The following is a 72,089-nucleotide window of genomic DNA, read 5'->3' as shown; positions in this document are numbered from 1 at the left end:
TGGGCAAGCCAGTGTTACCAGAGCAGTCCGGTTGTACGCCTGGGAGATCCACACAGCTCAATCTATGCTGCTTCTTTGCTATTTTACCCTAGGTGGACCTGAACACTCCAGCAGATGCTACATTCCTAGATGCTGGAGAAGCTGGTGATTCCCTAAGCTGAATCTTTTTGTTTACTGTCCTACAGGGAATGTAATTGGACTCCCATTTTTTATCTGTATTCAAACTGTCCTATGCCCAGCGGTTTACAGTCACTATTTCGAATTACATTTGGTCGAAAGTCAAAATGTTAAAAAAAATCATGTCAAAAAAATATATTTTGAATGTCTTTTTTTGTTTGTTTTTTGTTTGAAATGGGAGGGTTCCCCCCCCCCCCCCGTCCCACCCTTTCTGAATTTTTTTCTGTTTGAAGCCTTTTTTTTAACTTGCGGAACCAAAAAAAACATGTAAATAAAAAAGGAAAGCATTAAAAAAATGTTTTAGACATAATTTTTTCGACATTTCTGTCATTCGACCAAATGTGTTCGACATTTTGACTGGATACCATGCCCAGCCGGTGGCTAAATTGTTAATAAATGGCACTGTCAGTCCCATTTCAGTTGCAATGGGGCACCCGTCCAGGGTGTCTTTTCTCAGCTTCTCTTTGCTCTAGCCATCGAGCCACTGGCATGTATACTATGCATATAGCATGTGCATAGGGGATTGCATATCTACACATCAAAAGTAATGGTATCATATTTACTTCCTTTGTTCCACATGTTTTGGGGGTGGGGGTTTAAAATAAACCTTTCACAAAGATGACACAAAGCAGATACAAGTAATAGTATCATTGTATACCTCCTGTTATATGTTGCAGACCCTGCCATCAATATAGGCCACAAGTTTTTAAAAATAATCCTCAATATCCTCATAAGCTTGCCTCAAGCATTCAATAAGATTTGCAGCCTGTTGACAAGGTACATCTGGGCAGGTAAGTGAGGGTGTCCTGGGAGGTCCTTACTCCCCCCCTTATGAAGAGGCTGGGTTGCTAGCAGTGCCAGACTTTGAAAACTACTATCTGATAGCGCAGGCCAGTCATATCAAATATTGGTACGGTCACCTTGTATGCTCAATAGCTATCCCTTGAAAGGGCCTTAACAATGCCAGAAGGCACACAGCATTAATGTGGGACATGTGCCCAATATCAAATAGAAAGATAAACGCAGTTCTCCCTGCCATAAGAGCGTTCAGCTCCCTGTATACTAAATAAGGCCAATCGGTGCCCATCCCCTTGGATATAGAATTTGATCAAATAACAGGGCTAAAAACACCTTTAATGTAGGGATCATGCAGGGACCTAGCAAGAGTAGCTATTATAAGAGTCGACGACTGGCTCAAGGCGGGTGCTTTTATCTCACCGGAAGAGTTAACCTATCCGAGATCAGACGAGATCAGGCGCATTCAGTGTGGTGTGGCCATAAAGAGTTAACCTATATCATGAGCAATCTAAACCTATAACTTCTATGCTGAGCCACATGGTCCAGAACTGACAAGATGGTACTCTCTAAAAAGCCAAACGAGAGTAGGAAAAAGCAATAGGCTATGCTACACCAGACTGGTGATAACGCTGCAAACAAATGAGGAAGCTTTCTATGAACTATAAACTCTAATTTAAATTCATTCATCAGGTCTAGATCACCCTGAAAAGGATAAGCAGTTCGACTCCACTCATTTGGGCTGGAACTGTGCTCGTGTGGCGGGCTAGTGGGTTGCATGAAATAACGGGTTAGTATATTCGCTTAGCGCCTGGTAATAGGCCTATTGGGTCTCAGTAGTGGCTTCCCCAAGCAAAATTGCTTATTCTTGGGTTTAGCTTTTTTTCTTGCAATGTGGCACATAGAACTTCACTAGTGCTCTCTACATGTGCCAAAGGTCGATGACTGGTTGAAGGACTTAACGTGGTGTAATGAACAAGAAGACACTTGTAGAGAGATGGTAACTCCAGCTCGGCCTAAGAATTACTGGTCCATAGTCAGATCCCTCCTATGTGGCAACAATAATCCACAAACAGATGTAGGATGCCTTGTCAGAATGACTGGGATTCCAACCCATTGCTCTGCTGCAACCATATATCAGGTGCAATGAAGAAAATGAGGTATACCTATAGAGAAACCGGCAATCCACGTCATGGTTCAAATAATGTAATACTTTGCATACATTGACATGCAATCTAACTGTGTTCAAAAGCTGTGATGTCGATGTTGGCCTTTTTTTGTGCTCTTGGGTGTGTAAACCCACCTCCATTAGTTACGTTTCTCCACCACCCTAAAGTCCTTACTGACCCTCTGCATGTAATTGCAGTTTATGGAGCAAGTTCTGGATGCAGTGCAGGGCATGGCTTGTCCCTTTCCCCAGAGTGAGTCACATGCACCCAGACCATGGTAGCCTTTTTGTGACCCAACATGGGCACTCCCGGTGCAGGCTTTTGAGATTGTTGGGACTCTGGCTTCCAGGACTAAGAAGATGCAGAATGCCATGAGAGTACCATCCTGGTGCTACAGTGGTCCCAGTTCAACTGGGACATGAGGGGCATTATCAACCCCCCACCCTCACCAACAGGCCTGCAAAGGCCTTTGGTTGGGATCTTTGGGAGGGGGAAGCCTTCTTATAGCTGTGGATAACTGCCGCCCCAGTTTTGGACGGGTTCCTGATGGGGAGTGGGAGCTCATCTGTAGGATCTATCACTGAGCAGTCTGTGGGCTGGCCCACAGAAGTCCCTCCACATCCACTTCCTGGGGCTTAAAGCAGTTTATCATCAATGGTAGATTTAACTGTTCATGTCCTCTTGGACAACACCACTGCCTCAACAGAGTGTGTAGTAGGTGATAGCATTACACGCCTGCCCCCCCATGATCTGAACACTTAAGGCAGATGTTTTGGGCCGGCTCACTGGAGTTTTGAGCAAGTGTGAGCTGAACAGGGAACTTGCAAAGCATATCTTCTCCTTGTTGGAAGTTGCTCACGTTGAAGAACTTAAGAACTTCTGCTCCATGGAGTTTGTCGGTGGACTACCTTGGCGATGCATTGATAATGCCATGGGAGTTCAATTTGAGATTCCATGTTGCTAAGAAAGTTGGAGCAGAACAATCATGATCTTGAGCGCTCTGGACTGTGCATGGTGGGCCAGGTAACAAGTAATGCTGCAGATGCTGCTTTGACCTCTGGATGATTCAAAGGATGGAAGATTTACTGACACATGCTTAGGGCAATGTGTTTTTACTGCAATGCCAGGATGCTCTGCCTCATGTGATGCTTTCTGCAAGGTGCTCACCCACCAATTCCATCTGTTTGTCCCTGGCACAAGTTTGTGAGCTGGTGTTGAGACAGGAAGTTTGATCTATCGTCTTGCTGTACAGAATTGTACGGTCTTTGGTCAAGACAGGTCTTGGTATAGTTGAGGACTAGTTAGCTATACTCTCAATTTTGAGGACACCTGACCAAGGTTTGTGTTAAGATAATTTTTGTACACAACCCCTGTTGAGGGCTATCCAACCATTAACTATAGGGTGGGCAAAAGCCCCCAGCCAAAAAGAAAATGTAAATATCTTAAAAGGTAGGTAGAGTGACATAAGTGATTAGGCTTAACTCCCAGGAGGTAGTAGCAGGCTGATGCAAAGGTACAATTAGTCCAGACACTTATCCATAGAAAATATACCACACAGGTATACGAGAAAATGTATACATTTAATATAATGCTCTTATAAAACACTCTACCTACTAGGACGTCAAACACACAGTATAAACCTATGCAGTATGTTCTAAAACAGTAAATGTTCTCCAGCATTGGATCTTTCCTAGATTCACATGCTGTGAATATTCCCCGTCATCAGGCTGGGAATACTCTGTAGCATAGAGGAGTTTAAACTTAAACTGAAAACTTCGTGCTCTAGTAATGTCACTTTTGGGTCATACAGCCCATAGCCATTTGGAAAGATTCCCTTAGTTCCACCCCTGTTGGCCATCTTCAGATTTATTACCGCACGTTCGTGTTGGGAGTCCTCAAAAATCTCTCTTTGTGAATATCTTATTTCTAATGTGACACCCTCGGAGGGGAAGGAGCTCCCCAAACACTGCATGAGCAGTGCCCCCAATCAGGAGGAGAATCCGGAGCAACATACTGTTGCAAGGTAAGCCTGAGGGCTTCATCTGATATGCAGCAGATTTCTGCTGTTAATTTGTTATCAGTGCAGTGGAACGCGCTAATACTGCATCGGCACAAATAGAATCGTGCTAGATGTCTTCTACCAGATTTAATTGAGAAGTGCATGCTGTTTATCACTGGAGTGCACCTAGCCACCATTGTGCACCACAAGGATCGAAATAGGCAAAGATGGCCGCTCTTCACAACGAAGCAACACCCACAGCCTAATTACTCGCAGGACCCGCATCCAGACCCCGGATTAGTTGCTTAGTGCCTTACCTGTGCCAATCCGACGCCGGCAAGCGTATGCCGGCCCACTTCACGAAGGCACACTAACTAAGGCTCTTTCCTGTCCTGAGCCTGTCGGAGCCAGGAGAGATGAGACGCAGGGATGATAAAATTATTCAAGGTAGCTGTCCTCTATTGTGTTCCCCACCTTTCCTTGGGTAACACCCCCATTTGCCACCCTAGGTAATCGCCACACCTGGTATTACCAATTGATGCAAACCTGTCTTCCCATGCCGGCAGGCGCATTGACTCACAGCCTAACTTAAACCTTTCCCTACCATCACGAGCGCCATGCATGCTGACAGCAAAGCAGCTGTATAGATCCCCCATAAACTCATTGATCATCATACGAAAAGTAAATATACCCGCAGCCATGCGGATAGCCAAAAAACTATAACAGCACCTATGATCTAAAGTTTATGTCACGGTTGTAAATTATTTTTATTATTTCTGTACCCGTATGTTGTTTTTACCACCTTATATAATGCATATCGCTCGAATGTACATGTCTGCTCATCAGTGATACGCTATGTTATAAGCTGCATGCCATCACTATATTACTACCAGGTGTTAGATTGCCAATTGCCTAAATCCTTGCCCAATGGTACTGTACTCATATTGTGCTAAATGTTCTGTTTTACTCCACCAATGTTGTGTTTGTACCCACATTGTTAACCAAACTGTGTTTTCTGCTGCCTGCTGCTTCTAAAACATGAGGGAACACCTATTCTTAGTGAATTCATTCTATCGCACTGCCTGCCTGTGCATCTCACCACCACCCATAGCTTAGCCAGGCTCCCTACGGCATCTGCTCCTACAAAAGTGCACGCCTTCCCACCTCCTGGCCCTGCAGTATGACACGGAATCACCAGCACAGCGAGCACAGTGGAGCACAACTCCTACCCACCCTTATCACCTACTTAATGTGCGTAGGACATTAAGCCCTTATCTTAAAACGGCAGACTGCACAATTCCAACCAACCTATTACTCATCGATCTCGTCCCTAATCAAAATGGAATCACCACCCTGCTCAGGAGGAGCCTTTATCCCTGTAGGGTATGGGTTGATCAAACTAGGTTGTCCCTGCCACCACCCACGCCCTAACCCTTTCCGTTCCCAAAACTGTCCCCTTCCCTCAACCTACACCACCACTGCCGAAAGGCTATATGCCCAACTGCAACGCTAGAAACCATACTATATCTGACACCCTTTCTCCCAACAATGGCCAGACCAGTAAAACCAGCACTCTCCCTTGCATTGGTCCTCTACGGACACAGCGCCTGAAGGCCAGATTGCCCCCGCCACCTCCAGTAACCACTTACCCATGCAAAGGATACACCAGGCGCACCAGACTTTCAGTACGCTCTCGCCATAGCCCACCTCACACCATTAGCAATTCCCAGTTGCCCAAACTGGAAACCAAAATCGATCACACCCTCACCTCCCCTACAGCTGTAATGCTAACTACAGGCACCTCTACCCCAGACAGCAATAAGAGTAATGCCCCCGCCACTCAGACCCATACACACCACCCCCCACTCCCATTGCAGTACCTCCACCCCCACTCAAAGGAGCACTCAATGTACGTTATTAAGCACCCATGCCCTTGAGATACACAATCTTATCTTAGATAACCACCTTGACTTCCTAGTCATCACTGAATCATGGCTGCACCCAGCGTCGGGCCCAGCACTCATTCTAGCCATCCACAAGACTTCACCATATTCAGATCAGACCGCACTAATGCAGTAGCGGGAGGGGTTGCCCTCATAGCAAAAAATCAAATCCAATTCAGATCCTGCCCCTGTGATAACCTTGAAGGGTACCAACTACTACTTATCAAACTTACTCCTAATCCTAATTCCACCATCAACATCCTCATAACTTACAGAGCTCCTAACCACCGTAACCATCCTGAATATGATATTCCCCTTCTTATCACACCCTACATCAAACCAAACACCAAGTTCATATTACTCGGGGACCTTAACCTAGGATTCAATGATGCCCAGGATCACAAAGCAAGCGCCCTCCACTCCTCTCTAGCTGACATGAACTTCAGACAACTTGTGAATGCACCCACTCATGTTAAAGGTAGAACGCTAGACTGGATACTCACCCTCAATGCAAGCTTATCCATCGAGTCTATCTCAGCCATTAATTGGTCTGATCACCACCTCATTTGTTTGCAAATTCTCACACAAGGAACAGTAATTAGAGACATGACACCCCTCAACCCCATTGAAATAAGGAATACTAAGAATCTTTCAGTGGATATTATCACCCCTGTCCTGCTAGAGGAACTTGCTGCACAAACCTGCCTAGACACAGACCCTAACGGCCTCGATAACTCCTACCATACCTGCCTTTCCACCACCATTAATGCACTAGCTCCAATCAAAACAAAAACACCACGGCCAGCCAAACGTTCCAATATCTGGTTCAACAATAAGTTAGTAGTCTTAAAGCGTAACAAAAGGGCGCTGGAACATTTCCATATAAAAAACAGAAGCATAGATTCTGCAAAGGCTTTCGCCAAAGCCAACCAAACATACACATCACCTTAATAGAGCAAAAAGCTAATGCCCTCAACACAAGCATCAATAATGCTGCCTCAAACACCAAAGAACTCTTTGCCATTCTGAAAGAACCGGAAAGTCCCATTCCCACAGCCTCTCCCATAAATACCAGCAAAGTATGGTGTACTACCATACAAAATGCGCTGGCGTAAAAAATTGACACACTTCAAAACAAAATGATAGCCCAAAAAACCTCAATGGTCAGCAAGAAAACCAATAACAGCTTTTAAATTCTCTCAGGTCAGCCAAAGGCAAGTTCTTGATACCATCTCTAAACTCAAAGCCTCTAATTGTAAAGGAGATTGCTATCATGAACCACCATGCTCGCCCCTTTTGGACTTCGTGGTCCATGATGCGCCGCGGTGTCTACTCTGCGGTCCTACCAACATGGCCGACGCTTCCGAAGTAGGCCGCGCCATTCCTCTCTTACTACGTTCAGCTTCCTAGAAAAAGGCCACGCCTACACGGCGCTGCGCGTCTCAACACTACTGCTTGGTGTAGCTAGACGTGCATTCCGAAGTTCGCTTCGCTCTCCCAGTTATTCCTTTTTTCCTCCTCCCTTCCTGGTATCCAATTCACCCTACTTTGCCCAAATTTGTGGACTATTCCTGGAATGTACCGTTCCTTCGGGTCCTTTCGTCTGCATCCTGGTTCCCCGCTCGGAAGCGGTACTCTTCCGTCGGAAGGCTGCAACTTCACGCTGTACTCCGAAGACCCGCGTCCAGGCTTGTACAAGTCCCGGACAGCAAGGAAGAAAGAACCCACCTCCAAGAGCGTCACAAGAAAGGAAAGACAGGTGAGAAGGAGAGAAACTTGTGACAGATTGAGACGCCTAAAACTTGAAACAAAAACAGAAATGGAAGCCGCTGTACAGGACCTTATGCGTGGCATGCAAGAATTAACCACTGAAGTTCAGAATCTAAAGGCGGAGAATGATGCATTAATGCAGCTGGTTTTGTCCAGGGATTCTGCTGCAAAGGAAAGTGTCCTGTTAGGCGGAGTAGTTGACAAAAATCGATGGATCATCCAAAACTCTACGGGCCTTCCTAGATTCCTGTTTGGTACACTTCACTTTCAAACCATACTATTTTTCCACTCCACGAGCTAAGGTCGGCTTCATGATATCTCATCTCACGGGCAATGCCTTATCCTGGGCCACCCCTTTAGTCAATGCTGGCAATGCCCTCCTGGATGACTACGATGGGTTTGTAGAAGCACTTAAGACCATGTTTGATCGTCCTGAGTTCGTATACAGTGCGCAGGAACGACTACTCGAATTCCAACAAGGGAACCAGGACATGCTCACGTATGTCACACACTTCAAGCAGCTAGTCAAAGAGGCTGATTGGTCCCCAGAAGCGAGCTTTACCCTCTTTAGAAGAGGTTTAAACGAAGAGATAAAGGACGAACTAGCCAGAGTAGCTCGCCCCAGCTCCTTTCAAGCCCTCCTGCATCTCTCCCTACAGATTGACTTCAGGATCCAGGAAAGGAAGGCCGAGAAGAAGAAATCAAAATCGATATCTCCTAAGTCAGTCGCGAACTATCCTGGTCCTAAAGAAGCAACAAACACTCAAGCCTCCGAACCTTAGCCAATGCAATTAGGAGCCTCCCAAGGACCTATTTCCCCCCACGAAAAGATGCGCAGAATCAACACCGGCCTATGTATGTATTGCGCCTCAGACAAACATCTTGTGAGAGAATGTCCTTGAGCGCCAACTCGGCGCTCGGGAAACGCCAGCTCCCGATCCTAGGCGGAGCACAGCTTCCGGAGAAGGACCTTTGCTGCTCGTCTATTCCCTCCTTGAGATCTCCTGGACAGAATACTCTTGTGGTCCTACAGACTACCCTAAACTTTTTCCAAAAATGAATCCTACCCCATCCTGGCTTTAGTGGACTGTGGCACCATGGGCATCTTCATAGACCATGATTGGGTCGTTGAACATCACATACCCCGGGAACCTAAAGAAACTATTCAACCGGTCGAAGCCATTGATCGCAGACCCTTGTCTTCTGGACCCATAACCCATCAAACAAAGGATCTACTGTTGTCAATAAATAATCATCAGGAAATCCTCAAATTTGACATTATAAAATCGGCTCACTATCCTTTGGTTTTGGGTGTGCCGTGGTTACAAAAGCACAATCCCTACATCAATCCAGCTGGGTCCTTGTTTCTAGGTTCAGAACATTGTATTTCTCGATGTTTATCCCTTACCACCTTGTCACATCCTTCAGAAGAATTCCAGGGATCTCAGCAATCCTCAGTAACTGTCTCCATCATCATCCAGATTCCCCGAACTTATCAATCATACTCAGATGTATTTTCAAATGCCATTGTTCAATCACTCCCACCTCACAGACCTGCGGATTGTGCCATTGATACTGAGCCTTCAGCTGTAATTCCTTTTGGAAGAATGTTCATTTTGTCTGAACCGGAAAAGAGGGCCCTCCGAGAATATTTGGACACTAATCTAACTAATGGAACGATTTGACCATTCAAGTCCCCAGCTGGTGCTTCTCTCTTCTTCATTCCAAAAAAGGACTCCAAGGAACTTAGACCATGTCTGGATTACCGTGGCATCAACCAGTGTACTCTCAAGGATCGCTACCCACTCCCCCTTATCTCAGATATCTTGGAGGCTGTAAGGGGAGCTGTCATATTCACTAAGCTTGATCTCAGGGGCGCCTACCATCTCATTTGTATAAAAGAAGGCGATGAGTGGAAAACAGCATTCAGAACTCCCTTTTGTCACTTGGAGTACCTGGTAATGACCTTTGGTCTTGCTAATGCTCCTGCCGTGTTTCAGCGTTTCATGGATCAGGTTTTTTCTGATATGTTGTTCCTTTTCGTCATAGTGTACCTAGACAACATATTGATTTACTCCAAGGATCCTGGAAAACATCAAGAACATGTGAAGGCAGTTCTTCAGTGCTTACGTGAACATAAGCTCCTACCAAACCTGAAAAATGCCTATTCCATGTATCAATTGTTCATTACCTTGGCTTTGTTCTTAGCTCCAAGGGCATCGGAATGGATACTTCCAAGGTCGAGTCCATCCTGTATTGGCCTGCTCCTACTACTGTGAAACACATCCAATCCTTCCTGGGGCTTGCTAACTTTTACAGGAAATTCATACCCACATTTTCTGACATTGTGCACCCTATTGTAACACTTCTGAAGAAAGCCAGGAGTCGGCATTTCAACGATTAAAATCGGAATTCACTCGGGCTCCCATCCTAGCCCAACCGGATACAGACCGACCCTTCCTAGTTGAGATTGATGCATCGGATTAAGCCATCGGAGAAGTCTTGAAACAGGAACTTGACAAGAAGGAACATCCCATTGCCTATCTATCCCGTACTCTAACTCCCAGTGAAACTCACTATTCTGTCCTGGAAAAGGAGTTGCTAGCCATCCGACAAGCCTTCACTGACTGGCGTGATCTCCTTCTGGGAGCCAAATACCCAGTACAAGTTCGTACGGACCATCGGAATTTGGAAATCCTACAGTCCCTGGAGTGCAGAAACAGCCAACAGGCCCGTTGGGCTTTCTTTTTCGCTCAATACCAGTTCCAAATACTTCATCTTCCTGGAACACATAATGTCATTGCTGACGCCCTGTCCAGACGTCCTGACTATGAGCCTCTCATAGCATGCGCCTTTCCCAAGACGTTTCCGAACACAGTGATCGTGGCCCAAGCTGACTCCCTGCTGGAAAAGTTCTGAGCTGCAATCCATCCTCTGAGTTGTGGAAGGATTACATTGGAAAGAACCAATGGTCTTTGGACACAAAGGATGGTTACCTCTTCAAAGAGAACAAACTGGCTGTGCCCACGGACAACTTGAGAACCAAGAATATCTATCTTTGTCATTACACCTTCCATTCCGGACATCGAGGCATCACTTCCACCCTTCATCATATTCAGAGACAATTCTGGTGGCCACAGATGAAAGATGATGTAAGAACCTACGTTCAGTCCTGTGCAGTCTGTAACCAGAATAAACATGATAACAGAAGACCAGCAGGTCTCTTACACCAACCAGCGATGACAACACGGTCTTGGGAAATCATCACCACAGACTTCATCGTTGAGTTACCTCCATCCAGAGGATACACGATCATAATGGTTACAATTGATTACAATTGATCTGTTCACTCACATGGCTCATTTTACACCTCTGCTCAAGCTACCATCTTTGTCAGAACCGGCTGGAATCGTCTCAGACAGAGGGCCTCAATACATATCCCAATTTTGGAAACACCTATGTCAAATAATGGGAATTCAGCGTGCATTATCATTCGGTTATCACCCTCAAACCAACGGAGCTACGGAACGAGTCAATCAGACTTTAGAGCAGTATCTTCATTGTTTTTCTACCAAAGTCCAGGATGATTGGTCCCTTCTGATTCCTGTGTCTGAGTTTGCTTACAACAACTCTGACCACTCAGCCATCAAGACCAGTCCCTTCTAGTGTAGTCAGGGGTTTCATCCTTCAGTTCTACCATCTATACTACCTCATCCAACTCCAGTCCCTACAGTCAACTCCTGGATCGAAACCTTAATCAATATCCACAAAGACGCTAAGGAACGATTAGAAAAGGCCAGGAAGGATGTCAAACGTTACGCAGACACCAAAAGGGGACCAAGTCCTCCTTATACAATTGGAGATAAGGTCTGGCTGTCCGCGAAGCTTCTTCCACGGCATCTACGGCCAAACAAATTGGCTCCTAAGTATTATGGACCCTTTTCTATAAAGGAAATCGTCAATCCAGTAGCCTACCAACTCCAGCTACCAGATTCCTGGAAAAGGATTTATCCAGTCTTCCACACTTCTTTGTTGAAACCGTTTATACATTCCACTCAAACTGCTCCTAGAGCCCCTCCAGTACTCGTCAATAAACAACTTGAGTTTGAGGTCTCCAGGATATGCGATTCCAGATACAGACGCGGCCAACTCCAGTACCTGGTTGAATGGAAGGGGTACCCTCCCAGTGAGCGTACCTGGGAACCGGTCTCAAACGTGAATGCCCCTCACCTGTTTAGAAGATATTATCGGATACACCCAGGCAAACCCGGAGGAGCCGGGCTTAGGAAGAGGCATGCTGTCATGAACCACTGTGCTTGCCCCTTTTGGACTTCGTGGTCCATGATGCGCCGCAGTGTCTACTCCGCGGTCCTACCAACATGGCCGACACTTCCAAAGTATGCCGCGCCATTCCTCTCTTACTACATTCAGCTTCCTAGAAAAATGCCACGCCTATGCGGCGCCACACGTCTCAACGCTACTGCTTGGTGTAGCTAGACGTGCGTTCCGAAGTTCGCTTCGCTCTCCCAGTTATTCCTTTTTTCCTCCTGCCTTCCTGGTATCCAATTCACCCTACCTTGCCCAAAATTCTTGGACTATTCCTGGAATTTACCCGTTCCTTCGGGACCTTTCGTCTGCATCCTGGTTCCTCGCTCGGAAGTGGTACTCTTCCGTTAGAAGGCTGCAACTTCACGCTGGACTCCGAAGACCCACGTCCAGGCTTGTACAGGTCCCAGACAGTAAGGAAGAAAAAACCCACCTCCAAGAGCGTCACAAGAAAGGAAACACAGCTGAGAAGGGGAGAAACTTGTGACAACTGCTTCCTAGCCAACCTTGTTAAATTATGTGCTCCCTCCCTATCACACATCATCACAACATTTGTCAATGCCTCATTCGCTTCCATGGAAGTCCCTGACAGCATCAAAGAAGCCTAGGTCACTTCCTTGCTTCAAAAACCTTCTCTTGACCCGGCGATTCCCACAAACTACCGCCCAATAAACACTGTCCCCTTTCTACTCAAAATAATTGATAAAATAGCTTACTCCCAAATTCAAAACTACTTGGAAGAGAACCACCTCCTAGATGCCAGACAATCTGGCTTTCGGCCTAACCATAGCACCAAAACGGCACTCTTAGATTTAAAAATCCAAATTGATATTATAAGGGATTCTGGAAACCTAGCATTCTCCTACTATTAGACCTATCTGTCGCATTTGATCTGGTAGACCACGAAAAACTATGCAATACTCTACTTACCAATTACAATTTCTCTGAAGAAGCCACACTCTGAGTCAAATCATTTTTATCTGATCGCACCTCCAGAGTCAGCATTGGTAAGGAAGCAGTCGACCCTATCTGAGTCCCGATAGGAGTGCCACAAGGTTCTTGCCTATCTCCAACTCTCTATAATGCATACACCAAGTTACTCTTTCCAGCACTAGATGCCATGGGAATGATCTATACAAATTTTGCTGACAATACGCAGATTCTTATCCCGATTACGGGTAACCATGTGCAAGATACAATCACAGTTAACAACATTTATGCTATCATCCAAAATTGGATGGCAAACAATAGTCTTTGTCAAAATGACGAAAAGACGGAGATCCTCATTGTGGGGTCACCAGCAAAAATTAAAATCCTCCACAAAGACTACAGTTCCATAACTATTGACGGCACATTCTCAACCAAGCCAAAACGCTAGGGGTTCACCTCGATACCAACCTAACACTGACCAAACACGTAAACGCACTCTCCTCAGCCACATCCTACACCTCTAAGCTCATTGCACTGAGTCAGAAATTCCTGTCCCCCCAAAATTGCATTACTCTAGCTAGGGCGCTTATCCTGTCCAAGTTAGATTATTGTAACATACTAATGCTAGGTGCTTCCAATGCTAACATTGGCAAACTCCAAATCCTACAAAATAAAGCACTGCAAGCAGCATTAGGCATAACAAAAATCCGACCATATCTCTAAGATCAGAAGGGAGGCCCATTGGCTCACTATCAAAGCCAGAATCTCCTTTAAAACACTCTGTATCACACATAAGTGCCTCAACAAAACAGCTTCTACTTACCTGAACAATGCTATTGCCTATAAAAAGATCACCAGAGTCCTTAGATCTAGCAACAACTCACTTCTCTTCGTCCCCGGCTACCAAAGATCTAAAGCAGGGGGTCATAGCTTTGTGGTGTTGGCCCTGAAATTATGGAATACCCTTCCCTCCGACATCAGAGATTAACCCTCTCTCCAGATATTCAAGAACATTTTAAAAACCTGGCTTTTCAATGTGTATGAATAAACCATAATAACTATTTCACTCTGTAACACATGAATCAGTCCTGACCCCATGTACATCTACAACTCATGAATTGAGTGTGACCTGTTAAGCAGAAACGTAAGCACATTGTATCTCTTGTATTGACTTTGCATTGTAAACAGAGAAGTAAGCATTCTGTAACCTACACCGTGATACCTCCGGGTCTGGGTGTATAACAAATAACAAAAATAATAATAATCATCTTTTCAAGTTCAAAACAACTTTCGACAATATCCTTGGCAGCAGGAATGGTGTCCTTCGTCAAACTGCCCTAGCTGCCTACAAATTACCGTCCTCTCACATCGGTCAACGTTTTGGGCCTACCTCATGGTGGAGAACTAGAGAAAAGAGCCTCTTCAAGGCCTGTACCTGTTGCGGCCTAAAGAATGTCTTAATTGAAGATCTGCATGATGACTGCCTGCGCCTGAATCATGTTATAAAAGATTATGACTTATGTCAATCTTACTCCTACGTCCCGTCCCCTTTCCTCCATACTGTATGGGGTTCCCTCGCTAGGGACGGGAAAAATAACCTTTTTCTCCAGAAAAAATGGTCTTCCCCTTTAAATTTAGATGTGCGCAGGGGCACGTCCCTGGGAGCATATGCTCCCCTGACTCCGCCCACCGGCGCCACTGCTCAGTCCTCTTTTCCGCATCGACGGGAACGGACCGCTTCACCAGCACTCCTGGGTTCGGTCTCTTGCCTTGTAATGCCACATGCTCTTCCCCAAAGCTTTCTGTTTGTTTTCTCTATCTGTTTTCACTCCTAGCAATTCTCAGATCAAAGAAGACTCTGTCCACTGGTGCCACGCTCCTTCCCTGGCGTATGTCGACAATGGTGGGTTTCAGCAGGTATCCGGCCTTCAAGGGTTCCTTCTCCGAACAAGATGGAGGTTCGCCCAGAGTCTCCTCATTCTGGAGAGCCTGCATGGGGACGCACGTTGGGTGGGACTGGACCACTCCGGTGACCTGGTCCACGTCATACCCGACCACACCGTCACAGGGGTGGTATGCAGCTTCCAGCGCAGGGTGGCATGGACCCCCAAGACCTCAGCAGACACTGGACCCGGCTCCTACGCCTCCAGGCCCTTCCCCTGCATGCAGGATATGTTCTTCGAAATGTTCCTTACCCTCATGAAATCACAGCAAAAGGGCACCATCCTCAGGGGGGTTATCAAGGACATGCTCCCTCCTGCACCACCCCAGCCTCTAACCGTGGTCTGGACCCCACCCCAGTAGAGCCCTTGGTCCCCGCGCTCACACCAGTCAAGCCTCCACAGCAGCCCCCGGCACTGCCAGTCAGCATGCCGCAGCTGCCCACGCCCAGCATTGCTCTGACAGCTCCCGACCTGCAGGACACATCGGGTGACATGGATGAGGACGAGGACCAGGATATTCACTCATCAGGCAAGGCCTGCCACGAGAGCGCAGGTGTAGCAGAATACCTCAGTATTTCGTAGCCACAAGTTGAGCAACCTGAAGCAGGGGTTCTGGCCAAGGTGCTGACCATTCCCCAGCCTCAAGAACTGGCATTCCTCTGCAAAAGGATGCAGAAGCCCTGGCCAAGAAGGGATGATTGAAGCTGCACTCAACACAGCCTACCAATAAACGCCTCAATGCCAAGTATAGGCAGGCGGAAGGGGACTCCCTCATTCTGGCTGTGCACCCTCAACTTCAATCATCGGTTATAGCTGCTGCCTTCCTTTACTCCAAGCAACAGTGTTCGTCATCGGCACCCCCCTCAGCACTCCAAGGGAAGGTGGAAAAGCTGTTGGAATCCTATGGCAAAAAGATTTACTATAATGCCACTCTCCATCTGCATCAGGCTAATGCTGACGCTATGCTGGCTGCAGTGATCAAAAGCTGCGGCGGGAGAGTACAGATTTCCTCCCAGAACTCCCTGCGCATAGTCAGGTGAACTTCAGGGCCGGATTGGCACAGGCTTTAATTGTGGCCCAAGACATTATGGAATCCACAGTCGCTCACATCGACGCCGCAGGTTGATCGATTTGTACCGCCACAGATATGAGGAGGACAGCTTGGCTCAAAGTGACCAAGTTTAACCCCAATGTGCAGCAGCGCATTCTAGACCTGCCATTTGAGGGGGTGGGGTTTTTTCCACTCGACCATGGATAAAGAAAAACAGCTCTCAGACAGCTAAGTCCTTGTCAATCCTGACAAAGTTGGCACGCAAGGCCTATAGCCAGAGTCATCAACGCTCTCACAGAGCCCGTACATTCGGTGGCTTTAGGGGCTTTCTAGCCAGCCCGACAGGTCTTCTAGCCAGCACAGGGGCAAGCAGCACACATCCTCCCACAAGGGTTTTTTTCCAGTCCCCCTCCCAGGCACCAGCATCAGAGGGAAAGAAGTTGTGACAATGTCATCCAGATCTACAAGTCTCCGGTGGGGGGCAGGCTTGCCCTTCACTTCCATTCCTGGAGGGCAAGGTTTGCGGACCCATGGATCCTCTGTATAGTTTCCACAGGCTTCCGTCTGCCAATGCCTCCATTTTACTCTTCCCTCCCCTCCACTCCCACAGATTAGGACGGCAACTCCTTTGGCGGAAATCCGCTCACTCGTTTCGAGTCAGGCAGTGGAAGAAGTTCCAGCTTCACAGCGAGGGATGGGCTTCTATTGCCAGATATTCACCATTCAGAAAAAGAGGCTTGCTGGCCTGAGAGTTGTTCTAGACCTATCTTCCTTGAACCTTTCCCTACCCCTTCAAAAGTCCAAGATGGTTACTCCAGCATTCATTGTGGACAGACTGTGTGGGGGAGACTGTTAAAGGATGCTTACCTACACGTCCCGATTTGGGAGCCCCATCTTTCCTTCCTGATGTTCAGGATCATGGGCTTCCATTTCCAACACAAGGTCCTCCCATTTCGCCTCAGTTTGGCTCCAAGGGTCTTTACAAGGTTAATGAACTCGGTAGAAGCTCTGCTCAGGGCGGAGGGCTATCACCTTTATCCATACCTTGATGAATGACTAGTCCGAGCGAAGTCACCCACAGCTGTACAGTGCACAGCTTTAGCACTGATGCACATGCTACTCGATCTGGGGTTGTTTATCGCAGTTACTCCCCACTCAGTACTTAACATTCCTGGGACTAATTTGGGATACAAGGGCAGAGAGGACCTTCCCCTCGACAGACAAGATCACAGCAATCAGGAAGACCACCAGGCATTTTCTAAGCAGACCAGCAGACCAGTGACATCAGCATGGTGGTACCAGCACTTGCTTGGAATTATGGCAGCTTGTCTCCTGGCTGTGCCACACACAAGACTCAAAATGAGGAGGCTGCAGCTGCATTTCTGAGCCTCTTGAAATCAGGAGACTGGCTCACAGGCAGCTCTAATCAGCATACCACAGCAGCTTCACCCGGACCAGAAATGGTTGAATGCAGAGACAAACCTATTGGCGGGCAGACCATTCATGTTGCCTTCTCCGGAGCTCGCTATAACCACAGACTCATCCCTAGAGAGATGGGGGGCTACACTGGACAACTACCGTGTCCATGGAGTATGGTCATAACAGGAACAACTGGATCACATCAACTGCAACTGACTCGAGATGATGGGCGTCTGGCTGGCCCTGAAAGAGTTCCTCCCCACGGTCAACAGCAAGTCGGTCTGCATCCAGACAGACCGCTCCACTTGCATGCATTACATCAACAAGTATTGAGGTTCCAGGTGCCCTCAGCCGGCTGTCCAACAACATTTGGTAGTGGGCCCTGTCGAACAACATACACTTGTCAGCAGTTCACCTGGCGGAGGAGTCCAACTTGGAGGCAGACCAGCTCAGCAGACTGGAGATGGACAACTACGAGTGGCAGTTGAAAGAAGAGGTCCTGAGGGGGATCTGCCACATGTGGGGTCACCCTAAGGTAGACTTATTCACCCCCATGAACAACAGCAGGTGCCCTCAATTTGCTTCCTGGCTGGGACAAGGCAGAGGATCTCTGGGGGATGCGTTGCAGACCCTGTGGCACGACATGAATGCGTACGCCTTTCCTCACTGATCTTGCTGATGACCCTGTGAATCAGTGGAGTGGGAGTCAGAGCCTTCGGCTCATCCTGATGGTGCCATGGTGGCCGGCAAGACCTTGGTTCTCGAAGCTCTTCCGGCTGCCGACCAACCTCCAATACACCTCCTGCTAGGGCCAACCCCCTTACTCTCCCAGAAGGGGGCACAGTCGCTCATCTCGCTTCGCAGAAGTTAGCCCTGGCAGCTTGGTTCCTGAACAGGTCACCCTGAATTATCTACACTTGTCACAGGACAACCTGGCTATCACACAGGGGGCAAGAATAGACTCCACCAGGAGTCAGTACAGAAGCAAGTGGACCAGGTTCTGCCACTGGGCCAAGACAAACAATATTGTTGCTCTGACATGCACATTGGACGATGTGTTATCATTCTCTGCGCATCTGGCACACTCAGGTCTGCAGGTAGACACCTGCCGTATGTATCTGGCTGCCATAGAGGCCTACAAGAATTCCGGAGACATCTTCTCCTCTTCCAGTCCGGTGGTCAAAAGACACTTAGCAGGCCTGACCAGATTATATCCTCCTGTCAAACGCCCACATACGGTCTGGGACCTTAACGTGCTGCTGGGGGCCCTGCCACACAAACCCTTTGAACCCATGGCATCAGTAGACATCAGGCTGGTTACTATTTACACTGCATTTCTGGTTGGCCTACCTTCAGCACGCCGGATCAGCGAGATTCAAGCTCTGGTGGCTTCAGAGCCCTATATCACGTTTCACCAGAACAAGGTGGTGCTCAGGACACATCCTGCCTTTTTACCTAAGGTTGTTTCTTCCTTTCACATTAACAGGGAGATAGTACTCCCAACATTCTTCGCAGATTCAAAGGATGAGGCTCAGAAGGTATTGCATTGTCTGGATGTCAGGCGTGCTCTAAGACTCTATCAGGACAGGACAAAGAGCTTCCATGAATCGGATGCCTTGTTCATCACTTTTGGTGGATCAAAACCAGGCTGTCAAGCCTTCAAGGCTTCCATAGCAAGGTGGATGGTGATGGCCATCAAGGAGGTATATGAGGGGCAACACAGACCTTTGCCAGCAAACATGCATGCCCACGCCATCAGAGCCAAGGCCACAGTGGTGGCTTTCCAGAGACACGTCCCGTGGCAGACGATCAGCAAGGTGTCTACTTGAGCTTCCCCATTGGCCTTCTGCAAACACTACTGCTTGGATATCATTGCCAGATTGGACGCAGCATTTGGCCAGGCACTTTTGAAGAGCTTGTTTTCTTAGAAGAGCAACTCTCCTTCCCAGAGCTGCATTCAGTTGTAATCGCCCATACAGTATGGAGGAAAGGGGACCGGACATAGGAGTAATTATAAGTTACTCACCGTAGGGACTAACATACTCCTAGTCAATAGTCCCCATTGCTCCATACGTCCCACTATTCTCCCCCGTAACAATCAGTGTCATTAGGCAATCATAATATTGTCGATGCATCACAGGGGACTGAGCAGTGGAGCCAGTGGGCAGAGGCTGGGGAGCGGATGCTCCCAGGGCCGCGTCCCCACGCACATCTAAATGTAAAGGGGAAGACAATTTTTTCTGGTGAAAAAAAATCTGTTTCCCGTCCCTACCGTTACTGTGAGTAACTTATAATTTTTCCAACACGACCCTCCGAGATCGTCACCAGAGGTTGGTCACGTGACTGCCGGTGGGGCCTCTGACTCTGCTTCAGTATGTAGTCTTGCCTAACTACGGCGGTAGATCTACCCAGCGAACCTCCTCTAGTAAGAGGTCAAGGTTGCATGATGAACTTTCCAGAGGCAGAAAAAGAGCACACCAGGAGCTGTCCGGGGATGGGCCAAAGCCATTGACAGTCTTCGGGAAATCACCTCCATCCAAGTTCAGTAACCTGTCCATGTCTAAGGAAAAGGGGGTGCCAGCCCTGTTGACACACCTGTTGACTTCAGCACCTTTGGTGCCAAAATTCCTTTCACCATCGAAGTTCACAAAGACTTCATAGTCGTTGTCGCTGTTCTGGTCAAAGACTGCCTCGTCAACCACAATACCATCGACCACAAAATGGTCCACGACACCATTGACAAGTCAACCAAACGTCTGGTGACTACTACGAAGATTCTTTCTTCCTCCCTCGCACACACCATTGCCTGTGCTATCAGCAATACCACACCTTCAGTACCTTCTGGCAAGGATAGGGTGGTGGATCCACTTCCTCTGATGAAGAAATCGATTAGGGGATCATGTCACCTACCAGATCTTCTCTTCCAGATGCCACACAACCGCAAGAAAGGCCTGCGGCACCACAACCCCATAGGTGTTCAAGTCCAACCAGCCAACAAGAGCACCCCTTTCGGCACCACCGACACGGGCTCCTGCAAGGAGTCTCCCCTTGGGCACGCCACCTACGCTGGCTCCTACAAGGTACCTCTCCATAGACTAACAACTTTAGTGTCCCCTCTACAACAAAGATGACCTGCTCCTTTGCCTCCCCCAGAACCAAGAAATCCTCTTGCTCTTTCTTGAACCAGTGGCACCAGTGGGATTCCTGCCCCTCAAGGGTGGAATGACAGCAGCATGACCACTGCAGTTAACAAACATGAATACTGATCAGGTCCCGCAGGACGATGTGGCTTCCATTCATACATCTGTAATAGATGACTATGATGACTTCATCCCATCTGAGGGCAATCCTGACTACATCCCAGCCAGGGATTCTCCTCCGGATGAAGTTCAATCATTTCATGCTCTGATGGGTAGAGCGGCCAAAATGTTTGGTCTTGTACCGGAGGAGCAGAGAAAGGACAGTGTGCTGTACCAACGAAAAGAACAGCAGATGGAGTATATAATGTCCATTCTGCTCCTCAAGGATATTTGGGAAGACTGCTTTGGCTTGGTCACCATGGCACATCCCTCCACAATGCCTGCAAAGGACAGGCTTGATATAAAGTACTAGGCCCCAGACACTGCTCTGGCTTCCCTTTGCACTCAACCCACACCTGATTCGGTTGTCCACCAGCAGCCCGAAAGAGGTCAGTTTAACCGTCCTCCTCACGCTGCGTCCCGCAGGACAAAGAGGGCAAACGCTTGGATGCATTTGGGAAGAGGCTGTTCTCCAACATGAGTTCTGGTATCAATTCACATGCTCATGAATATTCCCCATCGTCAGGCTGCAAATCTTTGGTAAAAGAAAAAAAAGTTTCACTTTCATTTTAAAACTGTACTTCTCCTCTAAACCAATCACTGTCCTCTGGGTCAGACTGCCCCCATCCAATCACAGTCCTCTCCCTAAACCCCGCCTTTGGCAGCCATGTTCAGATTTTTACTGCACTCTTTAGTGTTGGGAGTCTTCGAGTTGCTCTACGAGCTATTTTGTACATTTTTTTCGTAGAAATATTTCCACCAGAGACCGTGTGCTCTTTCCTCATCGGCAGGGAACAGGGAAAGGGTCAAAGTCCTTTAAGGTTGCCCCATCCGTGGGGGTCCAAAAACCGCAAGTCTGCTTCCATCAGGTCTGCTGCTGATGCGAGTCCCAGGTTGGATAGGCCGCGATCACCATTGCTGCCCGCCTCCATAGCCAGCCTGCCATTGAGCTACTCCTCAAAGAGGATGTCGTCCATGCCAGCCAAGTTACGGGAGAAATCAGAAAATCCTAAGCCGGAGGAAGAGAAGATGGCCACGCACCCCATGCAGGCTAAACCAGTGCAGCCAAAGTCCTTGTCGACCGGCAGTGGTAGGTGCCGATCGGACGAGGGTGGCTCCTATGGCTCAGAGGTTATACCTGCCTCCAAGGCGCGACAAGGCCGCCGGGACAGCAGCAAAGGCTGCAAGTACTCCTGTGGCAGAGGGAGACACCGAGTCCAGTTCAAAACCCTCAGGGAGGAAAAAGAGGGGAGCAAGGAGGCCCCAAAACAGCTCTGTTTTGCGTTCAACTAATGGACATCTCATCCATGGATGACGACGACCAAGAGTCTGTCCATACGGCCCATGAGGGCAGCGGCATCGCAGGGCCTAATGCTCCCTCATTCCCTCTACAGCCAAGGGACATATCCATTGAAATCCTGTTGACTCTCCACACCCTAGTGACGGAGATCCAGCAGAGGTTGCCCCCAGCACCGACACCTGTGGTGCTGCAGGCCTCTGATCAGCCTCCGCTTAAGATGCGTTTGCGTCATTTGACGCCTCCACATCAGCCTCCTCCACCACATCGAGTCCCAGCTCCACCTGCGGACCCGGATATGCAAATGGACACTGGTACAGAAACGGCCACGGAAACCGACAAAGATGAGGACTTTGTCCCAGCAGACAATGAATCACTGCACCTGGACGCCCCTCATAGAGTCTCTACACCAGACAAGGTGGGATCATTCCATTAGTTGATCTCCAGGGCCTCTGAGCTATTTCACCTGGTGCGCGAGGAAACCAAGAAAGAGGGCTTCTTGTATTAGTGATGAGGGTCCAAGAGGAAGACAATCCTGGTGGTACCCTTTTTAGTTGACCTTTGGAAGGAAACCTAGCCCTTATGAAGAACCAATGCATGTCACCAGCCAAATGAGACATGTTGGAGAAGAAATACAGGGTACCGGACTCCACACCCAAGTGCTTGAGGTCACAACTGGCGCCAGACTCCGTAATATCGGCTGCTGCAAGGAAACATTCGACTAACTTCATCATCATCAGTTCCCCCGGACAACGAGAGGAAGAAGATGGACACCATGGGGAAGAGAGTTAAAAACACAGTGGCATCCACGATCACGCCGGCTAATGCTCTGGCTATCTTCGCCCAATACAACCAGGAGCTTTGGTACAAGCTGGGCCCGATCCTAGAATTTCTCCCTGACTACAAGAAAATGGAAGCTCTCGCCCTCTTTCAGGAAGGGGAGGTGGCGTCGGACCATGCCATTATGGTAACAGTGGACATCGCTGACACGGGTTTCCGGCAGATGGAAAAAAGAGTCTGCCTTTATTGGTAGGGATGGTTGGGGGCCACAAACTTTCATCAGGACGTCATTGCGAAGGTGCTGGACACGCCCTTTGATGGTGAAAATCTGTTTGGGAAGGCGGTCCACAAATGCCTCAAGCCATAAAGACTGATACGGAGACGGCACGTTGCCTTAGCACTCTTCAGCAGCATCGCTCGTTGTCTTTTTGCTGCTCCAGGGGAAAATCAAGCAGATAATCCAAGGGATTCTTCACGTCATACAGGCAACCTCACCGATCCTCCACGCAGGATGCCTACAGGGGTAGCTCACAGGCTTACAGTAGCGGAGGTCAGCGTCGTCGTTGCCCACATGGCGCCAGCCCCCAAGGAAGCCCAAGATGTCGGGCCCCCACTCGTGCACCTCGGTGGGAGTCCAGCTGATGAGGTTCATCAGCGAGTGGAAGAAGATCACCACCGACAGATGGGTGCTGGTGTCACGACCCTAAGCCCTGATCCCCACTGGGAAGCCATTGCCCAGGTGGAATGAGGGCTCGGATTACTAATAAGGCCTGGCATCCACTTCTCAGGCCCTCTTGGGGCCAGTCCTGGTGTCTTTGGCGCCAGGCTCATCAGTAAGGAAAGACATCTGCTTGAGGAACTACTTTATTTAGGCTTTCAGCCAACATGGAGACTGTCAGGGCGAAAGCCAAAACCAGACCAAGACAAGGTCAAGTGTAAGTGTAGTGGGAATTGTGATGCTTAGACAGAGTGTAAAGAAAGTGCCTTGGAAGTTCCATCCATTTAAAAGGCTGCTTTGCCCCTTTTGTAGAAAAGCAGCCCTAAAAAACTACACTTCCCAGCAACTACACTTCCCAGCAGAAGCTATATTCTAACTACACTTCCCAGCATGCCCGGGGTCGCTATGGACCAATCAGAAGCCTAGCCGGGTGTGGCTCGTCTACACGCATGCGCAAGCCCCGAGTCACGGGGCTTGTGCTTGAGACTTCAGGGAGAGAGGACGTACAGACCGCAGCTCAGGCTAAATCACTCGCGAGGGACCCAGCCGCAGCGAAGAAGCAGGCGGCCCCTCGCTCCCACAAGATAAGTTCATTTTACCTTCTTGGGAATCAGAGGCATCGGGAGAGAAGCGCAGGGGGCCACCACTCGCCCATTCCTAGCCCCTGCACCTTCCAAAGAGATAAGTCGGCGTGTTTTCATATCGCGTCTGTATTGTTGTGGGGGAATGAAAGTGTTCAGAAATATCTGCACCAACTTTTGTGTGTTCCCGCCTCATGGGACCTGGAAACGAGGCGCACATGAGGCGAAAACACACGTGGCAATTGCCCGCGGTAGCCTGAAGAAAGGCCACTGTGGGAGACTAGCACTGGGAGTTACCTTATCAGGAACAAATGGGTTCAAATGAACGTTGTTTGAATGTATATGAGGAACAAGCGTGAATGTTGCCAGAACTCAGAGGTCAAAACGGTAACATGTGTTATTTCTTTTAGCTTGGACCAGCTGTGAAACTCTACGGACCTGCCACAGGACTTGACGGCTCAACTACGGACTGGACACTGAAAGCCAGAGGTAAGTTTGCATGCTGGAAATAATGCTCTTTAGTTGTGGACTGATTTTGTGCATGGGTTAGACATGTAAGATTGACCAGTTAGCAATGTGGTATTGATGTGCGAACAGTTACTTGGTACCAAGTACATCAAAAGTGTGCAACAGCCAACCCTTTCCCTAAAATCCCCCTGCCTACCCACAATCTCTACCCAACCCTCAATCCGGTTTCCCTAAACTCCCCCAAACCTATCCAACCATCGAGACCCTAACCCTCCTTCGCTGCTCTGGTCCAGATCGCCTGTGTAAGCTTTGACCTGCAGGCTCCACGACCATAGCGGCGGTGGTTGTTATTGTGTTGCTCCTGTGCCGTGGACCAGAGTGCCTTGACAGAGACATCCACATAGCTTGATTCCTAGAACCAAGCTATGCGGTCTAGTGTTTTGGGTGTGGTGGCCTAGGGACTACTTTACCTGGACTACTTTACAGGGCTATTTAAACCACACCCGAACAAGACAAACACGCTTCGCGTTACTTTGCTTCTAGCAATGTGACGCTCACCGTGGCCAGCTTTCTCACGAGCCTGGTGAATTCCGGACCTGCAGAAAAACCAAGAACATAGTTAGCAGCAGAATCCTACCCGCATTCATCATCCTTAACTGCTCGCAGCTCCTGAACAGCTCTGTTGGTGGAGTTCATCGCCCGGATCGGAGGACCTGAGAAAAGGAGGAAGACATCATTAAAGGAGGTAGTGGAGACATTACAACCACAAAGCGCTTAAAGACTTACCTGGTTGGTTGCTTTTCGGCCGGCATAGCTCCGGAACTCCATCTGCGTTGGGAACTCACCGCGACCTACGAAAAGAGAAAAGCACAGGTCAGTGAGGACAAAACATCGCTGTGCTACGCAAAACGCCTCCTTACCGCATCATAGCGCTATAGCACACCATCATCTCCCGGTGAGAACCCGCATATCCAGTTCTCCAAGCGGACACTCCGCGCTCCTAGGGAGATAAAAATATAGACATTTAGAACAGAGAAAAGGCATGCAAGAATTACAACGCCATCAATCGCAATAAGACCTACCTGAAAGATACTACAAGGGCAGCAGTCAGTGAAGTAACTGGACCACCCGCACCCACAAAAGACAACGCGCCCCTGCCCAGAGAGCAGGACGGAGAGCCCACCGATTCCGAAAACCAGGTGAGAAGAGAAACTGGAGGGGCTGGAAACACAAGGGAAGTGGGGGAAAACTTACCTTGGTTGCCCAGTCCTAATATAGTCTTCATTTCCAGGCGGAATCCCATCGACACCAAGACCACACCAGGGAATCGTTGGGAAGTGCACCAACGACCAACTGGCTGGGTGGCGTCCCCGTGGATATCAGGTGAGTGTAACAGCTGGAGGCTCTCGCCCAGAGAGACACCTTGGAGTTCCAACGCTGGTGCCCACATATTCCACTGGTTCCTCGACAGGAGAAGTACATGCCTTATGTTACAGAAAGGGGCGATAGAGCTCATTCCCCAATGGCTCTGGGGCTCTGGAGTCTATTCCAGATACTTTCTAGTAAGAAAGAAGTCAGGTTGTTGGAGACCCATCCTTGACCTGCGCTGTCTGAATAAGTATCTGAAGTCCCAAAAATTCAGGATGTTCACATTGCAGCACATGCTCAGCCAACTGGAGAAAGGGGATTTCTTGATGTTGTTGGGATTGGAGGACGCGTACTTCTATGTCCCAATCCACATGAAACATCAAAAGTTTCTATGGTTCGTGGTGCAAGACCAACACTACCAGTTCAAGGCCCTACCATTTGGCTTGAAATTGACCCCAAGAGTGTTAACGAAATCTGCGTCGGCATGGCATACACATATACCCGTACCTGGAAGATTGGCAGATACATGCCCACTCTCGGGAACTGGCTGACTAGCACATGAAGGAGACCGTCTGACTGCTGATGGAGCTGGGATTCTCCATAAACTATTAAAAGTCCTGCTTAATGCCATCGCAGAATGCAATGTTCCTCTGCGCCCAGACTCAACATGGTGGCTTAGCTGGTATCACCCTCGGAGGAGAGGCTAGCAGCCATTCAAGGGAAGGTGCAGCAACTGTTGTTGGCGAAGACAGCCACGGTGTGGACCATCAAATCATTGCAGGGCATGATGTCATCTTGCATCTACCTCATCCGTCTCTGCAGGTTGCAGATGCGACCTCTACAGGAATTATTGGATGCACGTTGGAAATAAGGGTCCGGGAGTTTTGCGGACAAGATCCCTCTCAACAAGGAGTTCCGGCGGGCGATAGAGTGGTGGGAGGTGCGCTCCCACATCGCCCAGGGTACAGGATTTCAAACCCTGCCATACCAGGAGACGGTCACCACGGATGCCTCTCTGGAAGGGGGGGGCCTCACACCGGACATCTACATGCCAGATGTCTGTGCCTTTCAGAGGAGAAGGACCTGCGCATCAAAATCCTGGAGCTACTGGCAGTGTTCCTGGCCCTCAAGTCTTTCCTACCATCTCTGAAGGGCAAGGTTGTGAGGATCTTCAATTACAACACCACCATCATGTTCTACATCAGGAAGCAAGGGGACACGCGATCCCCAGCACTCTCCAAGGAAGCTTAGGACTTGTGGCACTGGGCCATCGGACAGGGGATGTTCCTTGTCCCTCTCCACCTGGCAGGCATCAAGAACATAATTGCAGACTCCCTCAGCAGGGAACTGCGTTCTTGCCCAGAGTGGGAACATCCTCAGAATCAGGTGGCCCGTCTGTTCGTCAAATGGGGGAGACCCCTGATCGATCTTTTTGCCACAGCATTGTACTCCAAATGCCAGAGGTTTACCAGCAGATTCCACCAAACGAAGAGCTTGGGTGACACATTCTCCTTCCCATTGGAAGATCTGTTTCTGTACGCTTTTCCCCCATTTCCTCTCCTGCTACATGTCACCGACACACTCAGGCAGTGTCGATGCAAGATGATACTCATCTCCCCAGCGTTGCTGAGGCAGATTTGGTACCCGGACCTACTCAGCCTGTCCACATCACTTCCAGTCAAGTTGTCGGTACTTCTGGATCGACTCACCAGAGAGTGAGACACAATCCTTCCTCAAGATCCAGGATCGCTGAACTTGAGGGCATGGCTCCTGCAGCCTGATAGTTTGGAGGTTATGTGCTGCTAGCAGACTGCAGGGAACTCCTCGCCAAAGCTAGGGCGGCGTTGACTCTAAAGTGCTATGGCCATAAGTGTAAGCATTTTGCTATGTGGTGCTGGTTGCAGAAGATTATCTGTCTGAGGGTCACAGTTCCACAGATTCTTCCATACTTGCTGTCCATGGCAAGAGTTGGACTTGCTCATGCATCCATCAAGGTACACCTGGCGGCCATTTCACGCTACACCAGATCCTCAGAAAGATCCTCGCTGTGGTCCCACAGACTCGTCAAGGAGTTTCTCAAGGGGCTTTCCCGATCTTTCCCACCGGTGAAGGCTCCTGCCCAGGCAGGGGAACTCAATGTGGTCCTGACGAGGCTCATGGGGGCACCTTTCGAACCTATGCATCAAGTCCTACTCAAGTTTCTCTTGTGGAAAACGGCTTTCCTTGTGGCCATCACCTCTGCCAGACATGTGGGGGAGATCCAGGCCCTATCCTGCAAGCAAATGCATCTGACTTTCCTTTAATCGAGGGTGGTACTGTGTACACACCCCTCTTTCTTGCCGAAGGTTCCATCGGAATTCCACCTCAATGAGCCCTTGGTGTTGCGTGTTTTCTTCCCAAAACCTTTGTCACCGGCAGGGAGGGCCTTGCATTCCCTGGACGTTGCTTGTGCCTTGAAGTTCTGTGTAACATGCACAAAGAGTTTTTGGAAGACTTAATTGTTTGTGAACTTTAGTCTTGTGAACCATGGGAAGGCCTTGTCCAGGGCTTTCATTTCGAGGTGACTCTCCGGCTGCATCATGTACTGTCATCGGCTGGCGAACCGGCCTCAGCTGTGCCGTCCAAGAGCCCATTCGACCAGACCGATAGTTGCGACGACGGCATTCTGTTCTGGTGTGCCCCTTCTTGACATCTGCAGGGCTACAACGTGGAGGTCCATGCATACCTTCACAAAGTTCTACTGCATCAACAGGGATTCCAGGGAGGAGTCCAGAGTCGGCCAGGCAGTGCTAAGTGACCTGTTCAGTTGAGGTGAGTCTGTTCCAGGCTAAGTGTGCATTGCTTCTGTTGAGTCGTGCCATCTCCTGTGGTTGTGTAATGTTGTACTGCTGTTTGTTATTCAGCAGCATATGAATCCATGCCAGACCCAATGCTGGAGAAAGTTTAAGTTACTTACCTGTAACTATTGTTCTCCAGCATGGTTCTGGCATGGATTCAAGTGCGAACCCTCCCTCTGGCCCCTCTGCAGCTCTTCTTGGTCATACTGTCACTTTAAGTGCTTACCAAATCTGAAGATGGCTACCATAGGCGGGGCTTAGGGATAGGACTGTCATTGGATGGGAACAGTATGACCCAGAGGACAGTGATTGGTTTAGAGGGGAAATACAGTTTTAAAGGGAAAGTGAAAGTTTTTTCTTTTACTGAGGATTCCCGACCTGATGACAGGGAATATTCATGAGCATGCAAGTCCATGCCAGACCCATGCTGGAGAACAATAGTTACAGGTAAGCAATTTAAACCATAACTACAGCTGCCACCACTATCAAAGAGGCGGACGCCATGGCCATTCTTGCCAGATACGATCGCGACAAGCTGGGCCCCCTTCTGGAGTTTCTACCAGAGGACAAGCAACAAGAGGCGATGGGTGTTTTTCATGAGGGAGAAATGGCGTTGGATCATGGTATCTGCCGATATTGCCGACATGTGGTTCCATCAGCTCAGAAACTGAGCTGTGTTGAGAAGGCAAGGTTGGCTCAAAGCAACCAATTTTCGACCGGAGGTGCAAGCTAAAGTCATCGACATGCCCTTCAATGGTGCAGACCTTTTAAGGAAAAAGTTTGATGAAACCCTGCTTGCCATCAAAACTGACACAGAGACTGCCTGCTTCTGGGCACACTACAGCAGAAGCGCCGGTTGAAGTCCGGTTTAGCAGGACATCAAGGGACGATCGTCCCACCACAGTCTACTTCTTAGAACACCCCAATTTACCAGTCGGTCAATCAGTTGAATGGAAAATCGCAAACGTAGAGGTGCACAGAGCCACTGTGGCTCATCCCAGTCTATGGACAATCTACCAAGCAGTCCTGATCCGCACAGAGGTCTTCCCTCCCACTTCAGCACTACAGTGGGAGGAAGTTTATCACAGTTCTTCAAGGAAAGGACAAAAATCACTTCTGAGAAATGCGTGCTCTCCCTACTCCAGCAGGCACACTCGCTGGAATTTATAAAGATACAACCGAACATTCCGGCCTCTGAGCAGACCAGAAAAGCTTCACATCTTATGCAGCAAGAGGTGCAGTCGTTGCTATCCAAGGGAGCCGTGGAAAAGGTCCAAACTGCACAACAAACATTGGGACTCTACTCGCGATATCTTCTCGTAAGGAGAAAAGCATTGCATGAAATGTCTAGGTGTTGGAGACCCATCCTAGATTTAAGAGTGCTCAACAAGTTCCTTAAAGCGCAAACCTTTCGTTTGGTGACGCTGCAACAAGTTCTAACGCAGCTACAACAGGGAGACTTCCCAGCATCCCTCGATCTAGAGGATGCATACATCTACATTCCTATTCGTCACGCACACCGCTGCTACCTGCGGTTTGTGGCGGGTGGAGTGCTTTATCAGTTCAAAGCTCTGCCATTCGGACTCCGCTCAGCCAAACGTGTGTATCAAATGCCCTGCTCTGGTGGTAGCATATCTGCGTTGAGTGGGCATACACGTCTACCCAGACCTCTGGTTGGTACAAGCCCCATTGTACGCCAGGGCGGGGCTGAACACATCATCAGTCATTTGCTGGCTGCAGTCCCTCAGCCTCTCTATCAGTTTCCTGAAGTCTTGTCTTGTGCCAGTGCGGCAAGCGCTTTACCTGCGGTTAGAGATTGCCACAGTCTCCTGCAAAAAAACTCCATCAGAGAAACTTGTGACCACCCTCCTCCGCTGGCAACATCATTCTGCACTTACAAGTCCCTGTTGAGAATGATGTTGTGGGGTTTCAGTGCGGACAGGTATGTGAGCAGCTACACCCAATTTGTCATAGCCGTAGCTGCATTCTAGAGTGCATAGATGGGGAGCTGTGACTGTGGCATGTGTCCACAAACGTGTTGCGATTTATACATATCTTAAACTATGATGAACCTTTACATTCTGTGATTGTTTTAGAGGCTGCAATGTTGAATGCAGCAGTTGGCACACAAGTCAGCCATTTGCGCAGATAGGCATGGCTTGATTGAGGAGGAAGAAAGGGACCTTAAAAAAGCCCAGAGCAACAAATTGATCAACAGAAAAAACGGATATGTGTTGACAAGTGGGTAAACCCAGGGCATTATCATTCACAAAAAACAACATCCCAGTAGGGAAGGGAATTTTATGTAGGTGCAAATGAGGGGCAGCCTTTTTTTCAACTACCATAAGGCAATCATGGGTGGGCATAGAATCAGTGACTGGGAGCAAGGTGGATACATTTAAAGCAAGGGACCTTTCCAGGGTGATGTGTTCACTGTTTAACTGTCCTTAGATTTCAAATTCCTAGAAGACGTCAGTGGCGAGCCTTTGTAAGGCGAGCATGTGCTGCATATTGCACCCTGAGTCACATGGTGACCCAAGGTAAAATCAGAACTTTTCCAGTAACAATACTGAGGCAGTCACAGATCTGAGGCAGGGGAAGAGCCCTTTCAGTGCCATCCACTCTTCCACTCAAATATGCTATGGGTCTTGATTTTACAACACTGGGCTGCACCAAACCCCAGATCCACCTCCTCCTTTTCAGAACAATACAAGTTGGAGGGGATCTCATAATCTGCTAAGCCCAAAGTGGGAGCCTGCAAGAGGGCATGCTTTAACTGTTCAAAAGCAGATAAGTTGGGGAGGGACGGGGGGAGTTTTGGGGAGGAGGAATAGGGTCAGTCTCGGAATATCCCCTGCCGAAGAGCATAAGTGAGCTGCACTGCCAATTCTGTGGTTGATGGAATCCAACTTCACCAATAATTAAATGGGTCCAACATGAAAGCAAATCGTGTACAGTTGCAGGGAATGGTATCGAGGCAACTGCACCCCTTCTATTAGGGGGTGAAAGTCGGCAGGGCGCCCTTATTTCCTGTCCCTGGTGTGTGACTTGTGGCAACACAAACTGAAACTTGGATCTCTTCACTATGAGCCCTTTAGAAGCCAAAGCATGCAGTGATGTCAGTGCAGCACATTTCTTCAGTGGGAGAACCAATAGGCAAACCATCAACATCAAGACCATTGTCTGGGGTGACCAGGCAAGAGAATCAAGTGCCGGGTGTTACAATTGTGAAAACAGGGTTGGTGAATGTACATGTCATTGGGCTAACAACTGTATGCCTTTGAAACCAAATGAAAACAGATATTGCGGATCCTCATGCACTGTAATTGTGTGATACACATGAGCTAAATCTACTACAGAAAAATAATAGCAACTTGGAGAAAGCCCTGTTAGTACTGTGGAAGGATTTTCAATCGCTGCAACAAGTGGCTGTACAATGTTATTATTGGCACAGAGGTCATGAACTAATCTCACTTGGGTCGGGTCCACCTTAGGCACTGCGAAGTGTTGCAAGGAGAGCACAAGGTTTTAAAATGGCTGCTCGTAGGTAACCATTTACCATGGGTACCAAAGCATTGATACATGCCCAAATAGTAGTGGGCAACTCCACAAAATCAGCAGAAAGATGTTCTGTGGCAGTTTCCTGTAACATCAATGGAAATGTGGTGGGTGTATCCAGAACACAGTTTGATGATGTGCATTTTAACTAGGCTCAATACCTAGACCGTAGGTCCATGCCAAGATTGACGGGGACAGTTGGACGGATTAAAAATTGGTGCCGACAGGTTAATGGTCCCACCAATATTGTAAGAGGGGTTGTAACAGCCAGATATATATTATTACCTTCTAACCCTTCAGTGTGCACTGTCTGGGGAGAATTGAAAGGAAAAAGGTTGAACATATTGTAGTGTAGTCTCTCTTCTCCCCCTTCAACTGATGCAGTGATATGCTTGCAACCTCAACCTTCAGTGAGACACACAGGTTCCCGGTATCCATAACAACCTGCAGAAAAAAGAAGGCTGAGTCGGGGGCCTCCTTATCGCAAGTCTGTTTAAACTGGAAGGGTTGCGGCAGAGCTTGTGCTTGTGGCTGCATCTGCTGACCTGGTCGAGATTTCAGATTGAGTTGGGTAATGGGATTTTGGCCAGGAGCGACACATGAGCTACCCTGTTACGAGGGCATAACTGCTGCACAATTGCGAGCCGAGTGCCCTCTGCTCCCCCACGAGGCAAGTATACAGTGGCGTTTTACTTCCTCCACACGTTATATTGTGGTGGATCCATAGGCGCCCATGGCACTTGGGAGGGGCTGCACAGGGGTCCAGGCGAGAGATTCCCTTTTCTATTCCCTGTGATGTCCTGCCTGGTATTGCTGGAAACCTATATGTTCACCTTTTTCATAAGACTGTAGCTGGAGGGTTGAAAGTATCGCCTTCTTTTTCTTTAAGATGACCTTTAAGATGATGAGGAGCATGGGCGCATGCGCATGCAGTAGCAAAGTCCCAGATTTCCCATCTGACCGTAGCCTCAGGTCTATGAGATACTGGTGCTGGAAGGTTTTCTCTAAAATGAGTCCGAACAAAAGGACAACATTTTGAATCACCTGCAGACCAAGTGGTAAGGAAATACTTTACAAATTGTGTAATATCTTTATCTGGGTTAGGGATTTTTTCTTTTAATGTCATTAAATCCCAAACTGCCCATGGGCTGGCTGTGAACCCTTGCCGTAACATCTTCAGTTGCCTAATATATTTCCCTAAAAGGAAGAAGGCTGGTCACATTCTGTGAGGGTCCTGGCCTGTAGTCTTCACCTGAGGAGTAATGATCCTTCCTGTCAGTTGTACACTGTGCTCCGTCTTCTTTGGCTAGACATGTCCTATACCTAGAATGGGAGCTCTCCCTTGAGCAACCACCCTTCCTATTCTGCTGTTCTAGATGCTTAGGGTGGGGTTCTTGAGCAAAGCGAGAACAAGCCTTCACTCCTGTTTTTGTATTCAACACGTGTTCCCCTTCTTTCTTTCCCAGAGAATATCTGCAATGTGTTGTAAATTAAAATAGACATCAAACTCATACAGCAGACGTCTGTCAGGTTCAGGCACTGTGGCGCTGCCCGATGACGGGGTGCGCATGCGGCGGCGTGACGTTGCACACCGCCGCGTGCAGCATAAATAAACGGGGAGTTTCCCGGCTGTGTCAGAGCGACCGGGAAGCCCGAACCGAGAGGGCGTGTGTGCGAGTCCTTTGGGGTCCGGGACTTACGGACAGCGCCGGGGGTCGCAAGCAACCCCCAACAGTGGCGACGAGTGGGGGAGACGATGCCTGGACCCGGCGGTGAACATTGCTGCAATTTTTTTCACTGAAACAAAGTCCTGCTAAGACTTCGTTTCGAGCCGCAGGCCGTGCGTCACCCACGTGGCTGGCGGCCATTTTACCTATCAGGCCGTGGAACTTCACAGAGCTCCGGTTCGGGCTCTGAAGTGCATCCAGACCTAATTTTTGGAAATCCTGTCAGCAGGCAGCTATACCTGCACGCATATGTGCCCAATTTGAGATTTTTTCATTTTCTTGGGTCTCCTACGTCGAGTGCAAGCAAGGGGGAGGGCTACAATGGCTGGGCCTGCATAGCCCATTATTATTTCTTGTCTCTATTTTTGGAACAGTGGAAGGCTGGCGCCTTCTTCATCCTCTTCATCATCAGACTGGTGGTCCTACTGTTCTTCATCCTCTTCATCATCACAGAGGTGTGTTGCAGTGTTATTCAGTTTGCAGGCTGGTGGCCCTACTGTTTTTGAACCTCTTCATCATCACAGAGGTGTGTTGCAGTGACTGTTCTTCTGCCTGGAGGTGGCTCAGAGTTTGAGTTGCGGCCCCCATTTTCCATGCTGGGGGTGTCTGTGCGCTCGAGCTCATGAGTGATACTGAGGATCAAGACGGTGCTCAAACAGCAGCGGTGCAGCAGCCTCCACGTGCTCAACTGGTGCTTCCAGGCCCATTGCCTCCAGTGCAGCCGGTGCAGCAGCCTCCAGCTGTTCAAGCAGGTCCTCCAGGTCCGTTGCCTCCCGTGAGCCGGCGGTTGTTCCGGCTGTCCACCCAATTCCTCCTGCGATGGCCCAGGCACGTGCACAGGCGGCCCTGCAGCCCGTCCCGGAGTTTGATATCTCGGGCCCACCTTCCAGCTTGGGGCCCAGATGGAAGAGGTGGGTCGACCGCCTGTACATGTACTTTCATGCCGCCCAGGTGGTTGATGATGACACCAGGCTGGTGTCACGTCCCCGGTCCTGCCCTCCTCCCGTCACTCACCAGGCACCATTCGTTCCCATACCCACCACCCACACCAACGGGGAAGACACGGCAGGCGGGATGTCCGAGGGGGCAGAACCACCTCTTTCCGCCCATTTCCGTGCTGGCGCTTGCCATGGCGTCTCATACATGCCCGACGGCTCCGGCGTCGGCGGCTCCAGCTTCCGCGCACGGGGGAACCTGATCGCGTCTCGCTCAGACGATCACGTGACTGGTCACGGGATCGCCTGTAGCCAACGCTGGCGTCCACATCGGACGAACACCAATCACTGATGGCGTCCGTCCATCACGTGACGCTCCTGTGCGGTCACGTGCCCTGTCACGTGATCTACCTTTCCTTCAAAAAGAGCTGAGAGGAAACACTCAGTGCTTCACAGCTGTTTCCACCAGTCTTGATACACTTTGGAACTCGACCACGGACCGTTACTTGGACTTGTCTTGGATTGCCCTTTTTGTTTCGACGCATCTTCTGGACCCTTGGAACTCTTGACCACCCTTTTTCTGGCCCTGGAATTGCTCTGGATTACCCTTCTGTTTTGGCGAACTTCTACCCACGCTCCTGGCGATCACGTTTTGTCTCCTGAGTCATTTGGGGTTCACCACCTGGACCTTGGATGGACTTGCTATCTGGTCACGCTCTGGCTACCGGTGTGAGTTGGAGGAAGTGCTGTACATCCCAGCCTGCTGTCGGTCTTCCCTCGTTGTCTATTCAGGCTTACTACCTGTCCTGTCATCCCCAGGGTAAGCTTTGCCATTTTTTTCCTTGTTTGCTTGCACTGCCATTATTATTCATAGTATACCTGATCCTAACCTTTGCCTTACAGCACTCAGGGGTCCTTCCGGTGTTCCGGGTATCTGATTGACGACGCCACTCATCACCTGTGGCCTCAAAGATTGCTAGGGCAGTATTCTTTACCTGCTCGAGCGGTACTTGGGGACGGAGGTAGTTTATAGCTGCACGACCATCAAGGCGGATCACCAAGATCAGAACAGCTGGCAACCATGTTATACTCGGCAGGGCCCTCTGTTCAGGAGATTTTTGAATCACTTCTGCCGGGGGATGGATCCTACAGTCAGGCGAAGGCCGCCCTTCAAGCTCATTTCCTGCCTCTTGCCAACACGGACTATGAATGCTTTGTGATGCTGTCCGCCAAACAGAAAGAGGACGAGACTTTGGAAACTTTCTATGGGCGCCTGAGGCGCCTGTCTCTGGCCTGTGCTTGGGGTAATGCAGAAGATATGATCAGGACTATGCTCATCCAGGCGTGTTCCTCAGGCAAGCTTAGGCGCCATGTATTAAGGGAGCCCGGAATCACACTCCCACGCATCCTTGAACTGGGGAGGTGCCATGAGGTGTCCGAGGCGAGGGCAGCTAGAATGGAGGCTGGGTCGTGCTCCATCAAGACCGAGGAGGTATGTGCGATGTGGCGCGGTGGCAGGGGCACCAGAAGACCTGGCGGCGGTCTCTGGGATAGAGCTGGGAGGGCAGGGGAGGCATGCCAAAAGTGTGGGTATGACCTGCCCCAACCAAAGGAATGCCCTGCGGCCGGAAAGACTTGTGGATAGTGTGGGCTGCCAGACCACTTCTCGAGATTGTGCAAGGCGGCGATGCCTGTGTCGGTGCCGCGAGGCCCGGCCTGTCTTCATTCGCAAGGGTCGACCGCCCAACGTCGCTCAAGTGGACCAGAGTGAGGAGAGTGTCCAGGTGGTAGAAGCAGAGGAAGAGGAGGACGAGAACATTTTCTTTGTCTCGAATGTGGAGGTCCTGAGAGAAAAGAACAGGAGACAGCCAAGGTGCGTGGTGGAGGTAAACCAATCTCCAGTCCCGGTCCTGGTGGACACGGGGGCGTCCGTCAATGTAATGGCCCGTGGACACTATGACGCTATGGACCGGCCTCCCAAGCTGGTCGCACCCAAAGCCCGCATTTTCGCGTTTGGTAGTGTGGACCCTATCCCATTGGACGGTGTTTTTGTGGCGAAGGTGGAGCATGATAGATCCCAAATCACTGCACGATTCTATGTGACACCGGTGAGCACCAATACCTTGCTGAGCTGTGCAGCGGCGGAGGCCCTCGGCATCGTCAGTTTTGCGTACTCCGTCTATCTTGAAGACATCAATGATTTGCTTGAGAAGTATGCCGCACTATTCAAGGGGATCGGACAGATGGCTGGTGACCCAGTGAGGTTACATATTGAGGAATCTGTGTAGCCCATCGCCCTGAAGCATCGCAGGGTACCTTTTCACCTTCGTGAACATGTCGACAAGGAGCTGGACAACTTGGTCGATCTCGACATCATAGAGAAGGTGGAAGGTCCGACCCCCTGGGTGTCCCCAGTTGTGGTGGCACAGAAGCCTAAACAACCGGATGCTGTCAGAATCTGCGTTGACATGAGGTTGCCGAACAAAGCAATCAAAAGAGAGAGACACCTCACCCCGACGATAGACGATATCATTGCCGAGGTACAGGGCGCTCGCTTCTTTTCAAAGCTGGACCTCCGAGCGGGCTACCACCAGGTTGTCCTCCACCCCGAGTCGAGGTATATCACCACCTTTACGACACACCGAGGGCTGTACCGTTATAAGAGACTGAGTTTTGGTGTGTCCTCGGCAGCGGAGGTGTTCCAAAACATCATCCGGGGCGCCCTAGCAGATCTGGAGGGCATCCTAAACATCAGTGATGATATCCTGGTGTTTGCCAGAATGAAGGTAGACCACCTGAGACGGCTGGCGAAAACGTTTGAGAGGCTGCAGTCACTGGGCCTCACCCTCCACAAGGAGAAATGCAAATTTCTGCAACCATCGATAGAGTTCTTTGGCTTTGTATTCAAAGAAGGGGGGGTGTCACCTGACCCCAAGAAGGTCCAGGACATTAAAAGGGCGCAGCCTCCAGAATCTGTGTCGGATGTGCGGAGCTTTTTGGGTATGGTTACGTACTGTGGACGGTTCATCCAGAATCTTGCCTCCAGGTCGGAACCGCTCAGAGCACTGACCAGGAAAGATACCACCTGGAACTGGGGCCTGCTCGAACAAGCGGCTTTTGACGACATCAGGGGCGCCCTGGCAGCAGAGGACACCATGGCATTTTTTGATCCTGCGTTACCATCAGAGATCATTGTCGACGCCAGCCCGTTTGGCCTGGCAAGGCGCTGTCGGAGGCGGAGCAACGGTAATCGCAGATTGAGCGCGAGGCGTTGGCCATGCTCTGGGGCTGCAGGCACTTCCGGCTCTATGTCCTTGGACGCCTGGTGACGGTGGTGATGGACCACAAGCCGCTGCTTCCCATCCTGGCGGGGTCGTCATCTAAGCCGCCAGCAAGAATCGAGAGGTGGATGCTCGCCCTCCTGGAATACGGAGTCACCCTGGTGTACCGGCCGGGGGCGAATAACGCAGCAGACTATCTCTCCAGACACCCTGGAGTGCCAGGAGTGGAAGACCATGACACCTGTGCGGAGGAGACCGAAGAGCATGTCCGGGTGGTGGTGGAGGCGGCCACGCCGTATGCCATGGCCTTAGGGGAGTTTGAGATAGCTTCAGCGGACGATGAGTGCTTCAAAATCTTAAGGCACTCCATGCAACAGGGATCCTGGAAGTCGGTGCTGGAAGCCCTGGCAGGGCGTACTCAGGAGGCCAGAACTGGACTTGAGCAGCTATGGAAGGTCCGGGAGGAACTATCGTTTTCAACATCCGGCTTTCTGCTCCGGGGAGATCGAATTGTTGTGCCCCAGTCGAAGGTGGGGGACGTGATCGCCCTTGCCCACCGTGGTCACCAGGGTGCCGCCAAGACCAAGGCCCGCTTAAGGCTGAAAGTGTGGTTCCCGGAACTGGAGTGGAAGGTGGATGACTTTGTGGCGGCCTGTGTTTGGTGTTAGGCAGCGTCTCCCCTGCAGCATGAGCCTGTCATAGAAGCAATGCCTCGGGGGACGCGTCCTTGGGAAGACGTTCATGGGGACTTTTGTTCCACCACGATGGGCACCCACTTCCTCGTGCTGGTTGACGAATACTCAAGGTACCCCGAAGTGGAGTTTGTGGAGTCAGTGACGTTTGAGCACGTCGTGGTGGCCGTGGAAAAGGTGTTTGCGGCCCATGGTTTCCCACACACGCTATGCTCGGACAACGGGGCGCCGTTCCAAAGTGAACGGTTCTCAGAACTGATGGAGAGCTACGGGGTGGTGCACAGGAAGATCACGCCTCTCTGGCCAATGGCAAACGGCGAAGCTGAAAGACTGATGAGGACTCTAAATAAGACCTTCAGAATCGCCCAGGGCCAGGGGCAGTCCCTCCAGAGAGCCCTTTATCAGTTGCTGAGGGTGTACCGTACCACGCCGCATGCATCCACCGGAGTGGCCCCGGCAGAAGTGTTGTTCAAACGGTGCCCTCGAGGGCTGTTACCGGAGGTGGGAGAGAAAGAACCAGGGGTGATCGACAACCAACAAGTCGAGACAGACCGGCGAACAAGGATTGAGCAGGAGAACATCCAGAGGGAGCTTCGCCCGCAGCGGCTGGAGCCAGGTGATGAGGTCCTCATTCGGAATAGACACCCCCATGGAAAGCTCTCCCTACCGTATGAGCCGGAGCCGCTGGACGTCGTTGCAGTTAAGGGATCCATGGTGACTGCATCGGACGGCCGGTCTGCGGTAACTCGCAACGTGAGCTTCTTTAAGAAGCTACGGGATCCAAGGACTGATCCACCCCCTGATCCGGACTTAGAGGTGGTCCCTGAGGACGAAGGAGAAACACCATGTCTGCCTGAGCCCCCGGCCCGTGGAATGCCTATGGACAGATCGCCCATGCCAAAGATGAGTAGGAGGTACCCCCAGATGGCTGGGCGAGGGAAACTTGCTCACCTCAGCGACTATGTCTTGGGACATTTGTCTGATCATCCTGACGATGAGAACTGTTAAATAAGGGGACCCGGGTGGATGTTAATAAAGGGGCAGTTCAGAACGGGGCATTTGAAATTTTAGAGGTGTAGTATGTTTTGGTTTGCAGTGTGTAGCTTTTGAGTGTTTGTTGTTTGTCCTCCCGAAAAAGGAGGAGTGTGGTGCTGCCCGATGACGGGGCGCGCATGCGGCGGCGTGACGTTGCATGCCACCGCATGCAGCATAAATAAACAGGGCGTTTCCCGGCCGCGTCAGAGCGACCGGGAAGCCCGAACCGAGAGGACGTGTGTGAGTGAGTCCTTTGGGGTCAGGGGCTTATGGACAGCGCCAGGGGTCGCAAGCAACCACCAACAGGCACTTTCGCGGCCGGGCACGCCCCTTTATTTATAGCCCACGAGGCGGAGTGCAACATCACTCCGCCGTGTGCTGAAGCCCTTAAATGGGCAGCACCAGACCTTAGTAGCTTGACCTCTAGCCGAAAGATCTTGATACCCCGCGGTACTAGCAGGTGAATTAGGGGTCAAGCTGCTCCCGTACGTCCCTACCTCCTGCTTTTCAATGTTTTACTTGTAGTGGTACCTGCTCTGATGACGCTGTCGCCGGCGATGCAATGCTGAATCCGGAAGAGGAGTTCTATGAAGTGAAGGAAGACGTGGACCTGAGCCAGATAGGCCATCGTCATTCATGATATATGTGTTGACCTATGGAAGTTTTTCTAAGCTGGAGCATAAACATGTACCTGCCATTGCCTTTATCCTTCTCTTTCAATGTATCCTCTAACTTTTCATTTCACGCTTTCTCTCTATTTTTCTCTGCCTCTTTCTTCCACAAAGTGGCAGCCCAAAACTGTGCAAATGTGCCCCTTGCCTTCCTTGACATCAGCATTTCTCAAACTGCGTATATTTTTTGCCTTCCAAAGGAGACAGTAATGGTAACACGGTTTTGTTGTACCACTGTGTTTTACACTTGTCAGCCCAAGAGCCATATACATTACTCATAACATCGCATGTGGCTATCGCCTTTGTTTGTGTCTGGTTTGTCAGACAGCCAAGGCGTAGACTGAGATTGCTGAGGAGATTCTGGGCAACCGCCCCATAACTCCCATGTTCTTCTCGCGCTGCTAGGCGAAGAAAATAGCCGACAGAAAGTTGGAATTATGTGGTTAGTAGAGAGAGAGAAAGTGCAGATAGTAGGACGGGAAGATGAGAGAGAAACCCTTTAAACCATCCCTGGGGTGTCATGTCGCTAAAGAAGCCAGCCGTTCCACAGGCAAGAACAATCACAAACAGTGCTAGTACTTACCTTGGGGTCAGCAGCCTCCACCCTACACAACAGCAAAAAAAAATATATATATATCCCATTCCAAAGAAGATGTTGGCCACAAGAATCCTGCCTCTATGACACCTTAGCGACAAACCACGGGCGACGGCAGCGACCAGAGCCAAGTGGGTGAGCCTGACGAGAAACTATGGAGAGCAGCAGCAAAATGGGCGGGAGATGTTCGTAACAGAAAAAGGTCCAACTCCACACACATGGATTCTGCAGGACAAGATGGACTTCTAGCTGCAGAACATTGCAACTGGAGATGTGCCAGGAGCACTGCTTCTTGGCAGTATAGCCAAACCAGGGTCTAAAAATGCAGAAACTGCCAGAAGTCCTCTATCACTTAAGTAAGTCTGCTTCTGAAAATTCCAAGGAGTGGCACCGTTTACCCTTAAGTACCACTACACTAAATCGCCAGCTAAAGCTAGCACCAATCACACAGAGGGGGATAGGGACAAAGGGGTCACGTGGCCAACCAATCTGGTTGGCCCCAGGGCTGCCAGTGAGCTCAAACCACCAGGATTAGAGGAACAGCACAGAGAGCTATATTGTTCCAAACCTGTAAAAACCAATATGGAGCATGCCTTGTGCGTTAACAGAGCTCATGAATTCTGAACAGCCCTTTTAGGCCTGCATTATGGTTCTCTAGAATAGAATGAGCACTAAAATACAAAATGGCCATAAGCGGGATGTAAAAAAAAAATACATTGCTACTCCAATGGCTACCAAAAGGGAACACTGGCCTACCAGCGCAGTTAAATAGCTTGCATCCCAAAACAAAAGTACAGCTGCCTCCAGCCTACTCCCTAAAATCAATGCAGGGTGATATAATCACCATAGGGCACACATGGGGTGCTTGTAAATCGCCCCATGGATCCCTATGGATGACTCATGGTCATAAACTCAAGAGTCAAAAAGGATTGCACTGGTAAGGGGACTTTAGCATAAGACCCCTGACCACCAAAAGTAAGTTGGGGATCCAAACAATGAAATGGGAGGGGTGGGGGGACAAGTTAGTGGCCATAGAATCCCCAAAATAGGAATTCTGTCTTAACAGTTCATATTTCTGAATAGCCTTGCTATTGCTTGTCCTCCTAAGACGTTTCTTGTAGCCTTCTGGGACCTTAATTTAGTCCATGTATTTCTTGTGGCTGCTTGGTGTATGCCTTTTCATGTTCATCCTTGCAGCTTCAAGTGGCTTTTCTGATGGCAACCATGGCTACAAGGAGCATGTCAGAAACATCAGGCTTTTGTCGACACCTCCGCCCCCCCTTCCTCCATGCAATTTGCCATTTGCATATGCCTTTACTGCCTTGGTGAAGGCTACGATGCGCAGGACTGCAAATCGAGCCAATCGATGCACCCGAAGGCGCTTTGAAAACGTGAAGCAAAACATTTCACCTGATGAGCACCACAAGAGGGGGAGGAGCCCTCACTCCAAAGAAGGCCATGAGAAAGAGACTGCGCAGGTACCTTTTCCTACCCACTCCTCTTTCCAAGAGGAATGGGGGGTGTACCACATGAAGATAGTAGGTCTCTTTGCCAAGGTACTGGTGGGTCTGGCCCTGACACCAGTGGTCGATGCATCGGCCACAGCGCCAGATCCCACTTTGCTTGAGCCGGGAGGGAGTCCACAATGAGACGCTGCAAAGTGGCACACCGCTATGTCTCTGGACGTCATTCTCTGACCTATGGGCCTGGTCCAGAGGCACTGACTAGACAAGAGTCACAAAATAGTCCCTACTGCTCCCCAGAAGGGCATTTATGTCCCCGTTGGAGGTCATTTATGATGAGGAAGGGGATCTGTCCCTTTCGGGATAGGGCCCTTCCTTCCACCCCAGGGAAGTGAGAAACTTCCCAGAGGAGCTTTGTGGAGAGTAGGGTGACTTAGTGGCCTGGACACCTTGCCAGAGTTCGACATGATCCCTGCTGCCACCCATGGCAAACCACAGGCAGCTTTCCAGCGCCTGATGGTGAAGGTGGTCGACACCTTAGGGCTGTCCGCCTCGTCACATCCAAAGGTGTAGTATGACCTGACTGACATCTTGTACAAGGGTCCTAAAAAGGAGTCTTTGCAGCTTTTCAATCAGGCAGTAGAGGGGCCACTGATGGAATTGTGGGCCAAGCCGGCATAAGTTCTCATAGTGGACCGCGACCTGGCCAAGAGGCACTGGCTGGGCCCCCTGTTTATTTCTGCCCATGATTTTTTCCCAGGGCATTTGGTGGTACAGGCTGCTATGGCGATTCTTAAGACTACCTCATTTCCCTCTTTGCCCCTGATAGGGAGAGCAAGAGATTGGACGCATGGAGCATGAAGATTCTTGCCTCTTCAAACCCTGGATCTCCGATGCGTCAACACCTCTTGTGCTTTGGACACATTTTTTTGCCTGTGGTCAGTGATGGCCGAGGCGGCTGAACACATGAGGGGGAGAAGTGGGATGGTTTTGAAGCCCTTATTAAAGACGGCAAGGGGCAAGGAAGCCACCGGACATATTTTACAGTCTGGTCTGGATACCACAGACTGTCTCTCAAGCACTGTCTGGCATTTCTCTTGGCTGAGGATGTCCTAGTTTGCTACTGACCGCCAGGTGAAACTTCTGGACCTCCCCTTCGATGGCATGAACTTGTTCAGCACCAAGTTTGTCTAGTCTCTCCAGAAATTACAAGCCTCTAAGGCGACTGCCAAGTCGCTGGAGCTAGCAGTGCTGCAACAACAACTCGCAAGTCTGGCAGGCAGGGTGTTTGCCCCCTTTGCCACGTATGCCCAGGGAGGTAGAGGCCATGCACCATCGGGCAGGCAAGAACAACGTCGTCCCTACTGGCGTATGGGCTGAGGGGTGCTTCCACCCCCAATGTGTCCTCTGCAAGCCTTCTGCCACTTGTCCCCTGTGGGAGGCTTGGCAAGAAAGTACCACCTCAGACCCCTGGACCTTACAGGTTGCTCAACAGGGATACTGTTTCCTGTTTGCCTCTTTCCATTCGGATCCTCTCCCCATGCAACAGACCCTTGCCTTCGGAAACCTCTGCTACTGGAGATCTGCCAGCTTCTTGCAAAAGGGGCCATAGAGAGGGGATCCTGCTCGGAAGAGGCAAAGGTTAGTAATCTACTTACTTTCTTGTGCCGAAGAATGAAGGATGTCTGGGACCCTTCCTGGATCTGCTGCTGATGACCTTATACATGCACAAGGACAAGTTCAATATGTTCACTCTAGCCCAGATTCTCCAGGCCCTGTATGTGAACAGCTGGCTAGTCACCCTAGATCTCCAGGATACCTACTTCCATGTGGGTACCCACAAGAGGCACAGTAAGTTCCGGCGATTCAAACTGAGGCACTGTCATTTCCAGTTCAAAGTCCTCCCTTTCAGCCTTTCTTCTGCATCCACGGTTTTCACCAAGCTGCTAGCAGTAGTGGAAGCTCTCCTCAGGAGGGAAAGCATTCATGACATTTCCTGCCTGGATGGTTCGTTCATCCTAGCCCGCTCACCAGATCTAGCATTGGCACATCTTTTTTTCTAATATAAAAGTTGTTTATTAGTTTGATTAACAAACTTTTTACAACATCTTCAGAAATACAGTTACAGAAAGTTAAAATTTCATTATTGAGTACACAAGTTTCTATTTACATTTCATAATCCAAAAATTATAATTATACATACTCTTAAAACAAATAAACATGATCTTGTCGTTACAAAGGAGAACGTACACCTTTGGTATTATGATTCTTTCATGTGCAGTTCCATAACCAACTTCTCAATGAATGAGTATCCCCACATGAACTTCTTCCAACACCATTCCCTCGCTTCCTGGGTCATCCCCAGTACTTCCGGACCAATAAGAGAATATCTTAGAGCTTCAAAGTGTGTGCAATAGATGGTTAGATGTTTTAAATTTTCTATGCAGCTATTTCCTACACAAAATCTGCACCATGATATCTTTTTCTGCAAGTCATGCTTGTTCCAGTTGATTGTTTTCTCAAATGTGTGCAATTCATTGAGCTTGAATCTCAAGTACAAATCTCGGTATTCTTTGGCTGGGAATTTTATCAGATATGCCTTTCGCGGAGTTCTCGGTATAGCAAATGTTGCTGCTTCCACATATAGTTTTTTTGTATGCATGTCTGTCAATGTAATTGACCAGTTATACTCATATAGACGTTTCTTTACAGTAGCAGACCGAAATTCAAGATCTAGTGGTTTTAAGCCACATTCATCTAAGATCTTGATCATAAGGTTTGAGAAAACAAACAATGAGTTTGGTGCTCGATTTTTAATCATTATTGAGAAATCCTCATAAAGCGATTGTTGGGGTGGGAATAGCATCTTAGCATAATTCATCAGTTGTCGCCAATGGAATCTAGCCGATAAGGATGAAATACCCAGCTCCTGTCTTAACACACAGTTTGGTAATGCATTTGGTAACCTTAATACAGCTTTCCATATTTGCCCTTGTATTTGATCTAGAATTAAATTTATATTGCACAAGCATAAGTCAAGCCCATAAAGTAGAATAGCTTCCACTTTCAGCATGTAAAATTGCAATAGTGGTTCTATAGAGAATTTACAATGCTTCATAAATATGATCCGCATCTGTGTAATCAGAACAGCTTTTTTTGTATTTAGATTTACGAGCCATGTTTTTTTGTGGGAGAGTCTATTACATCATAGCCCAAGTATCTCATATTCACATTGATGGGCATAGGTATTAAGTCAATTGACCATTGCATAGTAGATATTTTCTTTTTCATATTTTGCAATATAAAAATGCTAGATTTCTCTACATTACAAGTTAGATTATGTTTGTATAAGTAATCCGCAAATATTGCAAGCTTTTTTGTAGGCCATAAGGAGTTTGATCAAATATTAGCACATCATCAGCAAAAGCAATCCATTGAATTTGCAAATGCCCCAGTTTCGCTGGATAAGTTATTTCAGTTTTCCATATTTGTTCAATGTCTGAGAGGTAGAGGTTAAACGGGGTCGCCGCCAAGTTGCAGCCCTGCTTAACCCCCACCTCTGTCGGAATCGGGACAGTTGTTGAACCAGAGTCATTAATCCGGACTAGGTATGATGTGCCTTGATGTAGTCTGGCCAACAATGCAATAAGGTCATGTGGTATACCTTTTTCCTCAAGTTTTTCCCAAAGTAGATTTCTTATTAAACAGTCAAATACTGCTGATAAATCAACAGATGCCATGCATAGGGCGCCTGAGTTTGTAATTTTAGTTTGGGCAATTAGATGAGCCAGAACAGTTGCATTCAGAGGCGTTCCCATCCTGGCACGAAATCCTATCTGAAAAGGAGAAAGGATAGCTCGCTGATTTATATTCTCATTTAACTGCTGTAATAGTAGGATAGCGAAGGTCTTTGCACTCGCATCAATCAAGGCGATGGGACGAAAGTTTCCCGGGTTCGATCTATCGCCTTTCTTGTGAATAGGAACCATAATCGATTGCAGCCATGATGGTGGGCCACAAGCTGAGGTAATAATCTCATCAAATTGAAGTTTTAGCATCGGTGCCCATAATTGCATGTTTTCCTTTAACACACATGGCAGAATACAATCATGACCCGGTGCTCTTGATTTATTGAGCTTCGTAAGAGCCCATATGATGTCTTCTATGGACCAACCTTCGAGTTTCTTAACTGCAAATTGATTGAACTTGGATGTTAAGGTTGAAAATCTTTCTGGTACTGCAAATTTGTCCTTGTAGTATTGCATCTATAATTCAGCACTTATGCTGAAAGTTTGCTCAGTCCTTCTTGAATGCTCATTCCCCCTTAAGAGGGCCCAAGTAGATCTCCTGTCATTTGCACACAGTGCTCCTATCATTGTTTGATTCGTTGTATGATGTAAATATATTCTATAATTTTTTATGTTATTATAGTATTTATTAAGAATCTTCCGTTTTGTGTTTTGATGTTCAGATTCACGCAGTCCCATTTTAATCAAATGAGCGATCTCATAGTTTTTTTGTTTTTTTAAGGTTCCAATTCTTGCAGCCAACAAGTCAACAACGGGAGGCTTTACTTTTTCTTTTGATTTAAGTTTTACAAGATATATAAGGGCTATTGTTATGATGATTAGATTTTGCATTGTTAGACTCATCCCTTTTATGGTCGAATCTTTGACATTCATGCAGTTGTCAGCAAAACTCCTAATAATTGCGTTTAATTTTATACACGTTTTTAAATTCCATCGTAAGGAGGCCCCTGGTCTATCCTCCCGGATGAATGTACTGAGTGGATCTTGAAACAAATTTGAAATATCTAATTGAATTTCGGTGTATAGGATACAGTGATCACTCATATCGATCTTGGCAATTTCTACCCCCGTGCAACTAGGGGCCAGTTCCACAGATACTGTAATGTAATCAATGCATTATTTCCTGTTGTTACGAGACCAAGTGAATATTTTCTCCTTTGAAAGAAAGGGTAGCAGGATCATATTCCACCGGCGAAAAAACAATTGAAACGATATAACCCTTTTCCTATTTGTCAATGGTTGATTTTGTAAGTACATTTTTTGATCATTCTGGGGCGTTTGCAGGCAATTGAAATTAAAATCGCCCCCTAGAATTATTTTTATATCAGACCATTTACACAGGGCCTCGTCAAACAGAAGATCAAGATCATTTATTACTGTTTTCATTGCAGTAGCTGGCGGATTATAGTACATTGAGACTATTAAAACATGCTCCCTTTTACATGTTCCTAGTTCAATTACAATCGCGGTGTAAGAGCATGTAGTACGTGTTAACAGCAAAGCATAGACCAGGCCTGTATTTACCAAGATGGTGATTCCCCCCAATGGTCTCCCTTTGGATACCCGTGTGGCAAGGGTCGAATATGCCGCAAACCTAATTTCGAGTTTCTTAACAGCCATCCTCTCTTGACACAACACTATGTCAGCAATTTCATGGGGGGTATATCTGAATGCCCATCTTTTCAAATTTTTCAAGCCACAAGAGTTCCATGACATCACTCGTAGACACTTTTTGCTACTACGAGTGCTCGGTTTTAGGTATCTCCTTGCAAGCCCCCATCAATGCAGATAACCAGGACCAGTCCTTGGAAGCGGCAGAGATTGCAACTAATTGTTCCAGGACTGCCGTCTCCGAAGAGGGTAGTGTGCTAGTTGGCGGTGATTGGTTATTTGTGATTAATTCAATTGGAGGCCTAGACTCATTAAATATCTTTGCATCCTCGATCGTCTGGATTTGAGTGATTGCCAGTCCTAACATTTTTAGTTCCCTTTGATGATTCCATATCAGTTCCGCAATTATTGGGGATTGCAGTTCCAATACCATCCTATGATTTTTTATGGATGGAAGAGTTATCCAAATAATGTCACTCGAGACCAGCGGTCGGAGAGCTGGAATCTTTTTGAATGTCTGCATCATAAACGATCGATTTAGGTCCTGCTCTCCATTTATTTCCGGAGCACTAATCCATCCCAGAATGGTCGACATAGGCTTGTCATAAATCGCTTGCTCCATAGGTTGTATCGTTGTAAGAGAATTTTTCCTCCCAGGCTCGCCTTCAAAGGTTTTCATAGAATCCTTTATTTGAGCTGGATGATTCCTTGTAACTTCAGGGAGAGTGGATAACAACGAGTTCTTTAGCACGTTACTATCTCCCGTTGCTCCTGGAGCTATTTCTTGAGGTGTATGGTGTCTTTGTTTATCTAATTGCAGAGTGTTTATTTTTCGTTCAGGCTCAGAAACAGGCGCATGTGTTTGTGATTTATCTTCCAAGACATTTGGTTCAAGATTTAGAGAACGGGCTGAATCCATATTGGCTCGTTCAGTCGTTATTTTGTTGGGGATTGGTTTATAGAATACTGATAACAGAGATTGTTGTGAGTGAGACAACAAAGACGCAAATTCTTTTTGTTTATCAGTAATTGATTCTTTTGTCACAGATGTTTCATTTTTTACTTTCTTTCCACCCAAGTTCAATTGTAGTTGTAATGCGAGTCGACTTTCAAGTGAAAGTTCCTCATTATCGATCCCCATCTCATTACTTGAATTAACGAGGGAGGTATTAATTTTTACCTCATTTAGTAGTATTTTATCATTGGCTTTTATCTCACCACTGGAAAGTTGTTTCTGAGTTTTCTTTTTTTGTTTTTGGTTACATTCTTTTACTTCCTGTGATTTTGCATTGCACATATTTAATCTATTCAGTGCACGTATGTGCAACCTTTTTTGTTTGCTTGAAAGAAACTGTTTTATTTTCTTCAAACTGACAAGGTTCCTCCACTGGTGGGGGGGTCCCGTTTTGCGACTTCCTTCGCATTTTGCTCAATAATTATTTCAATTAAATCAGATGGGCTGCCTAGGTTTGCGAGCGGGTTCACAAGCTGATCAACCCCTTTGTTTGAGCCCTCAATTGAGGCTTTCATATTATTTGGTTGATTGAAGAAAAATAGCTGGTCAATTTTCTCTGCGTGCTGCGATATCATTTGGCACAGCTGTGCATGGGTATAAATTTGGATGGATTCCACATTTCTTGGTGCATTGACCATCTGCGCAAACGACGATTGGAATTCATAAACTGGACCACCCACGTTTTCTTTTTACGGTGCCATGGAGCTCATTTGATGTACTTTCTGTTTGACATGCAATTGTGACAGTAGATATATGAGGAATAGTAGGAGAATAGCAACCCTTTTCCTTTTTATAGTTGTCAGCAAATATATACCCCTCCAATTTATTCAATTTTGAGGAGATTTCAAGAAGTGCAGATTTTATATCGCGAAGTTCATAATGGGTGTAGTCGTGGCCCTTGTCGAGAAGATTGAGAATTCTTGACATTACCGGGCATGAAGCTTCAAAAATCTGGAGGTCCTCCCCTTCTGAGGTAACTTTGGGTTGAAAGTTCCCAATCATTTCTTCATTCATGTGTTTTAGTTGAGGGACTTGTTGAATATCAGGTGATGAGCATATTCCACCCTCTTTGCTCTGGGCAGCAGCTCCATTATATAAATCAACATTCACCCTTTTACTAGGGGAGTCATCCAAATCAAGATAGGGTGGAGGCACATCTTATGTCAAAGTACATGGAGTCTCGCTATGGAGATGTACTTTGTGTTTTCCAATAGGCCGTACTGTAACTGGAGTTGACGGGCCATCAGATAGTATTATTCGTTTTTCTGGTTCCAGGAGTACTGCAGGTGCGAGAATCGTTATATCAGAAGGAGGGCCTATGTTAATATCCTCAATAGTAGTTAAGTCGTGATTTATCTCTGGTTCTGGAACACTTAAGAAGCTTCGCCTAGAGTTGGATGTCACAGCGTTATTCTCTTGGCTAGTTATACTCATACTTGATGTAGTGGGATTTACATTTGCTGCAAACTTGTGGGGCCCGTACATTTTATCCAGTTTGGCCATAGTAGCATCAATATTCATTTTTTTTGGAATTATTATTGTTTCTTTTAATCCACTACGTAGTCACGAAGACATACTTTTAAGCAATCTGCAAGAAATTACATTTAGACGCTCCACAATAAATGTCGTATGCTTCAATTGTATAGAAGATGAATGCAACTTTGAGTACAAAAGCAATCAATCAAAAAATGCAGTGATAGTTATACCATACAATTTCAGGAACATCCAGTCATAGGAAAAAAGGTGGTAGTCAGATCAGCCTCTCAGCTCCACCCCTAACAATGTGCTAATTATGAACACCACTGTAATATGGTCATTTGTTTACGGGGTTAGCAGAAAAAGAGCATCAAATTTAGCTCCCATATACAATCAAAGCCCCAAGCTACCTTGTGAATGAGAGCAGTCGTGTCGTCTGCCGCACCACGCACCGTGAACAGCAAACAGTACTTATTCGGTACTTCCCGGTGCGCGCGCAGTGCACTGGGCGACGGGATAATGAACTCTCAAGCAGTCACGTCACAGACCCGGTGGGCGGGGCTTCACAATCCGGAAGTGACCTAGATCAAATACAAAGAGAGCGTATATGTTAGAGGGGCAGGTTGGTAAATTTCAGGATAGCCTCCTCCAAAACACAAATTAGTTTGTTTGCCCTCCTGAGCCCAGAAATCAGAATGGGGAAATTGGGCACACTATATGCAATTGGGCACACTAGAACAGTGGTGAGGCACGTTGGTTAATTCGTAACCCTTTAGGGAGGGCTTAGGCAGCGTAAGCCGCTGTGATTAGAGAGTTAATCAAGAAACCGTCACCTCCTCCGTGTACAATGAAGTCAGGCAGGGAATAGGTGTCACAGCAGCAGACGTCCTCCTCGAGCGCTGCAGAGTTTTTTTCCAAGAGGCTGGTCCACAATCCTTGGACAAGAATAGCCGGCAAACACAGCAAACAGTACTTATTCGGTACTTCGCGGCACATCTGTACTGGACGTGCAGCCTGTTACACAGCTTGGTCTTCTCCCCAAACTTCAAGAAGTCTCAGGTTTCACTGTCCCAGTCTCTTTGAATTATGTTTGTGGTCTTGGGCACTCACCTGGATCGGGGTTTCCCAACCAAGGACAGAGTGGTGAACATCTCCAAGATGGTCCAGGTTTCCCAGCCTGGCACAGCAGTTCCAGCCACAGCTTTTCTGCACTTGCTGGGTGTCCTGGCATCATGCATCCTGGTGGTGCCAGAGGCCTATCTGCGCGTGAGGTCATTACAGTGTCTCCTGAATTCTCAGTTGTCTCAGTTTTAGGGATCAACCTTTGACCTTCCTCGGGTCTCGGAAAGATCACCCAGATGCCTGCAATGGTAGTCCATAAAGTACAACCTCCTGAAAGGGTCTATTGTTCATCAACCTTTGCCACAGTTGACTCTAGTCACGGAAGCATGCCTGAAAGGCTGGGGCGCTCACCAACAAGAACATAGGGTGAGCGGTCTGTGTTCCCCATCAGAGTGCCGGTAGCAAGTCAATCTGCTGGAGCTGAGGATGATTAGGCTGGCCTGGTCTCTTTTCCCCCCTGATGAAAGATAAGACGGTATTGGTCCTGATGGACAATACTGTAGCCATGCATTCCCTCGACAGGAGGGGTGGCATGGGCTCCTTGCATCTGTGCATAGAAGCAATGTGATTGTGGTTTTGGACTCTAGAGAACAGCATATCTCTGACTGCAGCCCATCTGGCTGGCAAGGAGAACATTCTTGCTGATACACGAGCAGACAGTCTTCAGCCTCCCACGAGTGAGAGTTCTGCCAGGAACTGCAGGAGGAAATGTTCTCCCACTGGGGTACTCCCCAGGTGCACCTCTTTGCTTCCAGTTTCAACAGGAAGTGCACATGCTTCTGCTGCACGTAATGTCTTAGTCTAGGAGCCCTGAGGTCGAACGGTACTTCGACCTACTCTATGCTTTTCTGCTGATCTCCTTCATTCCTGTGGTTCTCAGGAGACTGTGTCTGTTCAGATCCTTGATCTTGAATGGTCTGGACTGGGACTGGAAAACAGGTGCTGGACATGGCCTTGTGCACTCCCCTGCGACCGCCAGAGAGGAGGGACTTCCTCTACCACTCAGAGGGGAGGGTTCTGCACCTGCACCCTTGCAGCCTGAACATTCATGCCTGGCTGCAGAAAGGCTAAGGCATAGGCAGTGGGATTTGTTGGAGGATGTTCTGGATGTATTCCTATCTGCTAGAAGTCCTGTCACCAAATCTATCAGTGCCTGTAGGTGGTGGAAGTTTTCGGCTTGGTGCTGGCAGAGGGATCTGGACACTTCTACTTTCTCCACTTCCTCTATGTTGGAATGTCTTCTGTCTTTGGCCTGGACGTGCCTACAGATTGGTACAGGTAAGGGCTGTACTCCTAAGCAGGGCTCTTTTTTTCACGATCCCCACCGTAATTCAATTCATGAGGGGACTTTCCAATATGTTTCCACCATGCCAGTTTGTTCCAGTGTGGGATTTGAATTTAGTGTTGTTTTTAATGGGCGCTCTGTTTGAGCCCCTTTTTTTCTTGTTCTTTAAGACTGCTCACCCTTACAGTGATGTTCCTGGTTGCCATCACTTCAGCTAGACGAGTGAGTGAGTAAGTTCCAGACTCTGCATGTTAATCCTCCCTATTTGTTTTCTCCAAGGAGAAGGTGACATTGAGAGTTAGACAATGCTTCCTTCCGAAGGTGGTCTCTGATTTTAACATCTCGCAGAAGATCCATCTACCCGTCTTCTTTCCTCCGCCTTATCCTTCCAAGGCAGAGGAGCGTTTCCATCGTCTAGATCTGGTGCAGGCCTTCAAGTCCTATGTCTCTCGGACAAGGGAGGGCAGGACTGATGACCAACTTGGAAAACACCAGCTTCCCTTATTAAACATCTGTAATAGACCCGATAAATCAAGTGGGACTAATACGATTCTAAAGGTGAAAGAAATGATTGACAACTGGTACTTGAATCACTCAAATTACACATATGTGCTCCTAGTCAGAGATTTTAATCTCCAATTGGAGCCTTTGGAAGTACTAAGTGGACTAATGGAAAAGGAGGACACAGCATGGGCCATCCCAGAACTGATATTGTCATTCCGCAGCCGCACACATAAACCAGAAGTTGCTTGCACCCTGTAACGCTCACCTGAATCTCTCGGAGGCGCAGGTCCGGGGTTGGAGATTTCAGTGTCTTCTAGGGTCACGCGCAGGCCTCTGGTAACACCCTGGATAGACCCTCTCCTCACCGTAATTTTGACCTGGAGGGTGAGGTGTCTGCAAGTAGGAGAACAAGGGGTTAATGAATGCCTGGTTGGCCAATCTGACCTTCCCCTTTTCTGGACTCCCCACGTTACTCGTAGGCTGAATGTGCTCACCTTATATAGGTGAAAGCGGAGCTCTCCATCCTGCGTCTGTGCAGGGGTTCTGATGCCAGTTGCTTCACTGGTTAAGTGCCCAGCCTCTTGATTGCAGAGGATGAAGTCAGGGAGCAAGGCCGTCGTTAGCTGCACGAACGGTGATTGCTTGAATATGGAGTTTTATTTATATGACCCCTTAAATGTCTCTCGCCATTGCAGGTCCGGTATGTAGATAAGGTAAGCGGGAAGAATGCCGGAGTTCGTGACGGCACGTAAGTAAAAGAATGTTATTCGAAGTTAAATGCACTTCTTAATGTCTCTTTTCCCTTTCGAAGTTAATTGCACTTCTTAATGTCTCTTTTCCCTTTTTTCAGGTAGCCGTAGCTGTAGGCGTGGAGGTGAACGCCGAGGTACGTGCCGGAGAATGGGCAAGCCGATGACAGCTAGAAGCCACGTGAGTAGTGATGGCGTACAGTGCCCCTAATGATGTCCTTCTTGTTTTCGCAGGTGCGGAAAAACAGCGTCTGACGAAGATCGAGGCGTACGTGGCACAGGTAAGCAGAATAATCACGGAGGTTCACTAACCAATGTCCTTTGTTTCCGCAGGATTGCCGGAGTATGAAGAGTGCGGCACGCGGCCTCGGAATGCTCCGATGGACGAGGTAGTTGCTGCGCTGGTTTTGTATTGTCCTAACCTGGTGTCCTTGTTCTCTTTCAGACGCTGCTGAAGACTGACGACTGATCTGCCGGGAGGTAAGACTGAAGATTTCTTGTTCACAGATGCAGAAGCTGAAGATTCTCTGGAGCTGACACGGTGAGCGTCCTGCTGCTAGTGCAGAATAACGCGAAGCACGTTGCACTGATCGGGCGTGGTTTAAATAGGCCACTGGAGTGCTTAGGTGTCTCCTTCCACAGCCTCGCCCAGACAAGAAAGAAGTTCCAGCTTCCAGCACAGTTCCTGTATCCAGTCCCAGGGAGTGGTGCTGGCCACACCCAGAAGGTAAAGTAGTTCCAGCCAGGAATGGATGAGGATATCATCCTACAGGTAAGTGAGCAGCATGGTCTGCAGCAGGTAGGTCCACCCAAGCACCATTCCTCTCAATATGAGCCCGGCGCTTCCTGTGCCGGGACTGGGTTCCCTTATGAGCCTGGCGCCACTGGCGCCAGGACAAGATCCAAAAGGCCCCTGTGGGGACTGGCTGGTGCCTGGAATGGAAGTTGTGACCCTGCTTCCAAGGATGTTGGGCTGGGTCTGACTCCTTGGAGGCAGCGGTCATGACAGCACCCCCCTTCAAGGCCCCTCCCAAGCTTGTCTTCTCCGGAGGCTTTGGCTTGTTGGGAAAAGTCCGATGAAACTTCTTGACTAGACGAGGTGCATGGACATATTCTGAAGGCTCCCAAGATCTCTCCTGGGGGCCAAATCCCTTCCAATCAATCAGGTAGTACAGTTTCGATTTGGAAATTTTGGAATCCAAAATGTTTCGAATTTCAAATTCGATTTCTCCATCCACCTGGATTGGCTCTGGAGGATTAGTCAAACGGGTTCCGGGTTGCATAGGTTTAAGGAGCGAAACATGGAAAACGGGATGTATCTTCAGCCGAGTAGGTAGCTCCAATTTCACAGCCACCGGATTTATCACAGCCGTGATCGTGTAGGGTCCTAAATACCTTGGGTTGAAGGTGCGTGGTACTTTTAGGGATAAATGCTTCGTGGACAGCCAGACTTGATCTCCTACTTGGTATTGAGGAGCCTCTTTTCGATGTTGATCCGCTCCTTTCTTATACCTTTCCTTGGCTCGTTGAAGGTGGGCTGTGGCTTCCTTGAATGCTTGAGTTATTGTCCCATGCAGATGGTCTACAGCGGGCGTTCCGAGAGCTTGAGGTGGATCCAAATTAGAGGTTCGAGGATGACTTCCATACAGCAGAAAGAAAGGGGTTTTTCCAGTTCCTGAATGGATTGAATTGTTGTAGGCGTATTCAGCAATCCAAAGGACATCCTTCCAAGTGCCCTCCGATTGTTGCAACATACAGCGTAGATATTGTTCCAGAGTTTGGTTAGTCCTCTCAGTCTGCCCGTCAGTTTGGGGGTGATGGCTGGTGGAAAGTCGTACATCAATTTGCGCTAAACGACAACAACTTCGCCAAAAATGGGAAATAAATTGGCTCCCTCGATCGGAGATTAACACTGAAGGGAAACCGTGCAACCGGACGATGTTTTCAAGGAATTCTCGGGCCAAAATGGGAGCTGTGGGTAAACCTTTCAGTGGAATAAAATGAGCCATTTTTGAAAAAAGGTCCACGATTACTAGAATTGTGTTGTATCCGGAGCAGGAGGGTAAATCTGTGATAAAATCCATTGAGAGAGTATGCCAAGGGCATGGTGGAATGTCTAATGGATGTAGCAGACCTGCTGGTCTTTCCTTTTGACTCTTGTTTTGTGCGCAGATGTCACAAGAAGCCACAAAATCTTTAATGTCTTTTCTCCAAGTCGGCCACCAAAAATGTCTTTTGATTTTCTCTAGGGTTTTGCCCACCCCAGGATGTCCTTCTATTAGAGAATCATGGTAGCAGGTGATGACCTGCTTCTGTAAGTCAACACATGGCAAATATAGTCTTCCTTGGAAATACAATAGATTCTGATCTATCGTAAAATCTTTCCCTTTTTGTTGCCAATTCAATGAATCTTCAGGAGTTATTAGTTGACTGACTTTTGCTTCGATATCTTCAAGGGATAGCGTGTTGATCACTCCCAGTATCTTTTGTTCGGGGATAATTGGTACCGGCTCTGAATTAGCGGTGTATTCGTCTACCCCTATTCGGGAAAGGGCATCTGCTTTTCCGTTCTTATTGCCTGGCCGATACGTGATCACAAAATCAAATTCCGCGAAGAATAATGCCCAGCGGAGTTGTCTCGAAGATTGGGCCTTGGCTGACTTCAGATACTGGAGGTTGCGATGATCAGAGATTACCGTGACAGTGTGCCGGGCTCCCAGGAGATAATGCCGCCAGGCCTTAAAGGCGGACTTAATTGCCAGAAGTTCTTTGTCCGTAATTGTATAGTTGATTTCGGGGGCCGAAAATTTGCGGGACCAAAATGCCACAGGGTGTAATTGGTGGGTTTCGGGATCTCGTTGTGATAGCACAGCCCCCATTGCGAGGCTGGATGCGTCTGTCTCGACGATATACGGAAGTTCTGGACGAGGATGCTTTAAGACTGGAGCGGAGACAAATTTAGCTTTCAATTCTTGGAAGGCTTGTTCGGCCTCTGGAGCCCACTCGAATTTTTTATTCTTTTTCAGAAGGGACGTGATGGGTTGAACTACTCGAGAAAATTCTGGAATGAATCTCCGGTAAAAATTAGGGAAGCCCAACATGCTCTGTACTCCTTTCACGGAAGTTGGGGACGGCCATTTGGTGATAGCGTCCACCTTTCTTGAGTCCATGTGAACTCCATTGGGTGACAAGATGAACCCCAAGAATTCGACTTGCTTTACATGAAAAGTACACTTCTCCAATTTAGCAAACAAACGGTGTTGGCGAAGTCTCTGTAGAACCGCTGTGACATGTCTTCGGTGCTCAGCTTCTGAGGATGAGTATACCAGGATATCATCGATATAAACAATTACGCATACATCAATAAGTTCTCGGAAAACATCATTCATAAAGAACTGAAAGGCGGCCGGTGCGTTACATAGTCCAAAGGGCATTACTTGATACTCAAACAATCCGTATTTGGTGCGAAAGGCCGTCTTCCATTCGTCACCCTCCTTAATGCGTACCAAGTGGTAAGCTCCTCTGAGATCTAGCTTTGTGTATATGCAGGCTCCTTTAACTTGGTCCAATAATTCGGGAATCAGAGGCAAAGGATATCTATTTTTGACTGTAATCTGGTTCAGGGCGCGATAATCGATACATGTTCTCAGGTCACCTTCTTTTTTCGGAACGAAGAACAAAGCTGAAGAAACTGGAGATTTCGAGGGACGAATGAATCAGTTAGCCAGGTACTGGTCCAGGTATTGCCTGAGATGGAGATTTTCTGGCTCAGTGAGAGCATATATTCTACTGCACGGAGGGGTAGATCCGGGTATTAGGTCTATCTGGCAGTCGTATGACCGATGCGGGGGCAAGGTATTGGCCTGATCTCTCTGGAAGACGTCGCGGAACTCTTGGTATTCTGGAGGCAATTGGGGGCTCTCCGAAGCGATGGCTGCCAGCCTGATATCGGGTCGAGGGTAGCAAGTTGGGGCGCATTCTGGAAACCGGATTACCTTGGCTCGCCAGTCTATTTGAGGATTGTGCTTTTCCAACCAAGGAATTCCCAGGATTATTTGAAACTGCGGGGCCTTGATAACATCAAACACGATCTTCTCCCGATGTCCATCTTGGCATAGCAACATCACTTCCATGGTGGTGTGAGAAACCGGTCCGGAAGCTATTTCTGTACCATCCACTGTAGTGATTATGTCTTTCACCATCTTCGAACATAGAGGAAGATTCATCCTGGTTGCCATATCTTGATCTACATAGTTACCGATCGCCCCGCTATCAATGTATGCTTTAATTGCATGCATGCGATCTGGTCGATCTGGACTTATGAGGACCATAGGCATTACCAAATGCGAGGTCATGGAACTGGTTTTAACGCTCGGCAAGCGGACCTCTACACTTGTCGGGCGAGGTCGTTTCCCGATTCTGGTTTTTCAGCATTCTTATCGGAAGCTCCTACAGCCTTCTTGACCGGTTTCACTGAACAATCACGAAGGAAATGTCCTGAATTCCCACAGTAGAGGCACAGCTGTAATTGTCTTCTCCTTTCCCGTTCCTTTTGGGTTAATGGTCCTTTAACTACCCCTATCTGCATGGGCTCCACGGAATCAGTTCCTTTAGCGGAGCTCCGAGGTCTTGAAAATTTTTGGGTTGCAAATCTGGAACGATCGGTCTTCCTGTTCTGTAACCGGTGATCTAATTGGACTACTAGGTCGATATAATCGGAACAATCTTGCGGGGGATTCACCACCTGTGCTAAGACATCTTTAAGTTCTCCACGCAGCCCTCTGTAGAAAAGCGTGATTCTCTTATCCTCAGGCCACCTAGTCTCAACCACCAGTCTGTTTAAAGATGCTATGTATGCTAGGAGATCCTGATTCCCTTGTCTTAGCGATAGGAGTTCATTGTCCAAGGCCTGCCCCTGTGAGTGTCTTGCGAACAACTTTTCCATACTGGTCTGGAAATCTTGAAAGTTATGGAGGATCGGATCATCTTGCGTCACAAGAGGAACGGACCAATCTGCAGCACTACCGCTAAGATAGGAAAGTACGAACGCTACTTTGGTTTGGTCAGTTGGGAATGCGGCGGGTCTACACAGAAAGTGCAAGCGGCATTGATTGATGAATACTGCAAACCGTTTTGGATCACCTGAAAAACGTTCGGGCGGGGCCAAAGGCACATTCCCTGGCAGATTAATTTGCACCGGATTATTTGAGGTTGTAGGAGTGTAGCTCCCTCCCGAGGCAGGCAGAGGCGTCTGTCCCGCTTGTGTGTGTAACAACTGCCTGGCCAAATCATCCGTTCGTTCTTTTGAAACGATCAACTCCCTTCGTAAAGCATTTGTCTCTTGGCGGGATGCCTGTACTTCAGCTCTCAGTGCCCCAAGCAATTGGGCCAACTGATCTGTGTCCGAGGTTTCCATTGCGCCTGGGTGGGAATTTTGCGGTGGGCTTCGCGTTCTGTAACGCTCACCTGAATCCCTCGGAGGCGCAGGTCCGGGGTTGGAGATTTCAGTGTCTTCTAGGGTCACGCGCAGGCCTCTGGTAACACCCTGGATAGACCCTCTCCTCACCGTAATTTTGACCTGGAGGGTGAGGTGTCTGCAAGTAGGAGAACAAGGGGTTAATGAATGCCTGGTTGGCCAATCTGACCTTCCCCTTTTCTGGACTCCCCACGTTACTCGTAGGCTGAATGTGCTCACCTTATATAGGTGAAAGCGGAGCTCTCCATCCTGCGTCTGTGCAGGGGTTCTGATGCCAGTTGCTTCACTGGTTAAGTGCCCAGCCTCTTGATTGCAGAGGATGAAGTCAGGGAGCAAGGCCGTCGTTAGCTGCACGAACGGTGATTGCTTGAATATGGAGTTTTATTTATATGACCCCTTAAATGTCTCTCGCCATTGCAGGTCCGGTATGTAGATAAGGTAAGCGGGAAGAATGCCGGAGTTCGTGACGGCACGTAAGTAAAAGAATGTTATTCGAAGTTAAATGCACTTCTTAATGTCTCTTTTCCCTTTCGAAGTTAATTGCACTTCTTAATGTCTCTTTTCCCTTTTTTCAGGTAGCCGTAGCTGTAGGCGTGGAGGTGAACGCCGAGGTACGTGCCGGAGAATGGGCAAGCCGATGACAGCTAGAAGGCACGTGAGTAGTGATGGCGTACAGTGCCCCTAATGATGTCCTTCTTGTTTTCGCAGGTGCGGAAAAACAGCGTCTGACGAAGATCGAGGCGTACGTGGCACAGGTAAGCAGAATAATCACGGAGGTTCACTAACCAATGTCCTTTGTTTCCGCAGGATTGCCGGAGTATGAAGAGTGCGGCACGCGGCCTCGGAATGCTCCGATGGACGAGGTAATTGCTGCGCTGGTTTTGTATTGTCCTAACCTGGTGTCCTTGTTCTCTTTCAGACGCTGCTGAAGACTGACGACTGATCTGCCGGGAGGTAAGACTGAAGATTTCTTGTTCACAGATGCAGAAGCTGAAGATTCTCTGGAGCTGACACGGTGAGCGTCCTGCACTGATCGGGCGTGGTTTAAATAGGCCACTGGAGTGCTTAGTGTCTCCTTCCACAGCCTCGCCCAGACAAGAAAGAAGTTCCAGCTTCCAGCACAGTTCCTGTATCTAGTCCCAGGGAGTGGTGCTGGCCACACCCAGAAGGTAAAGTAGTTCCAGCCAGGAATGGATGAGGATATCATCCTACAGGTAAGTGAGCAGCATGGTCTGCAGCAGGTAGGTCCACCCAAGCACCATTCCTCTCAATATGAGCCCGGCGCTTCCTGTGCCGGGACTGGGTTCCCTTATGAGCCTGGCGCCACTGGCGCCAGGACAAGGTCCAAAAGGCCCCTGTGGGGACCGGCTGGTGCCTGGAATGGAAGTTGTGACCCTGCTTCCAAGGATGTTGGGCTGGGTCTGACTCCTTGGAGGCAGCGGTCATGACACACCCTTTGCAGTCTTGGAATGGAATGTGCAAAAACGATCAACCAACTAAGACGACTTTTAATAGGAATAATAAATCATCCCTTATGGACAGCATCCACATTCAAGCACAAGACTGGTTACAAGTGTAGAGTTTCAAAATCACTGAACATTGTGAGAGCGATCATATTCCACTTGTTCTACATCTCATATGTGAAAATTGGCATCTAGGGTATGAGGCAATGGCCACTAGAAACACGGAACGTACAATCTCTGGTCAGGCTAGAACCAGAATCAAGTGGGCTACATTGGAAGATAACTAACCCTATACAATGCATCATTAACTGTATAGAAAAATGCAGTAATGCTAACATGGCAGGCAATGAAATTCTGGATGAATTTGAAATCTTGATGAAATCAATCTAACCCCATGTCACGAAACCCAGAACTTTCCGATAATGGACCCATATGATCAAAGCATGGTAATCATCACTTACTTCAACTTTACCCTTGGATTTACTCTGCCAGAGATCCAGGCTGCGATCATTTCACAGAAGGGAGGTAAAGCCCCAGGTCCGGATAAAGTTCCATTGGATCTTTTCAAATCGCATCCATACATCTGGGAACTTATTTTCAACTGCCTTTTTAACACCTTGACTGCCATGGGGAAGGTTCCAGACTCATGGACAAATGCTGAAATTGAAAGTACCAAGGGAATTACCACCCAATTTCACTCCTGGGCGCCTCGGGAAAGAGCTTTGCAAAGCAGTACTTGGGAATGTGTTGAATTGGTTAGAAGATACAAATCTAATGAGTCATCTCCAGGGTGGGTTGCAATGGACCAAAGCTTCCAGCTCTTCCGTATTACCGAGAAGTACATAGCACTGATGAAGGCCTGCTTTCACACTGTCTTTGGTGATCTGAGGCCAGCATTTGGTAGAGTGCCCTGTGGAGTTCTTTGGGGTGTCCTTAAGGATGCAGGCATTCCAAGTCACCTATTGAGCATAATACAAAGTCTGTATAAGAACAATGCAGTTGTCTATTGGAGCCTAGCGGAGAGACAACTGAGACATTTCAGGAAATCAGAGGAGTCAGGCAGGGTTGCATGCTGGCTGTGACCCTTTTTGGCATCTTTATTAACAGTGTTATTACACCCCTAATTCTTTCAAAAGTGGATTCCCCTCAATTGAGTACTGACAGTATACAATTACTATTATTTGCTGATCTTGATCCTGATGACCCGTAGTGGCCTAAAGAAACAGCTTGTAGTCTTCAATGAGTCCTGCTGTAATATGGGCCTTGGAATTCACCTCAAAAAGACAAATTCAATGATCATTTAAACTAAACACAAAAATAACCCTAAACTCGATCTGATCCTAGGTGTCACAAGACTTGATCAAGTGACCTCTTACAACAACCTGGGCACCAAATGTACTGGTAATTGCAGCTGGGCTGGACAAAAGTTGAAATTAAATGCCACACTTGAGAGAACCAGTAATGCAATCGCTAGGCTTGCCCAAATACATGGTAAGGGAGCCTTGAGTCCTGCATTTGTTATTTGTAAAATGCAAGCAAAATCTGCTGCAATGTATGGGGCTGAGTTATGGAGATATTTAAACATATCAGAATCAGCCACTACTAAGAACAAATTCCTAAAGAGAATATTATACCTGCCCAAAAGTACACCCAATGCACTATTACACTTGGAAACTAATTTCAATTTTATTGAAGATGATATTACTCTGAAACCAGAGATCCGTTGGATTTGGATCTGGGTCTCCACAGATCTTTTGAAGGATAGAGATGCATGCTTTACATTCAATCACAGAATGGAGGCTCATCACTTGCTTGGTACAAGCATGTGGAAGAAACCTTAGCCTTCCTAGGTCTGATAAACCTTTGGCACAGTCCCCAACCTATGAATGTCGGGACTTCATTATTTGCCAAGAAAACGTATGCAGACCATCTACAGGCATGCTCTAAAGCCAAACGCGATTGACTTGCGCTGGGCAAGGCCTATTGATCGAGCAAACTGGAGTCTAGCTATGAGGAATATTTTGATTATATAACACCATCTTTTGCTCGGTCCTTGTTCCTAGAGTTGCATTTGGGCACTTTTCCTTTGGCATATTTCACGAAGTCTTGGAGCCTGGCACAGCATACACAATGCCGAGTTGCAACGACATAGAGGAGATGATGGTGCGTTTTCTATTTTTTTTGCCCAGAATACTCGCTGCTAAGATCAAAATACCTGATACTCTTGTTTAGGTTCCAAAAAGTCTGCAATATAGGAGATTCAATGACTATGTGCAAATCGACAGTAACCAGGTATACGATTGGGGCTGTGGCAAATTACATACACGGCATGGATTTGGAGGCAAATATTACTTAAGAGTTCCAGCTGTAACCCACACTTCCTTGCTACTTTGGGAGATTGACAAACAAGAAGCAAAAAAGCTATGGGCTCAAACACAGCTGATTCCAATTTTGAACTGGAGTCTGTATTTTGCTCCAAATGCACTCATTTGCACTTTGATCTAGAACTCGCATTTTGCACAAAGCATGCTCTGCTTTCTATCTAGCAAGGAAGCTTGGACATTATATTGCCCAGTGAACTTGTTTAAATCTCGAATTAATGAGTGTATCATGTATGATATCAGATTCTCTTGCCTAGTTTTGTTGATATTTTTTTTCCCCCACCATTATCATGCAATTTATATATATATTGTTACAATTCTAACATGCAATATTATTATGTCGACTCTGAGGATTTTAAATGTAGTTAATGTTTTAGAATCTTATGGACAACTTGTTTTAATTTAGGATTGAAATTAGCAATCATGAAATGGCAAAATGCTTACACAAATCCACAATTCCGTGATCCGCAATGAGGACGTTACTTTGTAAAATTCCAATTTTTATCTTGTGGGTTTTAATGTTACATTTTTAGAAGATGTGTGTGTTGCATTCTGTAACCTTGTGACATAATGTGGAATAAAGATTTGTAGAGACCAACATTTTGATCGTTATACAGGTACCTGAGCTGGCAGGGCTGTTACTAAACAGACCCTGTCTCAGAGAATCCGTCTCTGCATCTCGAAATGCTATGATCTAGTCGGCCGGGCGATCCCTGAGGATCTCCACCAGCAGGTTGGCCGCCACCCCTGGTCTGCAACACAGAGAGCCTGTTCTGGATATTTGCCAAGTGGCTACGTGGGTTTCCTTGCACACATTTTCTAAACATTACTACTTAGATTCCATGTCTGGTCAGGACATTCGTTTTGGCAGAGCTGTCCTTAAGACGATCAGGTTTAGGTGGTGTACTTGCTACCCTCAATCCTCCAGGACATTGTATTTTTGTGGGAGTTTATCATAGATGAGGAATCTGTGGGAGGGAGGAGTTCATTGGAATAACTACTTAACTCTTAGTTTTGTTCTTTCTGATTGACTTTTCCCGCCCAAAGATTTCACCCTCTCTAGCTGCCTGTCTTGGGGGAGCTAGTACACCTTAGTTCTGCGGTCCCTCAGCATCATAGTGCTAGGGAAAAAGGGTGGAACTGAGGTCTTGCGGCACCTCCATATATACTGGGCCTGACGCCATGTCGGAGCGGTTCGCATAGAGGTGTTGGGTGGACAACGCTATACCCCCTGATGGTGGGAACATTTTCTGGGAGATATATATCATAGATAAGGAATCCGTGGGAGGAACGTCCATCAGAAAGAACATTTCCAAGAGGCAAGTAATTTGTTCTTTTCTTTCACTGCATCTTAACGTAGGTTTCCAGACATTTACACATGCGTACCGCATGGCTTAGAAACCGCAATCTTGTGATATTCTAATCAGTTGATTGATCGCCCAAAGCTCAAGTGCCCTTGTGGCAATAAATCATACTGTGCGCCCCTCTATGTGACATCTGCATGTCAGACCGCTATGCTAGGCCCCTTGTCATGACCTTGGTGCACAGCGTAGCCAAATCGCTGCTGTCGGCATCTATGCAATCACATTTTGAAATGCAAAACACAGAAGACACTATTTAATTGTGCACTCATACTTAGTTTGTTGAGTTGCTGTTCACAAGAACATAAAGATTTTAACTTTTCAATAATTGCGCACAGTCAAAAAGTTAGTAGATCGTTATATTTTTATTGAGGTGTAAACTTTTAACTACATCAGTCAGAGCCATTGAAAGTGTTTAAGTACATAACCATTGAAGTAACAGATCATCCATCAATGGGATTTTCGGTAATCCAAGCAATAGGAAGCATGTTATAAGAAACTATCAGATTCCCATTTTTAGATACAATCATTGTTACACTTTGATTTTTATTTGAGATGCTTTCCAAAAAAAGTTATTTCTTGTACTATTTATTATTCCACTTTTGTTTCAAACTTCTTTAGTTGGAAATGAAAATGTTCCATTGGCTCACATCCAAGTCCATATTGGGAAAACATCTGTCTTTAAATTCAATTTGACCTCCTGTTATCATTATCACGAAGCACATGGCGCTCCCTTGTGTAGAAACAATGGTTCATGAAACATCAAGTAAAACGCTGTATTCTCCAGTTCTATTAAGAACAGCATAACTGGCATGTTGGTTCTTATCACAGGTACTGCAAAATTGAAAACTGGAGTGGCATGATCATCTCATAATGATGCATTTGTAGGAGTTTACTCCCAGAACTGGAGCATCACCATTACCATCAACAGGAATAAGGTTTCGGTGACACATGCACAATTTCGTGACCTAACTAGGGATCAAGACAAACATTGTTTTAGTTTGTTACCATTGGCGATATAAGTAACATTATTACCTACATTGAAAGTATACATTATTTCAAATCAATTCTGTAGATACATCATGTGCCTGATTCAGTGTTTCAACTTCATTGCGCCATTATAAAAGGCTTCTGATAACCATGCACCATGCCTGTTCTACAATTGCTTCTCGGTTCTGTGTGTCATGATTTTTGCCTGATATTTATGGAGTAATCATAGATTTCAGCGCAGAGGCAGCGCACGCGAGCAGCGCAGAGAGGTAGCGTGTGCCAGCGTGCGCCAGCCGTGTGCGCTAAACAGCATTCTGGCGCACTGCGTATACATGGAATATCAAAGCCATTTTGAGCGCTGGCGCAGAGAACATCCTGCAGCGCCAGTTACGCCCCCAAGAACGCCCCTTGCGCAAGGATAAGGCATTGAAATCCCCAATGCAGCGCAAAGGGCCGCGCTAACCCTGCACCAGTTCACAGGGCCGGTACAGTGTATTTGGGGGGTGCGCGGGAAGTTTTACACACGATAGATATTGTGTGAGTGGGGTACATGTATTCTGGGGGTGCGTGCGCGGGAAGTTTTACAAGCGATAGGCCTTGGCCGAGCGGGATATGTGTATTCTGAGGGGTGCGCAGGGAGTTTCACACGCGATTGGCCTTGTGTGAGTGGGGTACGTGTATTCTGAGGGGTGCGCGGGGAGTTTCACACGCGATAGGCCTTGTGCGAGCGCTGTACGTGTATCTTGGGGGTGCGCGGGAAGTTTTACTCGCGATAGGCCTTGGGCGAGCGGGGTACATGTATTTCAGGGGTGTGCGGGAAGTTTAACACGTGATAGGCCTTGTGTGAGCGGGGTATGTGTATTCTGGGGGTGCGTGCGGAGTTTCACACGCGATAGGCCATGTGCGAGCGGGGTACATGTATTCTGGGGGTGCGCAGGAAGTCTTACACATGATAGGCCTTGTGCGAACGTGGTACGTGTATTCTGGGGGTGCGTGGGAAGTCTTACACGCGATAGGCCTTGTGCGAGCGGGGTACGTGTATTCTGGGGGTGCGCAGGAAGTCTTACACGCGATAGGCCTTGTGCGAGTGGGGTACATGTATTTCGGGGGTGCGCAGGAAGTTGTACACGCGATAGGCCTTGGGCGAGCGGGGTACGTGTATTGTGGGCGTGCGCGGGAAGTTGTACACGCGATAGGCCTTGGGCGAGCGGGTTATGTGTATTCTGAGGGGTGTGCGGGGAGTGTCACACGCGATTTCGCTGGGCGAGCGGGGTACTGTATTCCTGGGGTGCCCCAACATGAATTGGCAGTGTGTGTCCTCCCAGGTGTGCCCTCTCCCTCCTCCCCAGGCCCTGCAGCCATCCCACAACACAGGGACTACCCTGCACCCCTGGCCATGCCCCGCAGGCAGCCCATCCACCCTTGCTATGCCCCCCAGCCAGCCCACATGTCTCCATGCACAAGTGAGCACCGACACATGTCCCCCTGCACCCCCACCCACCCAGCAGTGACAGGCACTTGCCAGCAGGCCCCGACTCATGTCCCTGCACCCCCACCCACCCAGCAGTGACAGGCACCTGCCAGCAGGCCCCGACTCATGTTCCCCTGCACCCCCACTCACCCAGCAGTGACAGGCACCTGCAAGCAGGCCCCGACTCATGTCCCCCCACCCACTCACCCACCCAGCAGTGACAGGCACCTGCCAGCAGGCCCGACTCATGTCCCCCCACCCACTCACCCACCCAGCAGTGACAGGCACCTGCCAGCAGGCCCTGACTCATGTCCCCCCAACACGTCATCACGATCCACAATCATGGGCCTTATGGCCACCCAAATCACACACCACACCACGCCATCCCAGTCCAAACACACAACCAAGTATTACATCCACCCTACATTGAAATCCCCATCATATGATACATCCCAAATGGCAAGTATGCACATCAACACATGTCCGTCACACACACACAATGGGTGCAAGTGATTGAGAAAACACACATTGTGACATGCTTGAAACCAAAGAGAGAATACCACACATTGAAGTATGAAATAAAAATGTATTAAACACAAAAGCAAGGGAATGAAATGAAACATACAATAATGGAAATAATAAAGAGAAAGCTGCATGTCCAAAATATAAAATAAAAATGTGTGAAAGCAGAATCCAAATCAATCCAAAAGCACATGGGTCCAAAGTGTCTGTCCGTCAAAACAAATCCAAAGTGAAAAAATAAGACAAAACCATTGATCCATGAAAAAAAAAAGAAGAAGTGAAATCCAGTGTTAAACTATATACAAAGTACAAATCCAGGGTCCATGAGCCCAACCTTGAAAGGAAACCTACAAAAAAAACCTACCTAATGAACAACTATATACAAAAAGGTGGGGCATTGTCCAAGCGCCCCAAAATAAATAAAAACAGAAAGCAAACCTAACACTAATTATCTATATACCACGGCTCACTTTGTTGATTTCCTGGGCCAGGGCATCATCGAACTCCTGTTCCACGTCCTGGAGGCGGGTCTGCTCCATGGCCCCGAGGTTTTCGCAGGGATGTAGCCATGTCCAACTCCAACTCCCTGCGAATTGCCTCGAGGTACTCAGCCCGCCTCAGTGCCCTGCGCATGGAGTTCTCCGCCCCGACCATAGTGAGCCGTACCTCTTCTGCCCACCGCCGCTCCACATTTATTATTATTTGCTGGCCCAAAAGCTGTCCTCCTGCCCTCCAGCCGATGCCTGCCCCTCTGATGTTGATGGCCCCGAGCCATCATCGCTCTCACCTTGAGCCTGCTGCTGCCATGCCTGTGCCCTGCCTCTTGATGCATGCACGTCCTCCTCCTGCTGGGGTACAGTTGTTGGTGTAGTCACCCCTGCTGGACCTCCGACTCCCGACTGTGTCAGGGATGTGTCCTCCACCAGCCTGGCCGTTGGGTCAGAGGCAAGCTCCACAGGGTACCCAGGTGATACATGGGCCGAAAGATGCCACGGAGGACAACTGGCGCATAGGGGGTTCAGGTGAGGAGGGGGTCGGTAGAAGGTACAGCACACGGAGGAATCCAGCACTGGTGACTCGTCCTAGTAGGTCAACGCGATCAAAGAGGCATCCAAGATGACGTGCAGAGTCTTCACGAAAACACTGCAGGTCATCTCGCATGCCCCATTGACGCAACGCCATCCCAGCCAGGACAGGCTCAACACGGTCCCGAATTGCCACGTCCGCAGGGAGAGGAAGGCCAGTTGTTGTGCGCTCATCCCCTCCCTGAGAACGGGTCTGGACGTAGGCATCCCTGCTGGTGTGGGATGATGCAGTCACAGGATTGGGGACAGGATTACACACAGGCACCTCCGTGGCGGCCTGTGCTGCCTCCTGTCCCTGGACTGCACCACTAGCACCAGTGGAATCCCCCACCCACACCCCGTGTGTGTCCCTTCCACGGCCTCCTCCTCAACCAAACCCCCCACCAACCTGGATGACTCCGTGCCATCTTCCTCCATCAGACCCTGTGGGGTCTCAGCTGCCCCTTCTGCTGCCGAGGAGTACACCTCTGACCTCCGCCTCTTGGACCTACCCTCGGCAGCTGCGGCCACGACGCGGCACCAGACTCCTCACTCCCCGACGAGATGACAACATGGGAGGGGAGCCGGGCCTTGCATCTCCAGCTGGCGGTGCGATCCCTGCCACTTTGCTCCACAGCACGGTCTCCGCACTCTTCATTAGTTGACGCTGCAGACAGGGAGAGATAGAACACAGACATCAGGGCACTGTACAATGGTCTGATACCCACATGACAGTTGTACATGACTGGCAGTGTCAAACTTCAGACATGGCATCACACTACCAAACACACATATCATGGCAACTCACACACATGAGCAAATCAACAGGAATGTTGCACCAGGCAGCACCATCCATACACAAACAACACCATGAGCAGCTGAAGGTGAGCCTGACATCACATGCAACACGGGGAGTGCAGAACACATGCACACACGCCACCAGACATACATGCATCTGTACATCTCCACCACCTGTCGCAGTGATAACATCGCCATCCATGTCACATCTGGCAATCAGCCTCCTACATGTCAGTGTCACATGCATCCATGGTGTATCACAGTTGCACAATTATCAAATACACACATATGCAAATGTACATAGTGCAGATACATGCAGGTGGAAGCAGCATCCATGTGTGACACCACAACCATGCCACAGTACATACACAGAAATTTAAAAATGTGTGCACCCACACCTGCATTAGGCCAGTATGCTTACCAACACATACACCATCAATGTGTCTCACACATGAGAGGACTCACATGCGGCAGGCTCATGTGCCTGTACATACACATCCATACATGGCCCTACAAAGACATATGTGCAACCGGCACACTCCTGCCACACCTCAACATGCACAGCGTCCAATCAGTACGCATGTACACTTACCGCTCGCTGGTTGTTGTTTAGGCGGACCCGGCACCCCTCAGCATCCGCTGCCTTCAAGAGGCACCGGGCCTTGTTGAGGGTCCTGGACCTGAAGACCTCCCAGCGCTTCCGGACGTGTTGAATGTCACGGACTGCCACCCCCCCACGTTGATGGCAGCCACGATGTCCATACAGATCCTCTTCCGTCCTTCATTGTCGGCGCGCAAACTTCCAAAGAGGGCATCATACTGCCCCAGGACTTGCTCCACCAGGATACCAACTTCATTTGTACTGAAGCTGGTAGCCCTCTGCCTCTCTGGCTGGGGGTTGCCAGTGGTGCCAGATGGTGTTGTGTCCGACATGGCAACCCCAGAGGCAGGTGTGGGTGGGCAACTGGGTCCTGGGGCTGGCCTGTGGAGTGATGGAATACCAGTCGGGAGTCTTTTGTTCCAGCAGGGGTGGTCACAGCAACTGCACCCCTGCAGATGGCTGACGTGCAGGCAACAAACAGCAGGGCACGTGGGCAGCAGGCAGGCAGGCAGCAGCAGCAGATGGCAGGTGGGAGCGTGCTCTGGCATTTTTCCTGGGGGGCAGGAAAATGGCCTTCTGGGCGGAGCGTGGTCTTCCGTGTGTTGTTGCGTGGCCAGCTTGATACGGAGTGATTTGGCACGTGAAAAAAATGCACGTCTGCGTGTGATTTGAGGAAAGGCCCTTAGCATGTAAGCGCGTCTGTGACGTGACGCGCAAGGGCGTTTCCCTCAACATGGGTGCATGTTGACTGTACACGTGCAAAAACTGCACGTCCGGGTGTCACTGCGTGTAATTGGAGCAAAGGCCCTCAGCACGTACGTGCGTAAGTGATGTTGCACGTGTGGGCTGGGTTAAAAGGTGCGCGTAGGATGCCATTTTCTTGTACGTGCTTTTTGTGGAGAGCGAGCGGATGATTCTTGTACTTCTTGTCTGTTCACACGAGATTACTTCACAACGGTTCCAGTTCGTACTCCCTGTATACTCAGACAGCATTCAATTCTTCTTTTGGCGGGGGTGTTGCCAACGCGCACACGTGCGTCTTTTTCACGTTCTTTTTCCAGCCAGACAATGAGTCGCGCACGTATTTTTCAACTGTGGTTGCCCCTGTGTTTTGCGTACCCATTCAGAGGTCATTGTAGGCTGCGTGTACCACGTGTATGCTTGTTTTTGTGTTTCTGGGTGCCACAGCATAGTGCGGGTTCTTTATTCCACGCACGTGGTCTACCAGTGGTCGTGTGCACATTACGTTTTGTTTTTGGGGTACCTGTGCGTTGCGTGACCCGTCATCTTCCCCCAGGGGTCACAGACAGCCTTGCTAGAGCACTAGGGTACGTATTCCATCTATTACCATACCCCTTTCACCCCAATTGCCAAGGACAATTGTTTACTACAACTCCCATTCGCACAACAACATCAGTGCCATGGTTGGGAGGCGACCAAGCAAAGGTGGCCAACCTCAAAGAGGTGGGCGCGGTAGGGGACGTGGCCAGGATGTGCAGTGTGGCCCAAGAGGCCAGTGTGTGGAGGACCAACCAGGGACACCTATGCCCCCAATGGGTCGGGG

Source organism: Ambystoma mexicanum, chromosome 3p (assembly GCF_040938575.1).
Source record: "Ambystoma mexicanum isolate Mex_15411 chromosome 3p, UKY_AmexF1_1, whole genome shotgun sequence".
NCBI classification, from domain to species: Eukaryota; Metazoa; Chordata; class Amphibia; order Caudata; family Ambystomatidae; genus Ambystoma; species Ambystoma mexicanum.
Note: the sequence above shows the minus strand (reverse complement) of the source record.